Source organism: Triticum dicoccoides, chromosome 1B (genome assembly GCF_002162155.2).
Source record: "Triticum dicoccoides isolate Atlit2015 ecotype Zavitan chromosome 1B, WEW_v2.0, whole genome shotgun sequence".
NCBI lineage: Eukaryota > Viridiplantae > Streptophyta > Magnoliopsida > Poales > Poaceae > Triticum > Triticum dicoccoides.
In genome coordinates, this window is record NC_041381.1 from 310,917,883 (window position 1) to 310,989,971 (window position 72,089).

Below are 72,089 nucleotides of genomic sequence, written 5' to 3' on the forward strand. Positions count from 1 at the left end.
ACAATGTCTTTGTCATTTGACTGATGTTGCTAAGTCACCTTCCGCTGCTCTTGCGTCATCCCTTTTCCAATTCTTTTTGTATGGCTCGCGACTTCAAGCGGATAAAGCTGCTATAAAAGCTATGCTTGTCAATCGAGTAGGTGATTTTGGATTACTGGAACCGTGTCCTCAGTAAACAAATCTTTCATACCTATTTGAGGTTGTGTTTTAATTACCATAGAATGTTGTTTAATTCTAACATGAACAGAGGATTCTCAATGTAAACAGAAGATTAGCAGTGTGAACAAAATCTCATCATGTGCTACTTATATAGGGATCAAGGCGTTTCGTAACACGATGAACCATAGTTAAAAAATCCTCTACGATCCAAGAGACTGGTGACGTTCGCCGTGTAAACAGAAGATTAATAGTGTGAACAAAATCTCATCCTGTGCTACTTATATGGGGATCAAGGCGTTTCTGAACCATAGTTAAAAAAATCCTCTACGGTGCAATAGACTCAAACGACAAGTCAAGCCAAATCCAATGATTCACATGCAAAGAACTCCTTCAACTTAGAACTCTAATTCTCCACCAGATCAGTGAAAAAACTTTGCCTAAAAAAGGCCCGTGAAATAACTGATCCCGTGCTAGTACGTTTTCCTTGCGTAGATTTAAACGCAACCACCCACCAGATCAGTGAAAAAACTTTGCCTAAAAAAGGCCCGTGAAATAACTGATCCCGTGCTAATACGTTTTCCTTGCGTAGATTTAAACGCAACCACAACCTCCAATGGCGATTCCTGAATTAGTGGAATTACCACAACCTCCAATGGCGGTTCCCTGAATTAGTGGAATTTCCCTTTCTCTCGCGTAGGCCCGCAAACGATGACATGAGCGATCAACCTAGCAGCATATCAATCCCTCAAAAATAACCTATCCGCATATCCATGCACGACTGCCGCCGCCGCAACCTCCTCCCGCGGAGGCCTCACCGATGCTTTCTCCTCCAATGGCAGCTTGGGTGATTTCATGTTCGTCAGCATGGACAGGAGTAACAATACCCCCGATCTCGAGAGGCAGTTTTGGACAAGAAAATAAGTAAACATCTTCTTGATTCATCAACATTGTTGTCCAGCCTTCTTTTTTTTAGCATAGTACAGACGCAAGCGCTCATGTACACGTGTATACACTCACCCTATGAACGCGCACACACACACCTTACCCCATGAGCACCTCCGAGAGACTGAGCCGGCATATCATCTTGAGATTTTACAAAGTCTCCTCACACTGAAAGCGTATCGCCGAAAATCCTGAATAAATCCAGGATAAATGCGAGCACCAGAACTCTGGTGGGCTGGGAATACCACTATCCATCTAACCATCCCAACCACAGGTTGGTTCACAGTTGTCCGGCCTTCTGACTAAATAATTTGGCTGTGTTGGTGATCCATGAAATACAAGGTTTGAGAATTACTAGGATCCATGGATAATGATAATAGCTGAGCAAAAATTAATTACAAAATCCATGGTGGATTTAATCTAATAGGTGGCAAAATTAATCTTAGCATTGCAAATTATGAAGTTAATTCTAGCTGTGCGCCATAAAGAGTCGTTTAAATAATTTTTCGGTGGCAAACTATGAAATATAGTACAATGCACGCAACTAACTTGGAAAAATCTTAACAAAAGTAATATACATAATTAAATCATGAAAGCAGGTCGACTAGTGTCGCACTCCATTGTTAAAAAGTTAAATGCAACCCGCGTTTTAAACAATCAAAACATGCATTATACATAAAGAGCCCAAGTTTTGTTTTCGCCCCGGCCCGAAATCTTAGGACCGGCCCTGGGCACAAGATTAGTGTTGCATGATGAAAATGTAAACTATATGGTGGCAAGCAATTTTGCATTGATCCCTTGGTAATACAATGTGCGCTTTACTCAAAATCTGACCTCTCACGAGTCATTACATGGAAATGTAGCATATCTCGTACAAATGAAACTTTACACAACAATTTGTTCCGAAGTGTAAAACAAGCTACAACAGGTGTGTATTTTGTACAAAACTCGGACTTTGGACCACTAATTGTTCCAGTATGAACCTAGAGAACGCCCATGGTTTTACACCTACGGGTTCCCTTACCAATTTGACAAGCTGGCAACGTCCCCAAAGATCATTCATTCGCGCCCTGCATCAGCTCAAACCACTGCGCAGCAGAAAACAGCAGAGATATGAATCCAGCATCCATTTGTTAACTAAGTAATGAAATGAGCCAAAAATATGTGTTGCTCAATACCTGTCTGAGCAAATCGGCCAGTGTGCGAGGAAGCGCTTCTATGTTCTTCAGCATAACATAGTAAGGGAACGGAAATGAGTCCATATATTTTCCCAAGATTAGTTTGTCTCCTTCATAGCACGCTTCCTGGAAAGAAAATGCCGTCAGAATTTAAACTACCTAAGTTAATGGCTGTGCAAAACCATGTCAGTGAAAGTATTGAAGTACACACCAGTGAGTTCATAATGGATTCCTCATGACTATCTAGGAGTACATATGCAATCATTCTCCTTCTGTTTAGAACATTCCTGATACAGCGCCTCAAATTTTCCTGCTCCCATAGAGTGAACTTCAGCACTAAAACAATAAGCATTGTTTAATCCATAAGCAAATATGAAAGGAAAGTGCTTATACCTTTTCATGGAACTTTCCATCAGATATTACAAGTATGAGTTGCTGAAGTGGATTTTGCCCTGATGGCGTGCGCGACCTTGCCACAGCAGCATCAAGCATTGTATTCAGATGCATCAAGAGATCAGCAACTGGTTGATCCTCAATTTTGTTGTCTTGCTCAAAGGACAGACTAGAGATCATCTGCACAGAGAGAGAGAGAGAGAGAGAGAGAGAGAGAGAGAGACGTTAGTATTACTCCATTATAGTTGACAAAAGCACACGAGATGCCGTACCTTGACTCCAGCTTCTGCATTGAAGATCTGATCAAAATCATGCAAGACTTTAACGTTCCCTCTTTTCCCGAAACTTGCAACTGCGAACTGCCCAACCTCAAGTTGCGACATGGCCCGGCAAACTGTAACTAATGCTTCAATTGCAACTTTTCCACACTTGCCCTCGGACATGCTTTGTGAGTCATCGACAGCAATAACCACCTGGTAATTTCGTTTATTGGGTTTAGTTCGTCGCAACCATATCTTGTCCCTGCGAAACTGGCTTGCAATATATGGAATAACCTGACAGAAGACAAAATAATGTGTGTGTAAGTGCACATTCTTGAGAGGGACATCGAGAGAAAAGGAGGAGGAGCATGTCACTATGACTGACAAAGGGCAAAGAGAATACAAGTACCTTCTTCATGTTTATTCTCTTTCCGGTTCTGTAATCTCCTTGAAGCTTACTTGCAAGAGTTGGTTCCATGACAAGGCGCAATTGCTCTGCCAGTTCTTGGGATAATTTCATGGTTGCCAATTCGAGATTTCTCCAGTCCATGATAGTCCTTCCCGTTTCTTCATTAATTATGTCCAGATCCATCTGAGTAGCCATCTCCCTGTCACTTGTTAGGGCATCCAGCTGAACTACCCTGTCATCTGTCAGACGCTGCTTGAATGAAACAACATCTCCAGAAGTGTCAATTATTTCATCTTGAACCAAATCCTCAATGGATGCATCAGTCTGAATATCTCTTCTCTCCAATCTGTTGGCACTTTCGGACTTGTTGACGCGTGATTGTGAAGTTTGAAGATGGGGCATTTCAGGCTTGTTATCCCCGGGTATCCTCTCATCAGGTTGCTCCACTTGGGCACGGGTTTCATCATCTAACATGGGTTGCCTGACTTGCAGCTCGTCATTGATTTGATCAGCTGTCGCGTCACCCAATGCTTGTGAGGTGCTCTGCTCACCCTCAGGCACATAACGAAATTCAGTAGCACTCTCATCATCAATATGGTGTCCAGTTTCTGGTTGATGATCCTGGGTATCAGCTGAGACTCTTGCTCGTTCTTTCCAGTCTTCCAATGCGTCTCCAATGCTCCTGAAAGGATTTGTCTGCTTGATGTGTGATGGTGGAGCATCAGGCTGCAGCTCTGGCTTGGAGTTGGACAAATTTCTTGAACCTTCACCAGAGTTGGGCATAGAGATTTCCAGACTAGGCACTTCATTATTTGAAAAATCTACAGAAGGAGCAACTCCACTGCTCATGTCCATGCTGTTGGCCAAGTTTGCTTCAGATTCTTTGTTAGAGTCTGTTTCCAATTGGCTGGGTGTTATACCTTGTGAAGGATGTACAAGTGACTCGATTTTGTCCAACTGTTGCTTCTCCATGTTGTTTGGCTCCACATTTCTATCTTCATCATCATCCCCTTCATTATCAACCACATTGTCACCATCATGTGTGGGATCGTCTTCCTCCATATCTTCTGACCCAACTGCACCATCATCTTCTTGCTGCCCCTCTTCTGGGCCCATATCTTCGTTGTCAGGATTGTCAGCACCCATGTCATCGGCTTGTTCTGTGTCATCCATGTTGACATCCTCATCCTCTTTGTCCAGTTCAGTGAGTTCAGGTCCTGTTCGATCATCATATGCATCAGCTTTGTTCATTACATCATCAGTATTCTCATCAGCATCCTCACAAGCACTTGGTTCATCATCCATATCATTATTCTTGCCTTGCTCGTTATCATCTGTCTCCACGGTATCTGTCTCCATGGGACATTCGTCCTTAGCACGCAATTCCCTATCATTCTCATCTGCCCCCTTGGCTAATGAACCCGACTCATACTTCTCTTCAGACGTCTTAGAATCATCATCTTCGTTTTTGTCCCAGGATTTCTTGGCAACCATTTCACTGGCATCACCAGTGTCACCCATCTGACTATCCAAGTTGTCTTCATCCTCGCTGCCTGAGTCATTGCTTTCATTCTCAGAAACATCAGCTAATTCAGCAGCAAAATCTCCTTCCATTTCAATTGCTTGATCATCATCCTTAGGAGTTTGATCTCCCTTACACTGAGCATCCTGCTAAATATCAGCAGACTGGTTAGCTTCGCTAAAAAATCTAAGATTAAAACTATTGTTCAAACACACTAACCATTTCATTGGTGCCCTCAAGTTGTGATATATCATCTATTTTAGAGCTTGCACTCTCTTGACCTTCCCCCTCACCCATGCCAGTTCCAGTTCCTGTTGCATCCTTCTGTCCGTCTGAAGCATCTTCAGCTGTATCTTCGACGCAACCAAACCCCTCCGCACATAGATAAATAAAAAGATCCCCGAGTGCATGAGTCATTTCAGATGTCTGGAACCATTAGGGAAAAAAGGCAATGAGAAGGGGGGAGGGGGATCATTACAACCAAAACAGGGGAAAGGACAAGTACAAACTATACTAAACCAAAGACAAGCTTACTCTTCTGTGAGCTTCCAAAAGTTCAGAAAGTATGCCTTCGGCTGATGACAGGATCACACCCAGCAAAACACGAAGATGCATTAACTGTGCCTCTATTATAGAACACATCTCAGGTTTGTAGTCTACCAGTTTCCTCTGTTGGATAACAATACGGATCAGATGGCGAAGCAAAATAATCCACATGTATTGAAGGAGAAGGAACATACACTATAAGAAGACAAACAAAGGGCGAAGGAACATACCACTAAAACAGAAAGATTTTCACCAGCGTCACAGACATGGTCCATTTGAAGATTCATGACATACGAATGCAAAATATCTTTCCAGGAGGTAATATTCCCCTCTAACGAGGGTTCTTTAGTTTCATCAATGGATCTCCCAAGACCAGTGAGATGTCCTACAACACCGACAGCTAGTGCGAAGGTTTCCTTAAAAGCTTCTGCATATGCATCTTCAGGCTTTTGTTCATCAGAGAATAGTCCATGCTTGTCTTTAAGTTCTCTAGAGAAACTCTCTGTTGCTATCTTCCCCTACACAACATTGAGCATGCTTAAGAACCAAATGAAGAGATGGTAATTTCAAATAACTATATCCATACATGAGCAAGATATGAGTGCAACATCAGAACAAAACAGAAATCTTTTTCTGCATTTGGGAATGGCTATGGTAAAAAATGTGTACTGAAGTGCATAAAATAGGAAGACGTCTAGTAGTAACATTTCTGCAGGACCTACACCTCTTAGGCATACTAGAGGAAAAATAATAAGCATATCACCAGTACAGCAATCAAAACATCAAGCATCCTTTGCATTACACCTCTTAAGCATACTACTAGAGGAAACAACAATAAGCATATCACCAGTACAGCACTCAAAACATCAAAGCATCCTTTGCATTAGTCAGCATTCATATAGGTAATTAACACAAACCTTGTCCAGTAACTCTTTGAAACGAGAGAGCAGAACTTTCTTCACAGATCTCAGTGCAACATCCTGGTGGCATAAAACCTGTATATCCTCTCTAAATGTGTTGACAAGCTGGCAATTCACAGCAACAAGTTGTTCCATCTCCATTGTAGCAAGAGGCATATTTTTGTGGGCACCAGCAAGGATATTGTTGGATCCAACTAAGAATTTGTCTAATAAATCCTGCAAAAAATAGAACAGAATTATTATGCACATACTGATAAGTTTAGCTAAGTTATAGTACTCAAAGGATATTCAGCTCAAGTTATTGGACCAAAAAGGCACATTGCAATGTCATCAACTTATTTGAAGCATGCATAAAAAACAGGGCATAAATTCTCAGATGACAACCAAAAGGAAACCCCCTAACTTTCCTGGTTTCAGTTAGCTCGTATGCAGGCTGTAAGTGTCAAGAAACAAACAAATCTTACCTTGGATTCAGAAAATCTTGTAATAAACTTTTCCAAAAGAGTTGACATCGCGGCAACTTCTACTTCAAAGTTGTCACAAGAGGCATGATGAGAGCCTTTGAAGGTTTTGAGCAACAAGTTGGTGTCCGTGGCCATAGCTAGCATATTGTCAAAAAATTGCTACAAAAGAAGTGCAAAAGCACGTGTCAAACTAAATACATAGATTCCATACAACTAAAAAGCTTTAAGTACAGGAAATCATACCTTTTGCTGCCACATGGAAATTAGCAGTACATTTTGGCAGGATGATAGAGATCCGCTCTTCCCTACAAAAGGACAAGTCATAAGTTTCACTTACTTAAATATATACTCCCTCCGTCCCATAATGTAAGATGTTTTTGCAAGCTGTTTTAGCTTCCAAAAACGTCTTATATTATGGGACAGAGGGAGTAAATGGAAAAGAAAAGGCACAGATCTAGAGGTACCTCCTGAACCTAATAATAAGATCATATGCCGAAACTGGTTCAGCTGCTCAAATAGATCATAAGCAAGATGTCTTTGTTCACACAACGTAGTCAAAAGATGGTTCATAAAGGACGCAGCCTTATTAACCTGCAAAAGAGGCTCAAGCAGTCAAACCATAAACAAGAATTTGACAATGCATCATCTATGGCATCAAAACAACAAAACATAAAGGAACTAACCTCTACTAAGTCTAGATCTTTGTTAAATTTCAAGGAAATTTGCTTAAGTTGTTGCACCGTTGCCAAACATCTGAAGTACTGCTGATTTGCAAGCTTCCAGTTATTTGCGCCCAATAGGGTAGAATGAATAGAGCTAACATCTTCACACGCTTTTTGCGTGGTCACTTGTTGGAGTAAATGTGTTGTGTTGTATGACTGCTCCAAAAACAACGGGCTTGGTGCATCCAACTCGTTTCCCCACTAGAAGACATTAAGTTGTCAAGAGTCAATTTTGTAGGCAAAAATACAAGGGATACTACCAACAAGATATCCTTACAATAAATTAATTTCTTTTCAATTTCACACCACAGCATTCAACAGCCAAACAAAATATAGCAGAAGCAGAAAATTAGTTTTTGCCATTAACTGTACCTCATGACTCGTTGGCCTGTGCTTTGAGAGTCCACATTCCTCGAGTGTCTTGAACAAACTGGACAAAGCAGTTTTCTTCTGGTTCTTTTTACCATGCTTAAGTATAGAACCAAAATCAGCCGCATTACAAATCCTCTCAAGTGCATACCAAAAGAATTTCAATCTATCGTTGAGTTCAGTTTCATCTTGTTGGTGGTTCATATTGTGCACAACAGCATATACAGATTCTGTCAACAAAAAGAACAATGGTTTAACATCACACACACTAAATGAAAATTAAGGGACAAAACATGTGGGAAAAGAACAAGTTTCCACAGAGGGGTGGGGGGTTATAACCTTTCACGTTGGGAACTGCAGCAGCACTATCGTTTGCATGCAATAATGTTCGCAGTGACAGAGAAGCCTGGTTTTTCCACTTGTTGTACCACAAAAACCTGGAAGAAAGAGGGGAACCTAAGAATATGCAATGGTGCAGATTAAATAAATATATATGGTCCTTATGGGACAACCTTTCACCAAGTTTCTCCGTGTCAACAGGAAACTGTGATTCAGGTATCTCAGGATCAAGCCAACATGGAACTTTTCTTGCTGTAGCCTCTTCATTCAGCAGGGCAATAACAGGTTTCTTCAAAATATCCTATAAAAAAGTAAACTGCCCAATAAATATATTTTCCAAAATTGTTATTGAAGATAAGCACAAATGTCAGAACAGTGGAGCACTAAGCAATACACCCGCTATTCCTGGACGCAGGATATATTAAGGCTTTGTTATAATATAAGCCTTTGGCCATTACTCCATTAATACATGTTTATATGATACAAATCAAAACTACAGTAGGTACTTTTGAAAACAGATCTGGTGATATCAATTTAATGTCTTTTCCAGTAGGTACTTCTCAATTAAGCCCTATAAACTGGAAAGGAGGTAATTAACAGTAATTGCAATGCATGCATGCATGAAGTACATGCATTGGTCAATTTTCTCTTAATCCTTGCATGCAATAATTTAATGCACCTTGAAATCTGAACATGTGATGGGGAACAATCAAATTGAGACTTATAAAACGGGAAACCTAAAATTTTGAGATAAGCCCTATAAACCAGAAAGGAGGGAGTATAAACTGTATAATAACAAAGTAATTCTTTTATGGAACAAATAAAGTAATTCCTGGTGTGAAAACCCTGTCTTCACAAAACCTAATATGCCCTACATGCGGAAAGAGAGGGAGTGGTAGTTTAGAAACCCTATTATACATGATTGCTTCGATAATGGCAAAAAGATTTACGGAAGTGCTAATGACTTGCAGAAAAATGTTTCTGCTGTAATTACAACTAGAGATCATGCGAGCGGAAATTTCCAACTAGAAATGTAACTAAGTAATTCAATGACAGTGTTATTTAATGGGCACAATAGGGTTGCAGAAGAAGCCCTATTCATAGTAACAGAACAAGCATAGCTGCCCTAGCAAAATAACCATAGTAAGCAATTAGTACATACATTGAACCGTTGCAGAAGCTTAAAAATTTTCTGCCTCGTCCTCTTGAAATTTTCAATCGAAGCAAGACTGTATGGATCTTGCTCCCATCGATAAAGCTTAACCTGATCTTTCAACTCCTTTTCAACTGATTCTTTACCGACCTCAATTTGCCGAAGAACACTGAGGAGCAAAAAAAATAAAATCTATTATAACCAACCATAAGAAATGAGCTAGGAATAACTTCACGTGACAAGAACTTACAGTGACAAGAACTGCATGTAGTAACCAAACACGTTGTACAGAATGTTCTGGATTTTCTTCACTGGAGTACTGCCGAGAGACAGAGAAGATAATAATATAGCAAGGCACATTTGCAGAATGAAGGGACCAGTTTGAAAAATATCAGAGATGCAAAAACAAGAAAAACCCAACAACTTCCATAAATAACACGAAATCAACTACACAGCAAACTCTAGACCTCACCTTGAATAAACACCCACACTAGCACCATCAGAAAATTCACCATGGAATGCAAGGAGGAGATGCAATCGTGTCTTGAATTCTCCAAGATTTGATGTTTGGACGAACTCCTCTATGCTGCATTTTGGATAAAGATAACATAAGAAAATATAGACACAACCACGAACAGTGAACAACTGTAGAAGCACTGAAGCATACCTCTTGATTATAGACAAATCATCATTCGTTGGAATGTCACAAGACTGAGAAAGCAATGCTCGCAGTGGAAACCATAGCTGCACAGGTCCAACAATATATTATGTTGAGCAAAACTGAAACTATTAATAAACTAAAATGGAATGTAAATTAAATACAAACTCACTTTTGCAGCATTAGTTTCATACTTTCCCTGGACTTCCTCAAGCAGGATAGGCCAACATTCTAACTCAAGCCTTTGCCATGAAGACAGAAGCATGAATATTGGTGGAAGATGATCTGTGGGGGAAAGAATTAGAGCAATTGAACAGCATAGCTTTGATTTGACAGAGGTTTGAGATGCTGGAAATGTTACAGCCATAATACAAAACCAATTATACGATTTTACCACAAAGACTTTACAGCATGCGAAGGGGTAAGCACAAGTAAATAAACAGTCCTACATTTTACAGTATAAGATTTTACCACCTGAACACAAAGGTGGGAGTCAGAAACTAGAATTCGTCTTGCTACTGAAGATTCAGCCTTTACCTTTAAGAAAGAACTTGGAGTCATTTTCCTGCAATGTTTGAGCTTTCCCAGCCAACAGTTGCAATCCAAGTAAGACCTGCAAGAATAAGGGGGCAGTAGACCAGGATAGCTTAGTATTGAGCTGCAAATTAGTATTATACATGCAATTTATTGGGTACCAAACCTTAGAAAGTGGAGCACTCAGGGGCATTGCCAAAAGGGAAGCGATTATCTCCAATATTTTCAGTAGACCTGGATGATCTGGCCACTCGTCTAAAAAGGTCCTAACTTTCTCTTGAAGTGCAGTTAGTGGCTCAACCATTTTGAATAAAACAGGAGGATTTGGGTCCTGCAAATATGCAAGTAGACTATATATAAGAAGGAGCGACTGGGTATCAAAGGTATAACTTGCAAGACTCGATACCTTGTAAGCATTATAACTATTGCTGCCTAGAGAGGCTGCACAGGTTCGCTGATATTCCAGACAAACACGGAGTAAATTCTCAGGCATGAGTTTCTCATCTAGTGTTGAAGAAGTCAATTCTGGCAGGCCTGGAAAATAATATCAAAAATCAGCAAAGTCCAGCATACATCACTATCTGAAATCATAGTCCATGTACATACCTTTCAGTATTCTTGCACCAAAATCGTACGAGTCTACAAAAGACTGAAGTTTCTGCTGATCACTAATTTGGAATTTTTCAGTCTGAAATAATTTCACCAAGAAAAAGATTAGTTAGCTATGAGAAAGTACATATTTATTATCCCATAAGCATTCATCTTATTTATTCCCTTGGCCTCCTATGTCAAAGAAATATCATCTAAAAGAAGGTCAGAAAGACAACAAGGAACAAAGGTCAAGAAAATTATCATCAACTCCCGTTCCCATGAACATCTATATAGGCATTCAAAGTTAACAGAAGATGCATCTTCTTTCCCATTTTACTATTTACCTTTCCGATAAGATCATGAGATCCAAACAATTGGTTATGTGTTAATATAATACATTTCAGAGCAGACTCTGGAACAAGATCCCATTTGTCTTCAACAGAACCATCATCTTCGTCACTTCTCTCCTGAAGAAAGCAAGAGTGTTCAATATAAAAATATAAAGTGAAAATACAAGCACTTGTAAGAAATACAGAACATTGAAATACCATAATTTTGAAAAACTCAAGCTCCAATTTTTCTTCATTATCTGGACCAGCATTGACATCAGAGTCTATATCTGAAAGTGAAGGCACATCTCCTTTAAAGATGTCCTCTATATCGATGATACGGGACCTGAACTTGTAATACTGAGAATCGTCATTTTCCCTAGCCTTCACACTAGATTTCATATCGATCCACATGCTTTTAAAATAGTCAAAGATCTTCTTCAAAGACTGGAAAGAGAAACTGGTAAGAGACCACACATTATTTCAATTCGAGGTTTATTAACCATGACAATAGGAGTACATACCAGATAAGAAGTTTTATCCATGACAAGGGACTGACAGATACGGTACGTTGTCCGTACTAAAGAAACATGATGAAATGTTACTAGCATCTGCGAATGGGATCTCTGCAATCAGTACAGAAAACACTTACAAACAGCTCCATTGTCCAAATTCTTATAATCTACAGAAGCATAAAATTGAATAGGATAGAAGACAGTTCAATTCACTAACCACTTCATCTGCAACTTCGCCAACATTTAACTGACTTGACACACGAGACAGCTTCTCCAATATATCTACATCCTTGAACTCACTGTATTGAGTTTCCAATTGATCACCAATTGAATAATTTGTTAAATCTGGAACGCCCACTAATGTCATTCCAGCAACATGTCCATTGGGAAACTGCATAAAAGTAAAAATTGCACCCTGCAGAATAGAAAGTGATAACGGTACAGCCGTCAGCATCATATATTCATCGAGTGTGTTCCTATTAACATTAAGCAAGGACATTATATTGCTTCACAACATCTTCAAACAGATGTGAACTAATTTTTGGTGAAGGAACATATTTGACTATATGAAGAGCACTCTAGACAATATATTATAAAAGATTGTCCATGGAGGAAACCTACATATTTCAACTACAGCTGCAAACATATACATACCAGAACTTTTTCGATATCATCTTCTTTCACCTTCTTCAAATATTCTCTCTCAAGAGAACCAGATAGAGCAATTGCCAAGCCAAGTTTCATTTCGTATACGGCAACTTGCACTGGCTGAATCAAATCCACATATTCCCCATACTCTTCTGTCAGTCTCTTAATAAAGTTCCCTGATGTTATCTGTCATAGAATGATTGCAAGACCAATCAATTTTAACTACAGTTATGAGGAGTGGAAAAGAAGAATAAAAATAGCCCAACGGCTCCAGCTAAGACATTAAAATCAGTCCCAACAAATCTCACCTGCCAATTGCAGATTCTGTTAACCTCCAATTGTCCAGCACCTTTGCAGTTTAAATGACTTAACAGATCCTTGCAGTCAGACAACCGTCCCTCAAACTCACAGCATGCTGCAATCAAACTCTTATGTTTAGACTGTCGAGGTCGAAATACAACCTGCAAATAGTGTATGAGGATAAGTATGAATCTCGTCCATCCCGATTCATGCATGCATAGATTACATCAATAAAAAGAAGCACGTGCAACGCAAGATTGAATAATAATGTTGAGGGCTTGGCATGCTTCATCTTGTGCAATAGCCAATCGATCCGGACATTTAGAAAGCGCCATAGCACCATATCACAGAGAAAACAATATACATTATACTCCCTCCGTTCCATAATGTAGCGCATATAGATTTTCTACAAAGTCAAACTTTATAAACTTTGACCAAGTTTATAGAGAAAACTATTTATATCTACAATACAATATGAAAGTATGTCTTGTGATGTATCTAAGCACATGTATTTGGTATTCTAGATGTATATGATTTTCTCTACAAACTTGGTCAAAGTTTATAAAGTTTGACTTTTAGTATATGCGCTACATTGTGGAACGGAGGGAGTACATGTTACTTCCGAAGAAAGGACATTCATCTAGCCGTGAAAGATGAATGCATGTTTACAATAGTGCATCCAATCCCTCACCAGTAAAGAATTAAGAAGTAAAAGAAAAACACTAGCAGCATGGTAGAATCAACAAGATACCGCAGGATCAACACTGTTCAAGAAATCGTTAACTGGTAGCTGCTCGGTCGGTTTAGGAGTAGCGATTACTCGGTGAATCAACCTATTAACTGGATTAATCGGTAGACCAATAATCGGTAGATTGAATAGACTTGCAAACATATATCTAGATTTTTTATGTATTATACCATACCCTCGTCCCAGCTATGTAGTATATTAAAACATGCTGTCGTACACATATGAAAAGCATAGAGAGGAGGTAAAATTATTAATCCTAGCTATTAAGGAGCTGAAGGGGTTATGGGCCAAAAATTTAAGCTTTGTGTGCCCACCTGTTAATGGGCTAGCGGGATTAATCGTCCTAACAACTGATTAATCGGTCTAACTGGCCAATTAATCGGCCTGGCAAGTCAACGCAATGAATAGGTGTTATTCGATTCGGCCACGCTATGAGTAGCGATTAACTGGCCCGTTAACTGATTAATCAGGTGAATTCTTGAACAGTATTCAAAAGAAGTATGAAACATCTAGAACTTAGAATTGAACTGCAAGCGCTGGGTGCTATGCGATTATAAGAACAGAACCTTTGACCGGAGATTCTTCTCTTCAGTTTTCAGCTCTTGCATTAACTTTTGATCATGACAATCTCCTGCTGAGTTAGAGCCCACCAATTCTTCACATTCATGACGGACCTATTAGAAAGAAGATGCTTTCCTTGAGTAAAGGCGATGTCTTATGAAAGCCCTCTAGGTATATGATTTTACAAACAATCAAAATACAGTTTCAGCAATTAACAACATAGCAATGACCTTCTAGGAATGACTGATACAACATAGAAAGCAGGATTATATGAGCTCACAATACTTGCATTGCACCATACTGTATAGCACAAAACAGCTTGCAGGAGCTATGTGCCATAAACAAGAGAATTTTACCTTTCCCTTGAGATCTAGGAGTGAAATCTTCTCCAGGATCTGAGAATGCATAAAAGCAGATAGGAACGCAGGATCTGGATCGTATGAGCTCAACAATAACTGGAAACGCAACATCCCAATATATACCCAGGCAGCCCCAAGATGCAATAAAGAGTCTGCAAGCCCCAAAAGATAATTAAAAAATAAGTGAACGGCGTCTAAATGAATAATCAGAAACAACAAAGAGAGCAGAATTCAATATATTGTAGCAAGCCCTTCACGTTGAGACAGCCTGTTGCGGAAAAACGTGTATGAATGATTTGTAAACTGTAATGAGTGGTGCTGTGCCTAACTGTTCTTCGTAGTCGCTCTTTATCCTGTGCTAAACAGGATACTATCTCAACAACTGTACCAAAATGACACTGGGCATACACCACACAGTAAACATCAGGCCAGAAAGCAGCACATAATTGAGCTATCCATATGTATATTTCACTAAAAAAGCAAATACATGTACCATACCAGCAAGTTTAGACACGGTTGAGGCTGAATTGGTAAGCTTACATATATCACAAATCATTCATTCTAGTTCTAGAGATCCAAAAAGAACATACCACTCGAGTATGATGAGTACAACTCCAGAAGCAAGGACCCTATGAGTTTATTTGACCCTGAGAATGAAGCAAGCACTCCATGACTTGACGAAGATAACAGTGCACAAGCAGTAAGTAGGCATTCATCCTGCGATAGAGCAAGACATGTCAAGAAAAATGCAAGGCCACATAAGAAGATGTACTGCGATTATTAGTGACAATTGAAGGCGCCACATAAGAAGAAATTACAAAGACCTAATATGATGAAGTTCAATAATTACCCTGGGCTGGTCGATTATGTTCACATTACTCAGCATCTAGGATGAGATTTGATAATACACTAGCCTAAGAACTAAACCTACAATCATACTAACTTAAGTTGCTTGGAACACAGACAGGCATCGGTGTGAAAGGATTTGTTATTTGCCATTTAGGTGACTAGATTTTAACACCATGGACAGAAGTGTAAAGTGACAATCATTCAGTTTTTACTTGTTTGCCCTTATTAACTACCCATCTTTCGATCACCAGTACCAATAAGCGTTTAATATGCACATCTGGTGAAAAACTTGTCCTTGGAAAACATATCGTTAAGTATTTACTGTTAAGTATATATGTTGTGTTTGTCTTGTACAGGCCCAGGCCCATAGTCTAGAGTGAGGTATGTTGTGTTTGTCTTGTACAGGCCCAGGCCCATAGTCTAGAGTGAGGCCCAGGCCCATGTAACCTTGTATATCTCTCTCTCCTCCTCAATACAGAAAACTGTTCGGTCATTCTCTCTTCCTCACGTTCTCTAACATGGTATCAGACCAGGACCAAACCCTAGTCCCTCTTCCAGCCGCCACCCATGAAATCGCCGCCGGTGAGGTGATTCAGGCGGATCTGTCTGGTGAGGAGACATCCACATCGCTGCCCCATCCCATCTTCGTCATCAACCTGTAGGAGCTGCTCTCCAGCAGCTCCTCTGTGTGTCCTCACAGCTACTCTGTGAGAATACTTCCCCTGCTCTCCAGCAGCCATCTCCAGCAAGCTCTTGGTGCCTTCCCTGCTCTACAGCAAGCTCCAGGCGTTCCCCCTCCTATATAGCAAGATCCAGCAAGCTCCTCCTTCTATCCAGTGAGATCCAGCAAGCAGCAGCCAGCCTAGTGGGTTGCTGCTCCTGTTTGTGGCTGTCTGCTGCTCATCTCTTGTTGCTGCCTGCAGCTGCTATCAAATTGGGTGTTTCCAGCTGCTGACCGCTCACCACTATGGCAAGAAATGATTTCGGATTTGGTTCTTTGATCATAGATATCAAGCTTGATGGTTCAAACTACAGGGAATGGGCATTTTCTGCCCGGACTGTCTTGAGGACGGCTGGTTTTGTTTCTCATCTGACAGATGATCCACCTAGTCCAAATGATGATGCAGCAAGGAAGTCTTGGCAAAAGATCGATGATCGTGTGATGGGAGTTTTAACTCTGGGTGTTGAACCCTCACTCCGAATGAGTCTTGAGCATCACACTTCAGCTAAAGAGATATGGAAGTACTTTGAGCAGCGCTACCTTCAGCCCAGCAGTGCACCTCATTTCTCCTTGTTGCAGAATTTACACAACACTCGGCAGCCAGAAGACATGTCCATAGAAGAGTACTATGGAGCTTTCACTCGCATCACTGGGCAGCTAGGTTCCATGGTTCCAAAGGGTAATTCTGGTTGTGAGTCATGTGCAGCGAAGGAAAAGTACGACCATCAAACTCTCATGTTTCAGTTTGTGATGGGTCTCAAGCCAGACTTTGAGAACATTCGCACTCAATTGCTTGGTCGTACGACTCCTCCCACCTTGACAGAGGCACTTGCTAGCTTGATCGCTGAGGAGACTCGTCTCCGTTCTCTTGGGACTACTTCTGCGCAGACTCTACACACTAGTGTTCTGGCTTTTCCTCAGCGGCCAGGTGCCTCCAAGGGCACACCTTCAGCTGTCATCTGCTCGTTCTGCAAGAAGGCAGGACACCATAGAGATGGTTGTTTCAAGCTTCATTCAGAGCTGTTAGCTGAGTTTCAGGCTAGACGGGCCCTCAATCAGCAGCGTCGTGCACCCCAGGCTCCTTATCAGCAGCAAGCGAGGGGTGCTTCTGCATCTGTTCTCTCTCAGCCCGCCGTTGCTGCAACCCAGCCTTGGGTTCTGGACTCTGGAGCTTCTTTCCATGTGACCTCTGATCGCTCTCAGCTTGTGTCTTGCCAGCCAGTGCGGGATGGTGCCTCTGTTCAGACTGCTGATGGTACACCTTGTTCTATTACTCATCAGGGTTCTCTTTGCACATCCAAGTTTTCTGTTCCTGCCATCTCCTTTGCTCCAGAGCTGTCCATGAATCTTATGTCTGTTGGCCAGCTTGCTGATATGAACTACTTTGTTGGTTTTGATGACTCATTTTGTTATGTGCAGGACCGTCAGAGCAAGAGGGTCATTGGAACTGGCCATCGCCGTAGAGGATCCACATCCCTCTACATCCTTGACACCTTACACCTTCCTTCAGCTTCCACCACATCCGCCTTCCGGATGGTCGCATCAACATCGAGATCCACTTCGTCGTTTTCTTTTGCCCAGTGGCACCATCGCTTAGGTCACTTGTGTGGTTCTCGTTTATCTACCCTTGTTCGACAAGGTGTTTTGGGTCATGTTTCCATGATGCTGGTTTTCACTGTAAGGGTTGTAAGCTAGGGAAACAAATACAACTTCCATACTCTTCCAGCACTACTCATTCTAGTCATCCTTTTGATTTAGTGGACTCTGATGTATGGGGTCCTTCCCCCTTTGTTTCAAAAGGTGGCCACAAACATTATGTCATATTTGTTGATGATCACTCTCAGACATACTTGGGTCTATTTTATGAAGCATCGTTCTGAGTTGTTTTCTATATATAAGGCTTTTGTACATATGGTCCATACTCAGTTTTCCAGTGATGTTCGTGTTTTTCGTTCTGACTCCGGGGGGGAGTATCTATCTACTGCTTTTCGCGAGTTTCTCTCATCTGAGGGTACTCTCCCTCAGCTTTCATGCCCTGGTGCCCATGCTCAGAATGGTGTTGCTGAGCGTAAGCATCGCCATATTGTTGAGACAGCTCGTACCCTTCTGATTTCTTCCTTTGTCCCCACTCATTTTTGGGGTGAAGCTATCTCAACTGCTGTTTATCTTATCAATCTCCAACCTTCTACTCGCCTTGAGGGCAAGTGTCCTGGTGAGGTTTTGTTTGGTTCTCCTCCCACGTATGACCACCTCCGTGTCTTTGGTTGTACTTGTTATGTTCTTTTAGCACCTCGTGAGCATACCAAGTTGACTACTCAGTCTGCTGAGTGTGTCTTCCTTGGATATAGTCTTGAACATAAGGGCTACCGTTGCTATGATTCTTCTGCTCGCCGCATTCGCTTTTCTCGCGATGTCACTTTTGTTGAGGATCAACCCTTCTTCTATTCCCCTTCCACTAAACCATCATCCTCAACTTCTTTAGAGTCTACCTCGTTTCTTTCACTTCCACCTATCTTTTTAGATGAGTCCATAGCTGAACAACCTTCCTCTGTCCTAACATCAGAACCATCTCCACCACATGTTTCATCTCCTTCCTCACCAGCTCCTTTCTCTCTTCCACTAGCTCCACCTCTAGATAGTCTTCCTTTCCATTACACTCGTCGTTATTCTACTCCTCCAGCCAGTACTTTCCATTACACTCGTCGTTCTAAAGTTCCATGTGACACGCAGTCATCTATGCCTTTGTCTTCTACTCCTCCAGCCAGTACTACTGATCCTTGCACTGACGGCTCTTCTCTAGCAACGCGATACAAGGACTTGTATGCAGGGGTTGTTTCTGAGCCTAGTACCTATCAGGAGGCAGTTGTGTCACCTGAGTGGCAACTGGCTATGTCTGAGGAGCTTGCAGCCTTAGAGCGTACTGGTACATGGGATTTGGTACCATTACCTCCTCGTTCAGTCCCTATCACTTGCAAATGGGTGTATAAGGTTAAAACCAAGTCAAATGGTTCTGTGGAACGCTACAAGGCTCGCCTTGTTGCAAGAGGTTTTCGGCAGTCTCATGGGAAAGATTATGATGAGACGTTTGCTCCTGTTGCTCACATGACTTCAGTTCGAACTCTAATTGCTGTGGCTGCTACTCGGTCATGGAAAATTTACCACATGGATGTGAAGAATGCCTTCCTTCATGGTGATTTACATGAGGAGGTTTATATGCAGCCACCTCCAGGTATCAAGGTTCCATTAGGTTATGTTTGTCGTCTTCGAAAGGCTCTTTATGGGCTTAAGCAAGCCCCTCGTGCCTGGTTTGAGCGGTTCAGTTCTGTGATTCAAGTTGCCGGTTTTTCTCCTAGCGAACATGACCCTGCACTCTTCATTCATACATCTGAGCATGGCCGTACATTGCTTCTACTTTATGTAGGTGACATGTTGATAACTGGAGATGATGTTGGGTATATTGATTTTGTTAAGAAAAAATTGAGTGAACAATTTAAGATGTCAGATTTGGGGTCTCTCAGCTATTTTCTCGGGATTGAGGTTGAGCACACCGATGATGGTTACTATATCTCCCAGCAAAAGTACACTCAGGATTTGATTCTTCGCTCAGGTCTCACTGACACGCGCATTGCTGCTACACCTATGGAGCTTCATCTGCAGTTGCGTCCTACTGATGGCACTCCTCTTGAGGATCCCTCTCGCTACCGTCACATCGTCGGCAGTCTAGTGTACCTCACAGTGACCAGACCTGACATCGCACATGCAGTCCATATTCTCAGTCAATTTGTCTGTGCTCCCACCTCAGTTCATCATGGTCACCTATTCCGAGTCCTTAGGTATTTAAGGGGAACTACATCTCGCCGCTTGTTCTATGCTAATTCCAGTCAGCTCCAGCTTCATGCTTACTCTGATTCCACTTGGGCGAGTGATCCTATTGATCGTCGCTCGGTCACTGGCTATTGCATATTTCTTGGTACATCTCTCATTGCATGGAAATCAAAGAAGCAAACTGCCGTGTCTCGCTCCAGCGCCGAGGCAGAGCTTAGGGCTCTCTCTACTACTACAGCAGAGATTGTATGGCTTCGCTGGCTATTGGATGATCTTGGTGTCTTATGTCATACACCAACACCTCTTCTTTGTGACAGCACTGCTGCTATTCAGATTGCTAATGACCCAGTCAAGCATGAGTTGACCAAACACATTGGTGTGGATGCATTTTTCACTCGATCTCATTGTCAACAATCCACTGTTAAGCTACAATATGTCCTATCAGAGCTTCAAGTCGCAGATTTCTTCACCAAGGCACAAACTAGAGATCAGCATAGGTTTCACACTCTCAAACTTGGTGTATCAGATGCTCCTGACCCACCTTAAGTTTGAAGGGGGGGTGTTAAGTATATATGTTGTGTTTGTCTTGTACAGGCCCAGGCCCATAGTCTAGAGTGAGGTATGTTGTGTTTGTCTTGTACAGGCCCAGGCCCATAGTCTAGAGTGAGGCCCAGGCCCATGTAACCTTGTATATATCTCTCTCCTCAATACAGAAAACTGTTCGGTCATTCTCTCTTCCTCACGTTCTCTAACATTTACAACAAAAGCTTCCAGTGATGACATATATTTGGACTGAGATAATATTTGTTAGATTTCTATGCTAAAATACAACCTGCGGTTCAGGTTTCAAGCATGAAAGCTGGTAATCACAGTAAAAAAACAATTGTGTACAGGAATTCAAGGTCACCATATTCATTATGAAGTAGTGTGCCCACAAATTTTCCAAACAGAAATTAATAAATTTCAATAGTAGCTTAAAATCTAAACCATAAAATGTCCCACATAAACGCTGGCGGAGTCTCTGGCATAGAAAATGCGCTTCTGCATGTAAGCTAAAATGACGGCTCTGATTAGAATTAAAAAAATGTAAATAAAGTACATGCAACTCGCAAGTAATGTGGCACACGAGACTTTAAACAACATCACAAGGATGATACACAAACCTCCAGATGATGTTCGGATTGTTGAAACAGGATGTGCTCTAATTGGCTGTACTCTTCTGGCTTGAAATGCTTCTTATGGGCAAATATGATCTGCAACAGATTGTCAGAAGAGACAACTAAAAGGGGTGGTTGCAAACCAAACAGATATAGATAGAAGTTACCTGTTTGAAGAGCGAATCAGCAGCAGAATAGAGACCACCAACTAAGCTTCCCGCATACGAGACATCTTCCCAGAGACTTCTAGATGACATTCTAAGCATTAAACTGTTCTTCCGATAATCCATCACACATAAATCACCTCGGCTGCAGAAACAGACAAACAATAAGAATATTGTCATCCTGTAAGCATGTACAATGGGGTGTTGTCAGCCTTCTCTTACAGATGCCACGTAGGATAACTGCTAAGTTGGAAGAGAGAAAATAAAAAAGGGGTGTCTTTACTAAGAGATGACCTCTTAGCACTTAAGCTAAGACATTTTTCTCCATTGTACCACTACCAGATGTTATCTCTTAGTTACATGTTTCCGTATTTAATTTTGACGATCACCACATAATTCTAGGCGCATGCACAAAGTAACTGCAACAGATAACACTAAAGAGATAAACCATTGTATAATGTGCTTTTATTGTCATATCTAGATGAAGACATGGAGGCTTGAACAGAGGACTGCCTTCTCAACCACTTTACATGCCCTTAAGGTCCAAATATCAGCATAATACCTCCAAGAAGTAGCGCATAAATGAGAAACAAGGCAAAAGCACTATGCCCCCACAATTGCTTCTAGCAGGAAGGAAAAGGAAGGAGATGACATACATAATAGTATTGATGGCGTCCATTTTTGTCAGGTGTGCTAGATCAGAGGTTTCATCGTGTGTAAGAGGGAACATGGCCTGAAAATGAATCAAATCGTGAGGAAAAAATCATGGCTGTCTTAAAATACTTACGGAGGTGTATGTAAAATCTAAGAGAAAAACCTTTGGACTTCCAGAGCAATAAGTCCACAGAGACGTGTGATAGTTGTACCATATTTCAAGAAGCGAGCTAGCAAATTTTGCATCGACTGCACAGCATTTAAGTGTCAACTTCAAGTTATAACCCAAAAAACAGCCACATAACTGATATGAGTTGCACCAAAACTAGAGATATTGATTTTTACCATTCTCAACTGTGTCCCATTCATTATGAATCCACCAAACAAGCTTATGCTGGGTAAATTCCAAAGGAGATCTTGACGATAACTCCAATGAGTAGTCAATAGCATATGTAAGCAGGGATTCTGAGTTTGCTATACTCTGTGTTCAAGAGCAACAAATTGTATGAGCAATCAATGGAGGGGACAAAATCATCCAAAAGTTAAGAGAGAGGGAGAGAGACCTGACGAATTTCAGAAGAATCCATTTGTATCCACTTGGAAAGGCATTGAAGTAAAGCAGTGTCCAAGTTCAAGCTCTTCAAATTGAGCAAAGGAAGACTCGCTAACCAACCATTGAAACCACAAGTGTTCCACAATATATCCGATGAGACTGAGCAACAGACTTTAACTTCAGTGTTGGAAGTCTTCAACAATAATCCTAGATTGTTCCTCTCATACTCAACCTTTCGGACAAGACTCTACATCAAGAAAATGTAGTAAGACAAACAGTTCAGGAAAGATCCATCTTAGGAAAATTAAAAGTAACTAAAAAACCTTGTGAATTTCATCCAAGTGGGCCAGAACTGTCGACTCCTCTTCCTCAGGCTTAGATGCAACACGAAAAGCTAGAGAAACACCTTTACACAAAAAACAATATAATCATAAAGGGAACTCCCCATTAATGAATCGGAATGTTTCAAACTGGCAACATGATACGAAGCAAATGAAGTGAACATACATATTAAGAAAGCAACTAGACCTTCCACAGTTAAACAAAATTGTGTTTCAGGTACATCTAAAGATCAAACCACAACTAACACAACAGAAAAGGATAAAGTATACTGCCAAACATAAAAATAAAAAAGAGGAAAACTCTTCTTTATAAGAAGTGCCGCTCCTCCTACAAGTCCTTCGTATAAAAACCTAGAGAAAGTATTAGCCTCAAGGAGATCTCTTGGAATAATAACAGGAGTACCTTCCAACGCAAGGCACCTAAGATCCTGATTGGCTGACAACATGGCATCAATTATTTGTTGCTTATCTGCAAGCAACAAAAGGTAATTAAATTTGGATGGGACCAAGATAAGAACAAGTGATTCATTTTAGCTGCCAAATCTGCAATATATTACCATCAAGCTGTTTCTTCGAAAGATTCTTCAATGGCCAAACAGCTGCAGAAAATGCTACAATTTCTTGGATTTTGTAGAAGACTCTTCCAGATGATGGTACAAGAGGATGGCCACCATGGGCCCACAAAGTTGGTTTGCTATTTTGTAAATTGAAATCTTGGAGATTGTTCAGGTTGACGCTTTCCATCTGTATGATTGTGATGTCAGTTCACAATCATAGTATATTACCAAGAAAAAATATGATAATGATTATAACTTACCATAAAGATACCAACTACTTCTGGGAATTTTGGCTGCAGCTTCAGAATTTCCTTCCTCAGAAGATTCCAAACAACTGGTAAGCCCTCAAACCGAGACGAGACTATCATCTTCCATATTGATCTGTGATAGTCCAGGATACGAGTGTATATCTGCAGCAGCTTCCGAGAACTCACAATCAACTTGAGTACCTCATCCTCCAAGCATCTGAGGGACTTCAATGCCGGCAACAAAGCAACTTTTAGAACACCAAAATCAGGAAGAACTGTCTCAGATTGCCATTGCCATAATGTAAGCCGCAACAAGTTCAAACCATTAAGAGCCCTATGAAGCCGCTTTTGGCAAGTTTTAAGGGTGTCACAACCAGCCATATCTAGCAACTTCGTCGACAGCAATGGAACAGGATGAGCAGCATCAACCTTGTGATAAGCAGTTATTTCCCCATAACATTCGAGGATGCTATGCCAGACAGGATGCTCGGGTTCTTGCTTAAGAATATTACCATAGTTTTCGAAGAAGCTGCAGTATGGCTGGAGCAGACCATTATACCATTTAAACCATGTCCCATACAAATCAAGATCACTTTTCGTAGATTGCTCCATTACCCAGTTTGCGGCAATGAAAAGCATCTGATCCGCTAACTCTGAATTAAATCCCCCAGTTACAGGAGTCTTAACAGAATGCTGACCGGACAAAGTCGGAAATTGCAGTGCATATAAGCTTGAAGCAGGAAGAACATATGGGTGGATGTTACTAGGTCCTATTAAGGATGAACTGCCTTCCAAATTGCTTAGTTGATAAGCAGCATACTGGGCACCCAATGATTGTAGATACATGCAGTTTCTTTGGACACAAGATTCTTTCGAGTACCAAATAAAATCCCTTAGTTTCTGTTCATTTGGCCAACCACCAGGCAAGGACAACGGAAAATCACAAGGCAAACCAGCTGAACAACCATCAACATTGGTCAAAAACCTTAATTTTCCATCTTCAACAACATCAGATCCACTAACTTGACCCAACGAGGGTAGGTAAATGTGTTCCCAACTTAGATGTAGGCTCCAACGAAGCTGATTTCCTTTAATAAGAAGTTGTTGGAACAGTTGAACCCATCTTGTGATCTCAAGAAGGGTAATATTTATACCAAGACGTAATCCAGCAGCTTTTGCATAGATGTGTGCTTCAGTCATTGATGAAATCAATTCCATTCTAGGTATACCACAAGAAATTAAAAATCTTGTCACGTCCTTCCTCTCACTATTCTCAGGCACATTCGTGCACCCTTCCAGACACCGACTTTGCTCCATCAGAAATATCTCCACTCCTCTATTTCGCATGGCTCTTGAAACTTCACCATACTTCGCATTAACTGTCAAAAACATTCTGAAATTAGGATGAGCCTTCAGAACTACAGGATTTCCATCAACGAGACCACATTCATTCACTACAATGGACCTTTCTTGCTCAAACAAAGAATTTATTCTATCAAGTACCTGAAAGATCAAAGAAACAAAATTAGCAAAATCAAATTGTAGGATAAATGACAGAGTACAAGAGATTAGTACACATACAGTAGGATTACACAAATTCGCATTATCCAGAATAACCCATTCACCGCGTTCAATGGCCCTGATCAAATCTCCAGCGACCCATTCAAATTTAACTGGTTGGTGTACAGCTTCCTTCTCCTGCAAGCTGTAGATGGACTTCAGTGTTTTACTCAAATCATCTTTGGTCAGCGATATAGGCAAGTCAAGCAATTCCAGATCACTCTTCATCTGCTCAACTATGTCTATGACCAAGCTCAATGGTGGCAAAGATGCATTCCTGCCCATCTCAATAAATGTGGAAGTATCGATTGAAGAATACTTTTTAGCAACCACAAATTTAAACCATTTCACAAACAAAGCCTTTCTTCTCATAATCAAATCCTTCCAACGTATATCCATATTCAAGCTGAAATATTCATTAACGTAACGCTCAACTTGTGATATGACCTCTTTGTAGTGTCTGAAGAAGTTATACTGTTCAAAGCACCCCAGCAATTCTGACACATCAGTTGCAGATGACAAATTCAACTCATTCAATGTATTGCCAGACAGCTGAGCAAGCAAGCGGATTAACGAGGTTTTCCCAGATGAGTGTTGTCCAACAAGAATGCACAACCAACCTTGATGGATACAGTGGATAGCAGCTTCAAGGCTATGAAGAATACCAGGAAGTATGTTTAGTTGGTTAATCTGAACTGCGTATGACCGGGAATTATTTCTTCTAATAGACGCATTTCCAACAACTAAGCAATCTGCATTGACATAAAGCATTTTCGGCTGATGAATGCTAGGCTGTATCTGAAAGACTTCTTCAAAAAGCTTGAGAACTTCATTGCGGTCAACCGCAGTTCGCATTCGTTGAAGATAAACAGTATTTAGAAAGCAGTCATTTTTTGAAGTATCTGGTGAACCTGCTATCATCTCACAAGACCTCATAATATCACGTAGATTAAATTCCCAAGGAGAACCTTCTTGGCCATACTTCCTGTGTATCATGGTATCTGTGAAGAGCCTATTGTTAAAGCAAATCAGGTTTCTGAGGAGATCATCACTGAGTAATGGATATCTTGATTTGCAAATGGAAAAATAATCGTCTTCTTTTAGTTCATCAACATAAACCTTGGTGAAGCGGTTCAGGAAGGACTTGGGGAGGCCTTTGCGCCCACCACCCTGTGATGAAGGATTCTGGCACGCAAAGACACGAAAGGACGGTGGACATTTGTAGGTCTGACCAAGCTCCGGTATATAGACCTCTGCACGGTGGTCTAGAATGGCATTAAGACCCTCTAGGACAGACTGGGGAGCCAGATTGAGTTCATCCAACAGAACCCAACTTCCATTCTTTAAAGCCTGAAGAAGAATACCATCCGACCAGGCAAATTCTATTCCATTCTCCCCTTCAACTGGTAAGTCTGAACCTAAAAGATCCATCATATCTGTCTGCTCAGATAGGTTTATTCGCACGACATTGTTGCCAGAAAATCCAGCTAATGACACAATTAAGCTTGTTTTACCAACTCCAGGACTACCTTCTAACAAGAGAGGTTTGGATAGTTGCATGCCACGCAATACTCGCAAAACATTCTTGCTGGTAGTGGGTGCCCCGAATTCAAATCCATGTTGCTTACAAGCTAAATGACCTTTGGTAATATAGAATGGTGCAATGCCAAAATGACCTGGACGATTACAATCGATATCAGTTTTTGTTATATCATCACCCCAGCCATAATTCATTAGATCATTCAAGCCTGACTTTAAGGGTTTCCCCTCAACCTTCTGCAGCTCTTCTAAAATAAAGGACATGCATGTCCTTCTCAACTCGGTAGCCTCCGATTTAGCAAGATTCATTCCCAATGTGAGCCCATCAAGTAGTACAAGGAACAGACCATGTATTAAAGCTTGTTGTGACCCGAGAATTCTCTCTGTCGAATTGATAAACAAAATCCAGGATAACAGATCGCGTATGGTGAGCATTCTTCCAGTGTGCAGGTGGTTGAACCACTTCGAGAAATTAACGATACAATCTCCAAAGCAAGAGAGCTCGGCTTTGCTGAACCTCTCTACAGCTATGGTCTTAAGTTCATCAACATCTGTAACAGCTGGGACCCACAATTCTGTGAATCGGTTTCTTAGTGCTGGAGAAAGCTCTTTTTTTCCATAGTCGCCACCTGGATTCATTGTTGCAAGGATAAAGAAATTTGGATGTGCTAGAATCTTCTCTAGCACAGAACCACCTTGCTCGGCCAGTGACTACAAAAATAATAAGACAACAATTGCATGATTGGATAAGCAGGGGTAAGCATGAGAGAACTATTAAGAGGAACTATAAAGGCACAGAATAGTGTAGAGTTACAGGTCAGGGCTATGAAAGGAACTGTCTTTTATGAAAACAAGGAAGAAGAAACGTCATTGCACTGTATTTGCTATCTCTAAACCCCTCTCTCATCCAAATATATGTACATCCCCTTCTAAAACCCAATCCTCTTCAAGCCATGTCATCTAACCATCCCCGCAAAAGAATGTTTGTAGTTAGTAACAAGATAAGATCTGCCTTTGCATCATGATAAGAGAAATCGATAAAGAATTTTAACGAAGACATGTGCCTAAGTTTATAGCTTAAAAACTATACGTTACATGAATGGATAAAAACCTAAAATTTTACCAGATTGCTAAGGATTTACTGTGCCTAGATTCCACAGCAAAGCATGGCAATGCAAAGCTGGCTCAAACACCTCTACACCAGGAAACTGAACTTAACAATATCAGCAGTGTAAATGCACAAATACTCCCTCCGTCCCATATTAATACTCCCTTCGTCCCATAATATGGGACGGAGGGAGTAACATTTAGAGTAAGATATATGTGTTATCTAAAAATTGTGTTATTTAGGCCCTATAGTTTGCACGTTTATCATCTATTAGGTGCCCAAATTTGCAAGGTTGTATCACTATAGTCCATAAGCTTGCAAGTTAGTCCATTAGGCCCCTAAATTTGCAATTTCAGCTCCTTTTTTATTAACCTGATTATCCATGAGTTGCTACTTTAGTAAGAAAAGCAGGCAGTTCCAGCATAAAGAAGCAAACTGAAGAAAGCATACCAATTTTCTTTCAGGTTCCAGAACACTGTTCAGCCGTTCGAGTACACTGTCGTCAGCCAAAGAAACTTCGTCAATAAGGAAAAGATCTCCGCTCTTCATTGCTTGCACAAGTGGCCCATCCTGCCAAAGAAAAATTGCCTTCGACTTCTGATGAAGATGCATCAATTTCAACTTAATTTGCTCCATGTCATCAATATCTTGAGGTGGCACCTCCGGAAACAGTTCCTTTTCTTTTCTGTATCTATCAAGTATTTCATTCATACGATTCACGACGCTAATGGCTCCAGATATATCAGATGGAAATAGCTGTGAACAATAGAGAATCAGTTACCTAATTTTAGAAGTGTATAATCTGCTGTTGAAATACCACATGTTAAAAACAAAGAACATACCACATCTCCAGCAACATGAATGAAAATTTTCATTCCCTTCAATGTTGAAATAAGATACTTGTACTCCAACGCTATTGTTGACCTATCACGCACAGGACAAAATCCCTGCAAGTAACAGCATTATGCTAGTGAACCAAATATCTGAAGCACAGCAACAGCAAGTAACAACTCATGGTAAAAACTTGAGACAACAAAACCTACCCCGATGAAGTCTGATGTCTCAGTATATTGGTGGCAGTTCAAAATGTGTAACTTCACTCCAAGAACAGCACTCAAGACCTGGCAAACTGTTGTTTTCCCCCCACCAGTTTCACCAACAAGGAGGACAGGTTCCCGTGACCTGTAACAACGCTCAATGAGGAAGAATAGCCTCCACATACTTTTCGTCCAAGTGATACTGCAAAGCTCAAAAAGATATTGCATTAGATGCGGACAAGGCAAAAACACATGCTGTAGCCTAAAGTAAATGAGAACTCACTGTCCAAAGCTTTCTTGTACTCTTTGTCTTATAGCATGAGAAGATAAGCTCTCCCCGTAGATGCTTTCCTGCAAAGAAAAAAACACTCAATTAGACGACTGGCTCAAAGGCCATGCAGCAATCATCAAACAAGTATCAAGATACAGAAAAGCATAAATATGCCATGCAGAAACTCTACTTCAAATTATTCTTTTTGCATTAAATAACAGGGAAAGGTCACTGCAGAGCAAACAATGTCAAAAAAACAAAGAAATATTTTCTAGAATGAGAATCCTCGCCCATCAAATAGCATCCGTCCTCTATGTCAGCATATAGTTTCCAATGTATTGCAAAATTTCATAGTATGTACATCAACTACAAATCGAGACCTTCTAGTACCTCGCATTTAGAAAAACAGTCCAGTTCATTTTTACATTGAATACCTGCTAAGCAGCATCCACGCATTTTCAGAAATTTAAATCATGTTATTTTAGTATCAAGTGTCATATAACATGATATCAGTGCAACATTATGATTTATCCGCAAGTGTTTTTAAAGAAGTGGACTTTCATCTACCATGACATCGAATAGAAGAAAGAAAGTTAATTAGATAAATGCCACTCTCTGGCGATTCCGAGAAATGCCACTTCAATTTCCAAACTTTGAAAAATGCCATTTCCAGTGGCATTTTTCGAAGTCTGGAGTGGCGTTTTTCAAAGTTTGCAAAAATTGCAGTGGCATTTTTCAAAGTTTGGAAATTGCAGTGGCATTTTTATGAATCGCCATAATTGGAGTGGCATTTATCTAACTAGAATGATTCAACTTACCAAGTTATATAGATCAGGGATGTTGAGTTTAACACGTAGGTGACGTTCCAATGCTTCTTGAACAACTATTTTCTCATTGTCGTCCCTCAATCTCTCTGCAAGAAGTAAATACCCATCCTTAGCCAGATCCTCATATGACTTCCCCTCAAATGTTCGGTACCGATTGGCCCAACGGAATAAATCTCTTGGTGTAATGAAACCATGTCTGCCGGCAAACACTCTACTGTTTTGTCTATGCATTTGCAGATCTTTCATAACTTGAACCATTTTTGTGGCATAACTGCGAGCAACTATACAGCGCTGCTCCAAAATTGTGATTAGCTCATCTTCCGGGATTTCATCAACATTCACTTCAATGAAACGGTTGCGGAATGCCCTAGACAGCATTTTACGTCCTCCATAGAGCACAGGTGGATTTTGAGTAGCAAAAAGCATAAAGTTAGGATGAGCAGGAATAGTCTCTTGAAGCTCTGGAACAAACAGCTCCCTGTTGTCATCTAACAGCCGATTCAAAGCTTCCAAAACATCAGAAGGTGCAAGATTTAGCTCATCCAACACAATCCAGTGCCCCTCACGTACAGCCTTCACCAAAGCACCCTCCTGAAACTGAAGCTTCCCGTGACTGTCAGGGACATACGTACCAAGATATTCTTGAAGATCAGTATGCTCATGGTTGTTTATGCGGACAAATTCATGGCCAGTTTTTGCAGCAAGATACCTCACTAAGCTAGTTTTGCCACTTGATGTTGGACCTTGCAGGAGAACAGGATATCTTTTAATGTAAACAGCTCGGGCAAGGTTGACAATGTGCTCAGTAACACTGCTGGTTAACACATAGCTGGACAAAAATTCATCTGATTCAGAATCATTTAGTTGCTTAGGCTTTTCAACAAAGTAGTCAGCAAAAGAAATGCTTGGTGGCACTCTTCCATTCAACAAAAGAGATACTATTAAGTTCTTTATGATTTTTGCACTAGGGACATCCAGCATTGTAAGAAAGAACATACAGAAGCCATCGTAAAGAGCTTTCCTGAAGCCAAAAGATTTCTCTGCCATTTTTACATAACCTAATGCACGAGAAAGAGATCTCAGAGTAAATTGGGGCTTCTGATTGGCTCCATCCTGCAACTTCTCCTCAGATTCCTTTTTCGCCGCCTTATAGAAACAAACAATGCCATCTATAACTCCTTTAGCAGTATGCAGACCATCCAAATATTTACTGACAAAAAGACGGAGATCATCATCATCCATGAGATCATCAACAAAGCATTCTGTAAATCTGCTCCTAAAAGCATATGGCAACTCTCTTTTCCCAGCATCCGTTGCTGGATTCATGCAAGCAAACATACGAAAGCGAGGATGACGTTCAATATAATCCACATCACCCCTTTCAGCAAGGCACAGCGTGCCCTTGTCTCCATCCAGTACAGCACCAATTCTCTGAAGAGTCTCTGGAGGTGCAAGGTTGACCTCATCAAGCAAAATCCAATGGCCATTTCTTAAAGCTGAAACAAAAGCACCCTCTGCAAACTGAAATGACATGCCACTTGCTGAACCAAGTTGACTACGGGCAACATTTAGCCTGGAAAAAAGGGAGTCCCATTCACCCAAAGACCTTTTTCTCTTCTTGCCTTCAAGTAGCTTATGAGCATTCTCAGCACACTTGGCCAACGAATTTAATAATTTTACCCAATTCTTCTCCATTACGTATACATCAAAATAACGTAAAAGATCTTCATTCCCCTGAACAACCAAACAATCCAATTAATAAATCAATGTAGATGATCTCTATGGCTTGCATGGTGTATGCAAATCTTAGGCTTATCGTTCACTTCACCCTCAAGCTTAAGCCAACCTTGCAATAAACCACAAGCCACAAAAAGAAAGTCTATGACTTAAGCTGAACAAAATAACATTTTTAAGATTTGCCTTGTAAGCGCATCTTAAACTTATGATCTATTAGAATATTAGAAACAATAAGATCCCAAGCTAACTGTAAGCTACATTGAGCAGGTTAGTACAGGGCAAAACCATAAGAAGCCAACAATGGCCGCACCTTTTTAGAAAAACTTCGACAAAATAGATCCTTGAACTCCATATAAAGAGGAAAGCATATTGACCGAGCATCTGTAGGCTTAAATCCACCGAGGAGATCAGATATATCACTTTGCTGGCTTAAGTTCTGAAAGATGTCAAGACAAGATATTAGTATATTGCAGATCTCAAAAATTGTGCGACTTCGCTAGATCATATAAATTACTCCCTCCGTTCCTAAATATTTGTCTTTCTAGAGATTTCAACAAGTGACTACATACGGAGCAAAATGAGTGAATCTACACTCTAAAATATGTCTATACACATCCGTATGTGGTAGTCCATTTGAAATCTCTAAAAAGACAAATGTTTAGGAACAGAGGGAGTACAAAAGAGAAACACATTTTGGACTTTTTATGCCATGGCAAAAATGGAAATACAGATTTTATGCCACTAGCTGATAATCTTCTGTCCTTTCAAATATTTGCAAACAGTAACACTGACACATGCTGAATGGTGTAGAGGTGCTTTAGGAGATTATATCCTTTCCACAATATTAAAACTTTTGCACCCGCATAAGCAGATACAATCAATTTCTGGGTAACAAATTTGATAATCAATGGATTTGCAATGGTAAACAAGTTATGCTTTCAACACAAGGTAATTTGTTACTGTTTGTCCGTACCACTACAGTCAAAGATTGTTTAAGCCAGGAAGCAAGATTTTGCACAAGAGTGGTCTTCCCCGTGCCGGTTTCGCCAACAAGAAGAACAGGCTCATTGAACTTTATTGAACATGCAACCCTCTCAAGAACATCTAGTGCGCTGCGAATATCAGCAAAAGGCCCCTTCTGAATTAATGCCTGCATAGTTTTTAAACCCAGAGTGAGCAAACAAACAGAAGCTTACAAAATAATACCTCTGTAGTGACCTAAAACGTCTTATAAAAGTTTACAAAGGGAGTATGTACTAAAGAAAGGAATAGTAATTACTGGTTTGTCGCTGCATTGCAGAGTAACTCTGCCAACTTGCAAGTCGGTGTGCCGAGCCTGTGTTTTAGGAACTATTAATTTTGTCAAAACCAAATAAACAAAACATGTGTTATAGATAAGAAATTGCTACACATGCCTGAATAATGGGCTTGTCGGTAGGATGCATGGTTTCTGCCTGATGAAATAAACCCAATATTCTAGCAATTTCTCTTGCTACATATTGCCTTTTATCCGGAGATGATAAGGAAGCAGCAAAAATATCAGCAGCCTGGATTTAGGAAAGACAAAGGTTACTGAGAGCCTGGAAAGCTCATGGTATCCCCATGGGAAGTTATTTCTTATGAATCACTGGTTCCCACTAGGAAAATGGCATGGCAACATGAGTGCATATCAAAAAAAAATCATGTTTCCTACCATGTACTTTATGTAGGTGCCTTTTCACAGGCAGCAGTACTGTTCTGCATTATACAGCATAACCATACTGCAAGTCCATTAACACTATATCCTTAAATAAAAATACTGTAGACAAAGTTTAGCTGCCAACAATTGGCCTTGTATCATGGGATTGGAATTCAACTCCAAGAATAGTAGTGTTTTGGAGTATTGTTTTGGAGTATTGCATCCAAAGTGATCGTAAAGTACATGTCTGATGATGAAAAATTATACAATGGTTCAGTTCTCAAAGTGTTATTACATTCATAAAAGCAGAATAATCAAATAATCATTTTGTCTTCTCAACGCACGCATTAGAATACTCGTAAACAAAAATACTTTCAATCATGTCCAAGATGCAAGTTGAACAAGCTGGTTTTCATCACATTAATTCTAGTTATAATGGTATGGGAATATAGATAGGGCAAACCAAAACATGTTTAAAAGTGACAAATCTAGATTATGCAGTCACAACATTTGACTGCAGGCTTCCCACAATGACAAGGGCCGGTAGCCACAGGTAGAATGTCAAAAATTCAAAATACATATTAGAAGGAAGTGAAAACAAAAACCTCATTATAGATGAATTGGTAACCACTAGATGCAAGTCCCAGACCCTCAAAGTTGAGATCAACTCCAACTATTCTCTTGCACCATTTGAGCAGGTCCCTAACAAATGAAGATTGTAAGGATTGTCCTCATTGGATGTTAAAATAAGAAATACACTGTAACAGCAAGAATTATGCACCTTAATGAGAATCTGTGTAGAATGCCATCAGAAAAACCTCCAGCTAAGTTGAGCCCACCAAACTGGTAAGATACCAGAGAATTGACCTTCTCAAAGGTATCTAGAGGGAGATATGTTAGTTACACAATTCACAACAACAACAAAAACGACAATATAATTCTATCTACCTATGAGTTTAGAGGAGATAGTATCCAAGCTTGGGTAGCATCCATTAACTATATTAACCATGTCTTCACGGTTAGGTTCTCCCAGCATCACTTTTCTCCACAGGCCACTATAGGTTAATCTCCCTGATTGAAAAGATTCAAACAATGAATGATTGTCAGATTATCACAGGTCACTACTTTGCTCATTGAAGATGAGAAGTTGTGGGGTTGTAGAAATGTAAAACTATCATTCTGTGGTTGAATAGTTTGTATCACAACTCTGGTTTTATGTAATTTTCAAGTACACACCTATGAGCACAAATGTTTTGTGGTGCATAGTAAAGCAAGATGTGACATATTATGCAGTATTTTAATCAAATGGACAAACCTTCAAGGGCATGTGAAAAATCATGCTTTGAGGTGGTGACAGTAGCAAATAAACGGAAACCATCGGCAACTTCAACTGCCTGCGTTAGAAATTAAAAATCCGCAACTGGTAAGCACCACCAGGCAAGTGGCATTCATCAAAATGTACACATATTCGGTACTTTTAACAACAGAAATAATACACCTCTTGCAGTCGCAATATAGTTATAATCATGTTAAACAATTAAAAGAAAAAGGCAATTTCACCTCCGCATGCCCAATTGAGAAGGAGCTTGAACCTTCCAATAAGGGTAGTAAGATTGACTGCACATCAGTGGGTGCCTTGTCGATGTCTTCAAACACAATCCAAAACCCTTTGACAATGGCCTGACCCATAAGATGGGAAAGATAAATATATGATAACAATCCCCCAGAAATATATATAGGGTCTGACCAAATCAAGGTGCCAAGGCACCGGTGCCCCAGATAATTTACCTATATACATATGCATACATAGATACATAGAGAGAGAGAGAAAGAGAGAGAGAGCAATGCTCCTGTACAGACCTGTGTGAGAGAACCAGAAGCCCACTTGAATTCACCAGGTTTTTCAGTGCAAACGTAACTCCCAACTAATGTCCGGCCATCCATTTGCTCGTCCATGTGGATAAAAAGTACTGCAAACATAATTGGCAATAAGCACTTAGTAAAAATATGCACTGAGAATTACCAGTATCAGGGATGACATGATTAGTTGAGTTCCAAAAGTGTCGAGAAGATATAGTTTCCACTGGACAAAATTACAATGAAAAAACACTTTCATTCAAACTTACTATGACTAGTGCAGACCATGGGTTTGGCTTAACTCAAGTACTCGATGATAAAACAGGGAGTTCACCTCTCTATTGCTGGAACACAACATTCCTATGCGGCTATTTTCATGATATAAATATCTAACGAACCTCTATTTCCCCTTTCTGATTGTCAAGTGCAAGTGTCAACACATTAACAGTGAAATAGATTGTGTTGCATACAAAACTGAATACTGGCTGTACATGTTTTTCTGGAATAAAAAGGCCAACATGTATATTAACAAATTTCAAGTCAGAAATTAGCAGACAATAGAATGCTTTACCAGTGAGTATACAACAGTTTCCATGCCATTCCCTACAGGTGAGTATGCAACAGTTTCCATGTGCACACTCTTTTATACATATATAAATATATAATCCTATAGAAAAATCAATTGTGCAGAACCTTCAGGGTAGTTTTGAATTTGCATAAAACCTTCTAGCAGATTTCTAAACGTTATACCAGTTGAGTTACAGATATATACCTCGATTCCCGCGATTCTGTGCCAACTTATTAATGAGTGCGGTTTTCCCCGCTCCAACAGGACCATAGAGAAGTACAGGCCACCTTTGGCTAACTGCCATCAGAGCTACCTCATAACTCTTGCGCAAAGTGGCAGTGAGCACAAACGGACTAACAGAGAAAAACAACTTAGAAATTGTATAAGCAAGATTAATCTAGCAAGCCATAGAGCAATTGGAGTTAGATGAAATGCTCATACCTTATGTTACATCCAATGTTATATTCCTTTCCCGTTGTAACCTCTGACCAATCCAACAAAGTATCGGCCAAAGAAGTTAAAGCAATGTTAGAATTGCCTTCCTCAGTCTGCAGATACAAAGAGGCTTTCTCTAACGAAGTGTCCGTGCAGAACTCCTTCCATCTACAAGATCAATAAGTGTACCATTGAGACATGGAAGCCGACATCAAGAGAAAACAATATTAAAACACAGTGTGAAAAGGAACCTCAGTAAACATGTAAATGCATCATCCGCCCCAAGACCAAAACTTGCGTTGCCCATATCACTTGCTTTAAAAACCACCACGAGTATTTGTATTGCACACCATCTTAAATCCAATACAACACTATGAAGTGAGTCGTCCGCTGGCCTATAATCAGTTGTACCATTTACAAGGTCCAAAAAGCAAGACCAGTCCCATTGTTCACAAAATACCCTGGGTTCCAATTCTAGAAACCGGTATGATACTTGGGTGGCATCAAGGAACAGATGTAATCCCTGAAAGCAAATAACAATAATCATGTCACCGCACTGATAAAAATGGTTTATTAGTATCAACTCTGCAGAAGACGCACCTAGAGAAAAAGGCTAGTAGTGCCCCATGCAAACAGAAAAGAAAAAAAATGCAGCACAAAAATCCCATTATGTCTCCACAGAATGTATAAATATTTTAGCAACACTACCTTACCAACTTTTAAACTCACATTAACACACTGGATTCATCTAAATAATGTTACTTTGTCGCTGATTTAGTACAACTTTGTACTAAATCGGCGACAATTAATATGGATCGGGGGGAGTAACATTATGTGAACAAGCAAATAAGTTGCTGAGGTAATTTTTGCAGAAAGGAGAAAAAACATGGACTTCAAATTTACCACATGAAAATTAATACCTTAGTAGGCGATGGAACACCTTCACAAAGAAGTCTCTGGAATGGCGGAGGAGAAAACTTGAAATACTTTAATACGCGTCTGCAAAAGTAACAGTTTTAGCTTTTTTAGCTAATTATATAACATAGAGCAGCTCATCATCACTTACATGTCATGATTGCACGAAATCGTTAATGTAACTGTGGAAGATGAAATTTATAATAAGTGAACAGCAGTTATTATAAAATTTATCAAACCAAATACGTCTTGTGAATTCTAATCCATTAGTTCTCTCTGATGGGCTTATGTGATTTGCTGAGAAGTAGACCACCAAATCACTGCACGCTACGTTTCAATCCAATGAATTTATCACTAGTCATTAGGATGTAAGAAATAACTCTAGCACCAAGTGAAATAATACCACAACATACTCCCTCCTTTTTGGTTTGTTAAGGCACACGTGTATTCCTAGATCATTTTGATCAACGAAATGTGAGTTATATGCCACCGAAAGTATACTATTAGAAACATCTTTCATATACGAATTCAATGGTACTGTTTTGTACAATATAATACATATTTTTTCAGTAGTAAAATTGATGATCCAAGAATATGCAAGCGCCTTGTAAACTGAAACTGCGGTAGCACAATATGCACATTCCGCTGTTAGCGAAAGTACAGATGGATTTTAAGTCCTGCCTGAAAATTACAATACCTGTGTAAGCATGCTTGAATTCTTGATCCTATCTGAGACTAGTGGACTGTAGCTTTACAGATTTCTCAAGATAAAATAACTAATAAAGCCTGCCATAAAGTTTTTCTGTGTGACGTAGACTTGCTATATGTAATTCCAAGATTTAAGTGAACCATTAAATACCTACCCAAAGAGACTGTCAAATGCAGGAACTATTGTCCATACTTTGATCATATTTTGCTACAGTGGTATTGCCTCAATTCTGACCAGGGGAGATATTGATCATATTTTGCTAGGTACTCCCTCCGTCCGGAAATACTTGTCATCAAAATGAATAAAAGGGGATGTATCTAGATGTATTTTAGTTCTAGATACATCCCTTTTTATCCATTTTGATGACAAGTATTTTCGGACGGAGGGAGTATATATGTGGAAGAAATGGAATTTCATGAAGACCTCTGTCCATGTCACTTTTCAAGCTAAACAGCTCATGGCAGGATGGGGCAACAGCGCTGAATGAAGTTTAACTAGCCAAACATAGACAGCAGATCCACCGGAAATCATTTAGGGTAATTCCGCATGCAAATCACTGAATCATACATAAATCTATGTATATTGTTGTGAATACCAAGGGCCGTTGCTGAAGGAAATAACCAGGACACAGAGACAGTGACACAAAAGGAAGCAGCAAATTTTCAAGCACATTCAACTCTGAGGACAGCATGGACATACCATACACAATGATCCTGGCCAAGCAGGAATTGTCCAACTGGCAGATCAAAATGACCACATCGTTATTGTTAGCTAAGACCTGAGGTTAGATGCATTAATTATTTTGATAACATTGCATTGGTTATTGAAGATAACTAAGAGAGGACTCATCCTATTACAATTAAGAAAATTAGATGAATTAGTCTAGACCGCCTCTCCTTGATTTAGTTCCTCTTTACCTCAGCAAGAACCATCTACCACCCTCTTCAAAGGGTCATTCTTCCTTCAAACCAGTGCCGCCAACCTCTTTTCTACATTATTTCCTCATTAATGTAGTAGCATACGACACGAAGGTAGCTATTTTTATTTTCCCTATATAAATGCAAGAGATACCACTAATATAATTTATCAAACTGCGAATATCTACAAATTGAGTTCCATTGCCCTTCAGTGTTTAGCAGTTGCCTTTTAACAGGCTTGTAGATAGCCTCAGCAAATGGCATATCACTTCACTTACTAAGTGTCAATGCAGAACTTTGTGTGACGCAACCCCTAACTTTTCCGATAACTGTAAAGTCAAATGTAATGCAACGCTCCCCAGGAACATGGGAGATCAATGGGTTCGTGTGTGTTGCAATAGACCTGGTCCCAGAGTACACGATATGGGATATTCTACCACAAAATATAAACCAGTACAGAATCTAACTCAAATGAACGCAACAATGAACACAATTTGATACAGAGCCCGACTCAGATGAACTCAAAACTGAAAACGATTTGTCAGATTCCACACATCGTCAAAAGTCTACACAAAAGACGTTTATACTGAGTACAAAGCATTGAAAGTTCACCTTTTGTGTGACTCGACCCATTAAACGAATGCAAACATTCCTAGTGGCATGGAAATTTTGGTGTGCGTATACCTAATAGAAGGTCAGTGTTGCGGTGACTTGAGTAATAACGAACTAAATGACGAGTCAATTTTTTGTACCGAAATACAGATGTGCAAACAGATAAACGCGTTGATTGTAGCACTCGAAATTTAAATTCCATTGAATCATGCGAGAGTGGCGTGGGAAACGACAGCCAGTTACCGAATCAAGTGGGGGGCAAGGTCGAGGGCCCGGGAGAGCGCGAGGCACGCGAGCTCGTGCAGCCGCAAGCCCCTTCCCCTGGAGAGGTAGAACTCAACGACGCGGGTATCCCCCTCCCCGACCTCCTCCTCCTGGCTGGAGGCACTGTCGACGAGGAGGGCGGGCGCTGCGGTGCGGAGGAGCTCAGAGGCGTGGTCGACGAGTGCGGGCGCGAGTGGGCGGAAGCAGCCGATGATGGGGACGGTGTAGCGTGGGTGGAAGAGCGGCTCGGCGAGCGCGGCGGCGACGTCGTCCCAGGTAGGTGCGGCGGGCGCAGACGCGAGGGCGAGGAGGCACGGGTCGGCGCCGAGCGCGGGGCAGCGGGCGAGGAGGCGCGAGAGGGCGGCGGAGGTGGAGAAGCTCCGGTCGAGCGACATGTCGGGCGGCAGCGACACCGGCAACGGCGGTTGGGGGGAAGGGAAGTCGTCAAGTTCCTGTGTGCGTTGCGTATATATGGGGGCGCTGGGTTTAGGGTTTTAGGTCGAGTCTTGCCGGTGCAGACGTGGCGCCGTGGCCGTCACGTTCGGCTCGGTTCCTCATTAGAACTTTCTTTTCTCTACTATATACTCAACTATTGCTCCCTCTGTTTCAAAATAATTGAAGTCTTAGGGTTTTTATAAATTATAAACTTTTTAAAGTTTAATCAAGTCTATAGAAATATACATATATATAATTATATAAATTCAAATACATGCATGTATATAATATGAAAATACATTTCATAATTAATCTAATGAGGTAATTTTGGTTTTGTGGATGTTGACATGTTTTTATATAGACTTGGTTTAGGACAATTTCAGAACTTTAATTTTTTGCCAACTCCAACGCACGACCGCAAATTGACGCGGTTTTTGTCCGCTTTTATCAGTTTGGGTCGGCCAAAGGGGCAGCATCGGGCCTGATAGAGGCGAGGGTCTCGATCTTTTGATGAGATGATAAATATCGATTTGGTGAAGACAACTTTGACGATCCGACTACAAACGTGCAACGACGTTGCGCCTTGGCAATCGCTAAACCAATATCCCGAGGTTACTGACGATGCCGGAAGCACAATCAGCCTGACCACGAAGGTCTATTCCTGTAAGCAATGGAACAAGCAAGAATATGAGAAAACAATCTGAATATTGCGAATATGGATGAAATATTGATAATGGTGGGGATCCGGAAGCGGTCTTGGTCTGGTCGTTGGACACAAACGAAGTACACGAAGTTACAATGGCTAACTTTTAACTAAACAAATCCCCAAAGTCTAAATGATGCCCTAAGGGTTGTATATATGGAGGAAGAGGGAGGAATTTCGTGGCCCTTGGAGGAGGGGTCCGAAACCAACCCTAACTCTTGTTTCCCCACACATACGAACTCTTAAAACAACCTATAATCAAGTTTTTTTGAAATTATTACATGGGCCTAGCCCAATAATAAGGTGACGCAGCACCTAGAATAGTCTGTGGACGAAATTTATGTAGTGGCATCTTGTATATTTCGTTCAAGGCTTCATGCACTCCTTATGGTGGCTTCAAAGTCCTGGAATCATCACTTGTAAGAGCATCTCCAGCAGCGCGGCGACTTTTTCGGCGCTGGCGCCAAAAAAACGCCCAGTCGCGCCCCCAGGACGACGAAAAGCGCCGGTTCGGTCCTTTTTTCCGCCCGGCGGCCGTAGGCCGAACCCGGCGCGCTGGGGGCTATTGGGGGCTCCGGCGCAAGGGAAAAGCGCGGCTGGCCCACGCCGTCAGGTGGAAAAGTCAAGATTTTTTTCCCCGGCTCGCCTCCCACCCCCCGCGCTCTCGGCTGCCACTAGCTATATCCCGGTGCCGCCCGCCGCCTTTCACCACTAGATAGCCATTCCCCGTCGGAAAAAATAGCAGAGGTAGCAGAGGTTTGCCGCGGCAGCCCCTCTGATAGCAGTTGGGCGTTTCCGGCCGCGGAGGGGCAGTTTAGCGGCGGGTGCACGCCCACCAGGCGCAAGGTGTTCGGCGAATTGCCTGCCTCGGTGATGGACTCGATGATGAGGAAGTGCTCGCCGCGCTGCTGGAGGAGGAAGCCGAGGCCGGCGTCCAGGAAGAAGAGCATCTCATGGTGCTCGCCGCCCTCGCCCAGCTGCTGGCGAGCAATGAAAAGCCGCGGCGAGGTGGCTCGGCACCGGGGCGGGTGAAAGCAAAGAACCGGCATCGTCTCGAAGGCTACTGCATGCTCTACTCCGACTACTTCGCCGATGCTCCACTTCACAGCGACAGAACATTTCAGCGCCGTTATCGGATGAGCCGAAAGCTCTTCCTCAGGATTGTGAATTCCATCCGGGAGTTCGACAACTAATTCAAATGCAAGATGGATTGCACCGGCAAACTTGGATTCACCTCGATCCAGAAGTGCACGATAGCGATGAGGATGCTTGCATACGGAGCTCCCGGTGACTCACAGGACGACTATGGGCGCATGGTCGAGTCCACCAGCATAGAGTGTTTCTACAAGTTATGTCGGGCAGTGGTGGCAGTGTTTGGACCGCAATACTTGAGAACACCCAATGCGGAAGACACTGCTCGGATCCTAGCACAGAATGCAGCAAGAGGATTTCCTGGGATGCTTGGAAGCATCGATGGCATGCATTAGAAATGGAAGAATTACCCATTTGCTTGGCAGGGGATGTACAAAGGCGCCAAAGGCGGTTGCAGTGTGGTACTTGAGGCGGTGGCCACACAGGACCTCTAGATTTGGCACTCCTTCTTTGGTATGCCGGGAACTCACAATGACATCAACGTGCTGCAGTGCTCTCCTGTATTTGCCAAGCTTGTTGAAGGTGATTCTCCTCCGGTGAACTTCGAGATCAGTGGGCGGCACTACAACAAGGGGTACTATCTAGCTGATGGCATCTATCCGAGATGGTCGACATTTGTGAAGACCATCTCAAACCCTGTGCCAGGAGGCAAGAACGTCTGGTTTGCGAAGATTCAGGAGGCTTGCAAGAAGGATGTTGAGCGGGCATTTGGTGTGCTCCAATCTCGATTTGCTGTTGTCCGGTACCCCGCTCAGACCTGGTCTAAAGATCAAATGTGGGAGATCATGACCTGTTGTGTCATCTTGCATAACATGATCATTGAGAGCGAGCAGGAAGAGCCAGTGTTTGACACTGAACCATACCACAGGCAGGGTCCTCTTGCCCAAGTTGATTACCAGCTACCAGCAACCTGGACTGTCTACCTCAGTATGCGTTAGGAGATCCGGGACCCACAGGTGCATCATCAACTACAGCAAGATCTGATAGAGCACCTATGGAGGCTCAAGGGCGACGCCGGGCGCGACATGTGATGACATATGAGTTTTTATTTGTTGAACTATATAATTTGTATTGAACTATTTGTTATTGAACTATTTTGTTGAAGTATTTGATTTTTCTGTGATGAAATATGTGATAAAAAATATATTTATGTTGATAATTGAACGCCGAGCCACGGCGAACCACACTGAATATGGGCCTATTCTCGCCCATATGGCTTTTATTCGCCGAAATGGGGCTGAAAAGCGGGCCAACATCGGCGCCTGGGGGGGAGCTGGGGGCGATGACTGGGCGCAAAACCGCCCCCAGCACCGAATGTATCGCCGGCTTGCCCCCAGGGGCGATTTTAATGCGTCCTGGGGGGCCAATGGCTGGAGATGCTCTAACTCTGTTCTTGTTCCCCTTGCGCATGTCATCATCTCCATGCTTGAACTTGCTCCAAGGTTCATCTTTCTTATCCAAGCTAGGCCCTTCATTTGTAAGCAAAACAAATGTATCCAATTTAGGCAGCATCATATTCTCATGAATATTAGAATTGTTACCAAGAAACAAAAGTACCTGGTAATTCAATTGACGTGCGCGAGCTCTAGTATTTGGTCCAGTATGTATAGCAGTAGGGGTTGTGGGTGTAACAATGGTATTGATGTCCTCATCATCAGCCCCTTCTTGAAATGAAGTCATTCTCGACAGAAGCTCATCTTCCTCACCCGAATAAGACTTTAAATCTGCAATGTTAAAAGTGAGACTAACCCCAAAATCTGCAGGCAGCACAAGTTTATATGCATTATCATTTATTTTCTCTAACACCTTATAAGGACCGTCATCACGTGGCATTAGCTTTGATTTGCGCAAATTAGGAAATCTATCCTTACGCAAATGTAACCAAACAAGATCACACGTGCAAACACAACATGTTTTCTACCTTTATCTCCAATAAGTTTATATTTAGCATTCATACGCTCGATGTTTTCCTTAGTTAACTCATGCATTTTTATGATCAATTCAGCACATTGTTTAGCATCAAAATTAACCTTCTCCGAAGATGGAAGAGGCAACAAATCAATAGGTGCACGAGGTAGGAAACCATACATAATTTCGAAAAGGCAGATCTTAGTAGTAGAATGCAGTGAACGATTATAAGCAAATTCAATATGAGGCAAGCATTTTTCCCACATTTTCTTGTTATTCTTCAAAACAACCCTAAGCATAGTAGACAATGTTCTATTGACTATTTCAGTTTGGGGTGACATGTAGTACTAAAAAGCAGTTTAGTCCCCAACTTAGCCCATAAACATCTCCAAAAGTGGCTAAGAAATTTAGTATCACAATCTGAAAAAATAATATTTGGCACACCATGCAAGCAAATAATTTCACGAAAGAACAAATCAGCAACATTGGCAACATCATCGCTTTTATGACATGGTATAAAGTGTGCCATTTTCGAGAATCTATCCACGATAACAAATATGTTATCCTTCCCCTTCTTTGTTCGAGGTAATCCCAAAACAAAGTCGATAGATATATCCTCCCATGGAACACTAGGTACACGCAAAGGTATATATAAACCATGAGGATTGAGTCATGACTTAGCTTTTTGACATGTAGTGCAGCAAGCAACAAAGCGCTCAACATCCCGTCTCATCTTTGGCCAAAAGAAATGTGTAGCAAGTACATCTTCCGTCTTCTTCATGCCAAAGTGTCACATTAATCCTCCTCCATGCGCATCCTGCAACAACAAAAGACGAATAGAGCTAGCTGGAATGCATAGCTTGTTAGCACGAAACATAAATCCATTGTTAACGACGAACTTGTTCCATGTTCTCCCTTCTTTACAATTCTACAAAACATGTTTAAATTCAGCATCATGCACATATCGATCTTTGATGGTCTCCAAACCAAATATTTTGAAGTCAAGTAGTGAAAGCATAGTATAGCGACGAGACAATGCATCGGCAATAACATTTTCTTTACCCTTCTTGTGTTTAATAACATAAGGAAAAGTCTCTATGAATTCAACCCATTTAGCATGTCTATGATTCAGTTTGGCTTGACTTTTAATATGTTTCAAAGATTCATGATCAGAATGTATAACAAATTCTTTAAGCCATAAATAATGTTGCCATATTTCTAAAGTCCAAACAAGAGCATATAATTCTTTATTATAAGTAGAATAGTTCAGACTAGGCCCACTTAATTTTTCAGAAAAGTATGCAATAGGTTTGCCATCTTGTAATAACACACCTCCTAATCCAATTCCACTAGCATCACATTCAAGCTCAACTTATTAGAATTAGGAAGTTGGAGTAAAGGAGCATGTGTCAACTTATCTTTCAATACCGTGAAGGCTTCTTCTTGTGCGGTACCCAAAACAAAAGGCACATCCTTCTTTGTAAGCTCACTGAGAGGTGCAGCAATGGTGCTGAAATCTCTCACAAAACGCCTATAGAATCCAGTGAGGCCAAGAAAATTCCTCACTTGTGTGACCGTTTTGGGTTGCGACCAACTCTCATTAGCTTCAATCTTGGCTTTATCAACTTCAATTCCCTGTGGAGTAACAACATAGCCAAGAAAAGATACTCGGTCGGTGCAAAAGGTGCACTTCCCAAGGTTGCCAAACAAATGTGCATCACATGGAGCAATAAAAACAACATGTAAGTGTTCCAAACGTTCCTCCAAATATCTGCTATAAATCAGTATACCATCAAAATAGACTACCACAAATCGTCCAATGAAAGCACGTAAAACTTCGTTCATTAATCTCATGAAAGTACTAGGTGCATTAGTTAACCCAAAAGGCATGACTAACCACTCATATAATCCAAACTTAGTTTTAAATGTTGTTTTCCATTCATCTCCCAATTTCATACGAATTTGATGGTGTCCACTATGCAAATCAACTTTGGAGAATATTGTAGAGCCACTCAAGTCATCAAGCATATCATCTAGCCTGGGAATAGGATGATGATAAGGAATAGCAATATTATTAATGCCTCTATAATCAACACACATACACGATGTACCATCCTTTTTTGGCACTAGTATAATAGGAACAACACAAGGACTAAGAGATTCACATATATAACCTTTGTCGAGCAGCTCATGTACTTGACACATAATCTCCTTCGTCTCCTCTGGATTGGTATGGTATGGTGCACGGTTGGGTAGTGATGCACCGGGAATTAAGTCAATCAGATGCTCAATCCCTCTAATAGGTGGTAATCTCGGTGGCATGTCTTGTGGAAAGACGTCAGCAAACTCCTGGAAAATGTTAGTGACAGTAGGAGGCAAAGAGGAAGGCATGTCCTCGAATGAAAATAATGCCTCTTTGCACATAGCAAACAGATTTGCTGCAATCTAGATCATCAATATCAGATTTGGTGGCAAGTAAACATCCACTTTTCAATTTAGTCTCAGAAGCAACACTAGATGGTTTATTATTAGGTTTCATTTGTTGCTCAAATTCTTTTGCGACAATCTGATTTTCACTCTTATTTTTCTTCTGTTTTGCTTAACTAGCTCTATCAATATCTGTCGGGGAACACAATAATAAATCAAAATTTTCCTACGTGCCACCAAGATCAATCTAGGAGATGCTAGCAATGAGAGAGAGGGAGTGCATATTCATATCCTTGAAAATCGCTAAGCGGAAGCGTTACAAGAACATCGTTGATGGAGTCGTACTCGCGACGATTCAAATCGCGGAAGATCCGATCCAAGCACCGAACGGATGGCGCCTCCGCGTTCAAAACACATACAGCCCGGGGACGTATCTTCCTTCTTGATCCAGCAAGGGGGAAGGAGAAGTTGAGGGAGAGCTCCGGCAGGACGATGGCGCGATGGTGGAGCTTGTGGTTCTTCAGCAGGGCTTCGCCAAGCACTACGGAGGAGGAGGAGTCAAGGGAAGGGTGCGGCTGCCCTCCCACCCCCTCACTATATATAGGGGGAAGGGGAGAGGGGGCTGGCCCCTAGATCCATCTAGATGGGGGCGGCGGACAGGAGGGGGAAACTTGCCCCCCAAGCATGTGGAAGGCGCCCCCACCCCTAGGGTTTCCAACCCTAGGCGCCTTTGGGCCCTTGGGGGGCGCACCAGCCCACTAGGGGGCTGGTTCCAACCCATATTCAGCCCACTTGGTCCCCGGGGTAGCTGGCCCCACCCGGTGGACCCCCGGACACCTTTCGGTGGTCCCGGTACAATACCGATAACCCCCGAAACCTTCTGGCGACTGAAACTAGACTTCCCATATACAAATTTTCACCTCTGGACCATTCCGGAAGTCCTCGTGCCGTCCAGGATCTCATCTGGGACTTTGAACAACCTTCGGTAACCACATACAATTTCCTATTACAACTCTAGCGTCACCGAACCTTAAGTGTGTAGACCTTATGGGTTCGGGAACCATGCAGACATGACCGAGACATCTCTCCGGCCAATAACCAATAGCGGGATCTGGATACCCATATTGGCTCCCACATGTTCCTCGATGATCTCATCGTATGAACCACGATGTCGGGGATTCAATCAATCTCGTATATAATTCCCTTTGTCCATCGGTATGTTACTTGCCCGAGATTCGATCATCGGTATCCCCATACCACGTTCGATCTCGTTACCGGCAAGTCTCTTTACTCGTTCCGTAACGCATGATCCCGTGGCTAACTCCTTAGTCACATTGAGCTCATTATGATGATGCATTACCGAGTGGGCCCAGAGATACCTCTCCGTCATATGGAGTGATAAATCCCAGTCTCGATTCATGCCAACCCAACAGACACTTTCGGAGATACCTGTAGTGCACCTTTATGGTCACCCAGTTACGTTGTGACGTTTGATACACACAAAGCATTCCTACGGTATCTGGGAGTTGCACAACCTCATGGTCTAAGGAAATGATACTTGACATTAGAAAAGCTCTAGCAAATGAACTACACGATCTTGTGCTATGCTTAGGATTGAGTCTTGTCCATCACATCATTATCCCAATGATGTGATCCAGTTATCAACGACATCCAATGTCCATGGTTAGGAAAATGCAACCATCTATTGATCAACGAGCTAGTCAACTAGAGTCTCACTAGGGATATGTTGTGATCTATGTATTCACACATGTATTACGGTTTCCGGTTATACAATTATAACATGAACAATAGACAATTATCATGAACAACGAAATATAATAATAACCATTTATTATTGCCTCTAGGGCATATTTCCAACAGTCTCCCACTTGCACTAGAGTCAATAATCTAGTTACATTTTGATGAATCGAACACCCGTAGAGTTCTGGTGTTGATCATGTTTTGCTCGTGAAAGAGGTTTACTCAATGGATCTGCGACATTCAGATATGTATGTACTTTACAAATATCTATGTTTCCATCTTGAATATATTCACGAATGGAGTTGAAGCGGCGCTTGATGTGCTTGGTCTTCTTGTGAAACCTGGGCTCCTTGGCAATGGCAATAGCTCCAGTGTTGTCATAGAAGAGAGTCATCGGGCCCGACGCATTGGGAATCACTCCTAGGTCGGTGATAAACTCCTTCATCCAGACTCTTTCCTGTGCTGCTTCCGAAGCAGCTATGTACTCCGCTTCACATGTAGATCCCGCCACGACGCTTTGCTTGCAACTGCACCAGCTGGCTGCCCCACCATTCAAAATATACACGTATCTGGTTTGTGACTTGGAGTCATCCAGATCCGTGTCAAAGCTAGCATCGACGTAACCCTTTACGACGAGTTCTTCGGCACCTCCATAAACGAGAAACATATCCTTAGTCCCTTTCAGGTACTTCATGATATTCTTGACTGCTGTCCAGTGTTCCATACCGGGATCACTTTGGTACCTCCCCACCAAACTTATGGCAAGGTTCACATCTGGCTTGGTACACAACATGACATACATAATAGAGCCTGTGGCTGAGGCATAGGGGATGACACTCATCTTTTCTCTTTCTTCTGCCGAGGTTGGGCGTTGAGCTGCGCTCAATCTCACACCTTGCAATAGAGGCAAGACCCCCCTTCTTGGACTGATCCATATTGAACTTCTTCAATATCTTGTCAAGGTATGTACTTTGTGAAAGACCAATGAGGCGTCTCGATCTATCTCTATAGATCTTGATGCCTAATATGTAAGCAGCTTCTCAAAGGTTCTTCATTGAAAAACACTTATTCAAGTAGGCCTTTATGCTTCCCAAAAGTTCTATATCATTTCCCATTAGCAGTATGTCATCCACATATAATATGAGAAATGCTACAGAGCTTCCAGTCACTTTCTTGTAAATACATGCTTACCCATAAGTCAGTATAAACCCAAACGTTTTGATCATTTCATCAGAGCAAATGTTCCAACTCTGAGATGCTTGCACCAGCCCATAGATGGAGCGCTGGAGCTTGCAAACCTTGTCAGCATTCTTAGGATCGACAAAACCTTTCAGCTGCATCATATATAATTCTTCCTTAAGGAAACCGTTAAGGAATGTCGTTTTGACGTCCATTTGCCAGATTTCATGATCATAGAATGCGGCAATTGCTAACATGATTCAGACGTACTTCAGCTTCGCTACGGGTGAGAAGGTCCTACCGTAGTAAACTCCTTGAACTTGTCGATAATCCTTAGCGACAAGCCGAGCCTTATAGACGGTCACATTACCATCCGTGTGAGTCCTCTTCTTAATGATCCACTTATTCTCTATGGCTTGCCGATCATCGGGCAAGTCCACCAAAGTCTATACTTTGTTCTCATACATGGATCCTATCTCAGATTTCATGGCTTCAAGCCATTTGTTGGAATCCGGGCCCACCATCGCTTCTTCATAGTTTGAAGGTTCACCGTTGTCTAACAACATGATTTCTAGGATAGGGTTGTGAAGGACATATGCCCTAGAGACAATAATAAAGTTATTATTTATTTCCTTAATTCATGATAAATGTTTATTATTCATGCTAGAATTGTATTAACCGGAAACTTAGTACATGTGTGAATACATAGACAAAACTTATAGTCCCTAGTATGCCTCTACTTGACTAGCTTGTTAATCAAAGATGGTTATGTTTCCTAACCATAGATATGTGTTGTCATTTGATGAATGGGATCACATCATTAGGAGAATGATGTGATGACATGACCCATCCATTAGCTTAGCATTATGATCGTGTCATATTCATTGCTACTGCTTTCTTCATGACTTATACAAGTTCCTCAGACTATGAGATTATGCAACTCCCGAATACCGAAGGAACACTTTGTGTGCTACCAAACATCACAACGTAAATGGGTGATTGTAAAGATGCTCTACAGGTGTCTCCAAAGGTGTTTGTTGGGTTGGCATATATCGAGATTAGGATTTGTCACTCCGTGTTTCGGAGAGGTATCTTTGGGCCCTCTCGGTAATACTCATCACTATAAGCCTTGCAAGCATTGTGACTAATGAGTTAGTTGCGGGATGAAGTATTACGGAACAAGTAAAGAGACTTGCCGGTAATGAGATTGAACTAGGTATGATGATACCGACGATCGAATCTCGGGCAAGTAACATACTGATGACAAAGGGAACAACGTATGTTGTTATGCGGTTTGACCGATAAAGATCTTCGTAGAATATGTAGGAACCAATATGAGCATCCAGGTTCCGCTATTGGTTATTGACCAGAAGTGAGTCTCGGTCATGTTTACATAGTTCTCGAACCCGTAGGGTCCGCACTCTTAACGTTCGATGACGATTCGTATTATGAGTTTATGTGATATGATGTACCAAATATTGCTTGGAGTCCCGGATGTGATCATGGACATGTCGTGGAGTCTCGAAATGGTTGAGACATAAAGATTGATATATTGGACGACTATATTCGGACACCAAAAGTGTTCCGGAGAAGTTTCAGATAAAACCGGAGTGCCGGAGGGTTACCGGTACCCCCTCGGGAGAACTAACGGGCCTAGATGGGCCTTAGTGGGAGAAGAGGAAGGGCCAGGAGGGACTGGCCACCCCCCCGAGTCCGAATAGGACAAGGGAAGGGGGCGGCGCCCCCCTTTCCTTCCCTTCCCCCTCTTCCTTCCTTCCCCCTCTTCCTTCCTCCCCCTCTCCCTTTAGGTGGAAACCTACTAGGACTTGGAGTCCTAATAGGATTCCCCTCTTGGGGGCGCGCCTAAGGAGGGTCGGCCGTCCTTCCCTCTCCTCCTTTATATACGGGGGTAGGGGGGCACAATAGGACACACAAGTTGATTGTTTAGCCGTGCACGGTGCCCCCTCCACAGATTTCCACCTCGGCAATATCGGCGTAGTGCTTAGGCGAAGCCCTGCGCCGGTAATTTCATCATCACCGTCACCACGCCGTCGTGCTGACAGAACTCTCCCTCGACCTCAGATGGATCTAGAGTTCATGGGACGTCACCGAGCTGAACGTGTGCAGATCACGGAGGTGCCGTATCTTCGGTGCTAGGATCGGTCGGATCGTGAAGACATACGAATACATCAACCATGTTGTCATAACGCTCCGCTTTCGGTCTACGAGGGTACGTGGACACACTCTTCCCTCTCGTTGTTATGCATCTCCTAGATAGATCTTGCGTGATCGTAGGAATTTTTTGAAATTACTGCATTCCCCAACAGTGGTATCAGAGCCAGGTTTATGCGTAGATGTTATATGCACGAGTAGAACACAAAGAGTTGTGGGCGATAATAGTCATACTGCTTACCAGCATGTCATACTTTGATTCGGCAGTATTGTTGGATGAAGCGGCTCAGACCCACATTACACGTACGCTTACGTGAGACTGGTTCTACCGACGTGCTTCGCACATAGGTGGCTGGTGAGTGTCTGTTTCTCCAACTTTAGTTGAATTGAGTGTGGCTACGCCCGGTCCTTGTTGAAGGTTAAAACAACACACTTGACGAAAAATCGTTATGGTTTTGATGTGTAGGTCAGAACGGTTCTTGCTAGAAGCCCGTAGCAGCCACGTAAAACTTGCAACAACAAAGTAGAGGATGTCTAACTTGTTTCTGCAGGGCTTGGTGTGATGTGATATGGTCAAGGCATGATGTGATATAAATTGCCGTATGAGATGATCATGTTTTGTAACAAAGTTTTCGGCAACTGGCAGGAGCCATATGGTTGTTGCTTTATTGTATGCAATGCAATCGCCATCTAATTGTTTTACTTTATCACTAAGCGGTAGCGATAGTCGTAGTAACAATAGTTGGTGAGACGACAATGATGCTACGATGGAGATCAAGGTGTCGCGCCGGTGATGATGGAGATCATGACGATGCTTCGGTGATGGAGATCATGAGCACAAGATGATGATGGCCATATCATGTCACATATTTTGATTGCATGTGATGTTTATCCTTTATGCATCTTATTCTGCTTAGAACATTGGTAGCATTATAAGATGACCCGTTACTAAATTTCAAGGTACAAGTGTTCTCCCTGAGTATGCACCATTCCTACAGTTCGTCGTGCCGAGACACCACGTGATGATCGGGTGTGATAAGCTCTACGTTCACATACAACGTGTGCAAGCCAGTTTTGCACACGCAGAATACTCGGGTTAAACTTGACGAGCCTAGCATATGTAGATATGGCCTCGGAACACTGAGACCGAAAGGTCGAGCGTGAATCATATAGTAGATATGATCAACCTAGTGATGTTCACCATTGACAACTACTCCATCTCACATGATGATCGGACATGGTTTTGTTGATTTGGATCACGTGATCACTTAGATGATTAGAGGGATGTCTATCTAAGTGGGAGTTCTTAAGTAATATGATTAATTGAACTTTAATTTATCATGAACTTAGTACCTGATAGTATTTTGCATGTCTATGTTGTTGTAGATCAATGGCCCGTGCTACCGTTCCTTTGAATTTTAATGCGTTCCTAGAGAAAGCTAAGTTGAAAGATGATGGCAGCAACTACACGGACTGGGTCTGTAACTTGAGGATTATCCTCATTGCTGCACAGAAGAAATACGTCTTGGAAGCACCGTTAGGTGTACCACCCGCACCCGCAACTGCAGACATTGTGAATGCTTGGCAGATGTGTGTTGATGACTACTCGATAGTTCAGTGTGCCATGCTCTACGGCTTAGAATCGATACTTCAAAGACGTTTTTAAAGTCATGGAGCATATGAGATGTTCCAGGAGTTGAAGTTAATATTTCAAGCAAATGCCCGAGTTGAGAGATATGAAGTCTCCAACAAGTTCTGCAACTGAAAAATGGAGGAGAATAGTTCTGTTAGTGAACATATACTCAGAATGTCTGGGTACCATAATCACTTGACTCAACTGGGAGTTGATCTTCTAGTTGATTGTGTCATTGACAGAGTTCTTCAATCACTGCCACCAAGTTATAAAGGCTTCGTGATGAACTACAATATGCAAGGGATGAAGAAGACTATTCACGAGCTCTTCGCAATGTTAAAGGCCGCAGAGGTAGAAATCAAAAAGGAGCATCAAGTGTTGATGGTCAATAAGACCACTAGTTTCAAGAAAAAGGGTAAAGAGAAGAAGGGGAACTTCAAGAAGAACGGCAAAAAGGTTGCTGCTCAAGAGAAGAAACCCAAGTCTGGACCTAAGCCCGAAACTGAGTGCTTCTACTGCAAAGGGACTGGTCACTGGAAGCGGAATTGCCCCAAGTATTTGGTGGATAAGAAGGATGGCAAAGTGAAAGGTATATTTTATATACATGTTATTGATGTGTACTTAGCTAATGCTCGCAGTAGCGCCTGGGTATTTGATACTGGTTCTGTTGCTTATATTTGCAACTCGAAACAGGGGTTACGGATTAAGCGAAGATTGGCTAAGGACGAGGTGACGATGTGCGTGGAAAATGGTTCCAAAGTCGATGTAATCGCGATCGGCACGCTACCTCTACATCTACCATTGGGATTAGTTTTAGACCTGAATAATTGTTATTTGGTGCCAGCGTTGAGCATGAACATTATATATGGATCCTGTTTAATGCGAAATGGTTATTCATTTAAATCAGAGAATAATGGTTGTTCTATTTATATGAGTAATATCTTTTATGGTCATGCACCCATGCTGAGTGGTCTATTTTTGTTGAATCTCGATAGTAGTGATACACATATTCATAGTGTTGAAGCCAAAAGATATAAGTTTAATAATGATAGTGCAACTTATTTGTGGCACTGTCGTTTGGGTCATATCGGTGTAAATCGCATGAAGAAACTCCATGCTGATGGACTTTTGGAATCACTTGATTATGAGTCACTTACTGCTTGCAAACCATGCCTTATGGGTAAGATGACTAAAACTCTGTTCTTCGGAACAATGGAACGAGCTACTGACTTATTGGAAATAATACATACTGATGTATGTGGTCCAATGAGTGTTGAGGCTCGTGGTGGGTATCGTTATTTTCTTACCTTCATAGATGATTTGAGCAGATATGGTTATATGTAATTAATGAAGCATAAGTCTGAAACATTTGAAAAGTTCAAAGAATTTCAGAGTGAAGTGGAAAATCATCAAACAAGAAAATAAAGTTTCTACGATCTAATCGTGGAGGAGAATATTTGAGTTACGAGTTTGGTCTTCATTTGAAACAACATGGGATAGTTTCACAATTAACGCCACCTGGAACACCACAGCGAAATGGTGTGTCCGAGCGTTGTAACCGTACTTTATTAGATATGGTGTGATTTATGATGTCTCTTACTGATTTACCGCTGTCGTTTTGGGGTTATGCTTTAGAGACGGCTGCATTCACTTTAAATAGTGCACCATCAAAATCCGTTGAGACGACGCCTTATGAACTATGGTTTGGCAAGAAACCAAAGTTGTCATTTGTTAAAGTTTGGGGTTGCAATGCTTATGTGAAAAAACTTCAACCTGATAAGCTCGAACCCAAATCGGAGAAGTGCGTCTTCATAGGATACACAAAGGAAATTGTTGGGTACACCTTCTATCACAGATCCGAAGGCAAAATATTTGTTGCTAAAAATGGATCCTTTCTAGAGGAGGAGTTTCTCTCGAAAGAAGTGAGTGGGAGGAAAGTAGAACTTGATGAGGTAATTGTACCTTCTCCCTTATTGGAAAGTAGTTCATCACAGAAATCAGTTCCAGTGATTCCTACCCCAATTAGTGAGGAAGTTAATGATGATCGTCATGAAACTTCAGATCAAACTACTACCGAACTTTGTAGGTCTTCCAGAGTAAGATCCACACCAGAGTGGTACGTTAATCCTGTTCTGGAAGTCATGTTACTAGACCATGATGAACCTACGTACTATGAGGAAGCGATGATGAGCCCAGATTCCGCGAAATGGCTTGAAGCCATGAAATCTGAGATGGGATCCATGTATGAGAACAAAGTGTGGACTTTGGTGAACTTGCCTGATGATCGGCAAGCCATAGAAAATAAATGGATCTTTAAGAAGAAGACCGACGCAGACGGTAATGTTACTGTTTACAAAGCTCGACTTGTTGTGAAAGGTTTTCGACAAGTTCAAGGAGTTGACTACAATGAGACTTTCTCACCCATAGCGATGCTTAAGTCTGTCCGAATCATGTTAGCAATTGCTGCATTTTATGATTATGAAATTTGGCAAATGGATGTCAAAACTGCATTCCTGAATGGATTTATGGAAGAAGAGTTGTATATGATGCAACCGAAAGGTTTTGTCGATCCAAAGGGTGCTAACAAAGTGTGCAAGCTCCAGCGATCCATTTATGGACTGGTGCAAGCCTCTCGGAGTTGGAATAAACGCTTTGATAGTGTGATCAAAGCATATGGTTTTATACAGACTTTTGGAGAAGCCTGTATTTACAAGAAAGTGAGTGGGAGCTTTGTAGCATTTCTAATCTTATATGTAGATGACATATTGTTGATTGGAAATGATATAGAATTTCTGGATAGCATAAAGGGATACCTGAATAAGAGTTTTTCTATGAAAGACCTTGGAGAAGCTGCTTACATATTGGGCATCAAGATCTATAGAGATAGATCATGATGCTTAATTGGACTTTCACAAAGCACATACCTTGATAAAGTTTTGAAAAGGTTCAAAATGGATCAGTCAAAGAAAGGGTTCTTGCTTGTGTTACAAGGTGTGAAGTTGAGTCAGACTCAATGTCCGACCACTGCAGAAGAGAGAGAAAATGAAAGGCATTCCCTATGCTTCAGCCATAGGTTCTATCATGTATGCAATGTTGTGTACCAGACCTAATGTATGTCTTGCTATAAGCATAGCAGGGAGGTACCAAAGTAATCCCGGAGTGGAGCACTGGGTAGCGGTCAAGAACATCCTGAAATACCTGAAAAGGACTAGGGACATGTTTCTCGTTTATGGAGGTGAAAAAGAGCTCGTCGTAAATGGTTATGTCGATGCAAGCTTTGACACTGATCCTGATGACTCTAAGTCTCAAACCGGATACGTATTTTTATTGAATGGAGGAGCTGTCAGTTGGTGCAGTTCCAAGCAGAGCGTCATGCCGGGATCTACGTGTGAAGCGGAGTACATTGCTGCTTCGGAAGCAGCAAATGAAGGAGTTTGGATGAAGGAGTTGATATCTGATCTAGGTGTCATACCTAGTGCATCGGGTCCTGTGAAAATCTTTTGTGACAATACTGGTGCAATTGTCTTGGCAAAGGAATCCAAATTTCACAAGAGAACCAAGCACATCAAGAGACGCTTCAATTCCATCTGTCATCAAGTGTCGGAGGGGGACATAGAGATTTGCAAGATACACACATATCTGAATGTTGCAGACCCATTGACTAAGCCTCTTCCACGAGCAAAACATGATCAGCACCAAAGCTCCATGGGTGTTAGAATCATTACTATGTAATCTAGATTATTGACTCTAGTGCAAGTGGGAGACTCGAGGAAATATTCCCTAGAGGCAATAATAAAGTTATTATTTATTTCCTTAATTCATGATAAATGTTTATTATTCATGTTAGAATTGTATTAACCAGAAACTTAGTACATGTGTGAATATATAGACAAAACTTATAGTCCCTAGTATGCCTCTACTTGACTAGCTCGTCAATCAAAGATGGTTATGTTTTCTAATCATAGACATGTGTTGTCATTTGATGAAGGGGATCACATCATTAGGAGAATGATGTGATGGACATGACCCATCCATTAGCTTCACATTATGACCGTGTCAGATTCATTGCTACTGCTTTCTTCATGACTTATACAAGTTCCTCAAACTATGAGATTATGCAACTCCCGAATACCGGAGGAACACTTTGTGTGCTACCAAACATCACAACGTAAATGGGTGATTATAAAGGTGCTCTACAGGTGTCTCCAAAGGTGTTTGTTAGGTTGGCATATATAGAGATTAGGATTTGTCACTCTGTGTTTTGGAGAGGTATCTCTGGGCCCTCTCGGTAATACTCATCACTATAAGCCTTGCAAGCATTGTGACTAACGAGTTAGTTGCGGTATGAAGTATTATGGAACGATTAAAGAGACTTGTCTCTAATGAAATTAAACTAGGTATGATGATACCGACGATCGAATCTTGGGCAAGTAACATACCGATGACAAAGGGAACAACGTATGTTGTTATGCGATTTGACCGATAAAGATCTTCGTAGAATATGCAGGAACTGTAGGACCTTGAAGTATGTCTAGAGGGGGGGATTAGACTACTTGACCAATTAAAAACTTAACCTTTTCCCAATATTAGAGTTTGACAGATTTTAGCAACTTTGGACAAGTCAAGCAATCATCACACAAATCAAGCAAGCATGCAAAGAGTATATAGGCAGCGGAAATTAAAGCATGCAACTTGCAAGAAAGTAAAGGTAAGGGTTTGGAGGATTCAAAGCAGTTGGAGACATAGATGTTTTTGGCGTGGTTCCGATAGGTGGTGCTATCGTACATCCACATTGATGGAGACCTCAACCCATGAAGGGTAACGGTTGCGCGAGTCCATGGAGGGCTCTACCCATGAAGGGTCCACGAAGAAGCAACCTTGTCTATCCCACCATGGCCGTCGCCCACGAAGGACTTGCCTCACTAGCGGTAGATCTTCACGAAGTAGGCGATCTCCTTGCCCTTACAAACTCCTTGCTTCAACTCCACAATCTTTGTCGGAGGCTCCCATGTGACACCTAGCCAATCTAGGAGACACCACTCTCCAAGAAGTAACAAATGGTGCGTTGATGATGAACTCCTTGCTGTTGTGCTTCAAATGATAGTCTCCCCAACACTCAACTCTCTCTCATAAGATTTGGATCTGGTGGAAAGAAGATTTGAGTGGAAAGCAACTTGGGGAAGGCTAGAGATCAAGATTCATATGGTAGGAATGGAATATCTTGGCCTCAACACATGAGTAGGTGGTTCTCTCTCAGAACTGGTAAGTTGGAAGTGTAGGTTTGTTCTGATGGCTCTCTCCACGAATGAAGAGGAGGTGGAGGGGTATATATAGCTTCCACACAAAATCTAACCGTTACACACAATTTACCAATCTCGGTGGGACCGAATCAACAAACTTGGTCAGACCGATTTAGTAAACCTACTGACTGTTAGGATTTTTGGTGGGACCGAAATGCAACTCGGTAAGACCGATATGATTAGGGTTAGAGCATAACGTAATCTCGGTGAGACCGATTACACAAACTCGGTAGGACCGATTTTGGTAATTAGCTAACCAAAGAGTTGGTCAGGTAAACTCGGTGGGACCGATTTTCTCTTTTCGGTGAGACCGAAATGTTACAAAAGGGAAACAAAGAGTTTACATTGCAATCTTGGTGGGACCGATCGCTCACTTTGGTTGGACCGAAATGTTACAAAGGGAAACAGAGAGATTACAATCCCATCTCGGTGAGACCGAGATCCCTATCGGTGAGACCGATTTGCCTAGGGTTTGTGGCAGTGGCTATGACATCTGAACTCGGTGGCGCCTGATAGAAAGAATCGGTGTGACCGATTTTGGCTTTAGGTTTAGGTCATATGTGGATGTGAGAAAGTAGTTGAGGGTTTTGGAGCATATCACTAAGCACATGAAGCAAGAGGCTCATTAAGCAACACCTCATCCCTCCTTGATAGTATTGGCTTTTCCTATAGACTCAATGTGATCTTGGATCACTGAAATATAAAATGTAGAGTCTTGAGCTTTTGAGCTTGAGCCAATCCTTTGTCCTTGATATTTTGAGGGATCCACTTTCATCATCCATGCCATGCCATTCATTGAGCTTTCCTGAAATATATGTCTTGGAATAGCATTAGCTCAATGAGCTATATGTTGTTATGAATTACCAAAACCACCTAGGGAGAGTTGCACTTTCAATCTCCCCCTTTTTGGTAATTGATGACAACATATAGATCAAAGCTTCGACATATGATAATAAGATTGAAAAACATCATCGCTTTGAGAAGTATGTGATAAGCAAGAGCTCCCCCTAAATTTGTGCATAGTTTAAGATTTGCTTTGGACTGCAAATGCACAAGGAAATAGGCTCATGGGTTACTCTTCCATGTCACATACATCTTGGTGGAGCGCTCAAAATAATAAAGATTGAATACATGCACTCATCACCAAGCAAAGTGAATGATCATATAAGGATAGGTAAGATAATAACATATAATCAAACATAAGTGTAGCTTATGATCAAACACATGATCATCAATGTCTCACAGGTAATGCATAGTATCTCAAGCAATCAAAAGCAAACAAGTTACCAAGAAAGACAAGAGAGAACAAAAAACAACAAATCTCTCTCTTGAAGCCTATGATCTATAGATTTTTCTCCCCCTTTGGCAACAAGTTACCAAAAAGTTCATAGAAAATGCATAGTGCTAGATCGTCTCTCAGGCTTGGTCTTTAGTTGGTGGTGTAGAGATGGCTCCTTGGACGAAGACTTCAGTTGATGTAGAGGGAGCTAGAGGAGTTGGTGCTAGAGCTGGTTGCCCTGGAGCTGTAGGAGCTGTAGTTGGTGGAGATGATGTAGCTCTTGTGTCTGACACGGGCATTGTAGCTGACCTCTGAGCTCTAGGCACTTTGGCAAATGCATCTGTGGTTGTCTTGCCCTTCCTCTCCTGTATGTCATCCTGCAGCTGCTCCACAACTGACTGAATCTCAGTTACTTTGACATCAAGATCATAGAATTTTTGTTCCATGATCCTTTCCAGGCTCTCCTAGTTTTGAGTTAGGGTGGCCAACCCCTTCTCAATCCTCAGTGTTGATGCTATCAAATAACCAAGCTGCTCCTGTTTGTTCTTCAAGAAATACTCAGATGCCTCCTCTTGAGTTGGCATCTTGGCAGCCTTCTCTTTCCTTGCTTTCTCCTTCTTCTCTTGAGCTTGCACTGGTGATGGATCATTCTCATTCATGACAACTTGATTGTCCTTAAAGTCTGGATAGAGAGGAAAATGTTCCTTATCCAACTGATACTTTCCTGTGCCCATCTTTGAGTTTATCAACTCCTGAATCTGTGGGGCGTATCCACAACTTCTCTTCTGATCTGCTGCAGTCCTCTTAATGGTTTCTACCATAAGGCTCATGACCTTGAATTTTTGGGGCACATCAAAAATGTGAAGCATGTTAATTGCATGCCCTCTTATCATGTTGTGGTCACCTGATTTGGGAAAAAGAGTGTGCCTTAAGATCCAGTTGATCGTTGGCAGCCCTGATAGAAGAAAATGGACTGACCCAAATGAGAAAGTCTCAAGGCTTTGTCCGGGATCTCTTTGTACATATGTGACATAGAATTGTGTCCCATCTTCTTCTTGGCATATATATCCAAATCATCTCCACTCTCCTTTGGGGCATTGATCAGATTTGCCCATTCCTCTATGGTTGACTGATATCTTGTTCCTTCAGACATCCAAACTATCCTGCCATCTGGATAGAAGTGTGCTGTGGAGTAGAATTGCATAATGAGTTCATCATTCCAGTTGGTGAGCTTCTGCCCAACAAAATCTGCAACTCCACAAGCAATGAAATTGTCTTGCACTCCAGGATAGTGTTCTTCATTTTCCTTTATGTAGGTCCAGTCGACCCATCTCATATCACACACTATAGGCTTCTTGTCCAACAAGATTGTCTCATAGAAGTCCTGCTGCTCCTTGGTGTGGAACCTGTAATCTACAGGAGTCCTTCTCCTGGTGGCATATGGATCAGACAATATCCATAGCCTCAACCCTGAGTCTTTCCTGATCTTCATGTTCTCAGCCACAGGATGAGCATCATTGTGGTCTGGAATCTTGGGTTTGAGCTTTCTTAGGACCTGCCCTTCTTCATCTTCCTCAGCAGCAACCTCAGGCATTGGGGCCTTGTTCTTCTCAGCTGCTGGTATACTCCTGGTATTTCTCTTTGGTGCAATCTTGGGCTTGGGGGCAGCTTTGGGTGCTTATTTGGGCTTTGATGTTGCAGCCCCTGACTTTATTGCATCACCCATAAGCTTTTGTGCCTTTGGTGCTGGTGCAGCAACCTCTTCTTCCTCTTCCATCATGGAAGGTTAACCAACAAATCTGGCCATGGTCTTCTTGACCCTTTCCTTCCTTTTCTTTCCTTCTACAGCTGGCTCTTCAGGCATCTCAGGTACTTGAGTTGATGCTCTAGCTTTAGACATTGGATGTCTTCCTGCTGGCCTTTTGATTTTCATGCCTGGCTTTACTGCAGTTGAACTGAGCACCTTCTTGAGCACTACCTTCTTGGAAGTAGCCTCATCTTCTGCTGCCACATAGTCCTCATCCTCTGAGTCTGAGGTTCTCTTCCTTCTAGCTCTTGTGGCTGCTTTGGGCAAATTGCTTGGAGTACTTCTGCTCCCTTCATCTGAAGTGCTTGAGGGACTAGTGCCCTCACTCATGTGAATCTGCTCTTCTTCCCTGTTTTGACTGTCACTAAGGTCTGACATGCTGCAAATCACTGACTGCTGACCCTGTGAATAGTTATAGTCGAGACAGAGTGGATGAGCATCACAAAATGCAGAGTTTTTTGCAAAAAAAAATGATTTAAAAACTTAGTTTTAGTTTCCACAGAAAGCATTTCGGATCTACCGATTTTCAAACTCGATGATACCGAAGCAGTTTTGGAACCTAAACTAGTGATCTCGGTCAGACCGAGTCACAGTTCGGTGGCACCGAGACTGCTAGGGTTTCACAAAGTTCTAAAATCGGTCACACCAATTTGTAATTCTTGGTCAGACCGAGACTTACTAGTGCAATGACGTTAGCCAAATCGATGGGACCGAGTTTTTCAACTCGGTGGGCCCGAGATGGTTTCGGTGGAAACCTAACCCTAAATTTTTGAATCACATCTATTCTAAGGATCTCATTGGCTGGATAGAAGTGTTTCAATCGTGGCAAGATGCATTACGAACACAATGTGCTGAGAATCAGATGAGGAAAGCAATGTGATTGAGTTCATACCCTAGTTCGGCGATGAACTCGCTACGGCGGCAACGACGGAGAAGAAATCCATTGACGGCGGCGGAGACCAGCGACAGGAGGCGGCTGGCGACGAAGTCGACGATCCGTAGACCTAGTAGGCAGAGCGAGCTACGCGCGGGCGAAGGGGTTTGGAGGAATTTCCAAATTTTTGCCCGTGTCTATATATAGCCCGACACTGTCGGTGTGACCGAGTTGATCAACTCGGTGGCACCAAGATGCACAACTGTTAACAGTTACAGCAACTCGGTGTGACCAAAAAGTTCATATCGGTTGCACCGAGATTGAAAACCTAGATCGACTTAGTGATCTCGGTGGGACCGAAATGGAGGAATCGGTCAGACCGAGAATCACAAAGAAGTTTTGGAATTTTAAGTCTATGACGAATCGGGGACTCCGAGTGCTCCTCCCACAGAGTGGTTCGAATCTGACTTGATCAAATTTTGTGAAGTAGCATGAATAGAGTTTGAGACGAGAAAAGCATAGATAGCTAGAGAAGGTTCTTAGGCATTCTTGTCCATCCACTTGGCCAAAGAAAAAGGAAACCAATCAATCAAAACAACAAGTGGATGTCCTCGAATGAGTAAAATATGCAACCAGCATGCTCACACAATAAAGTGACAAATGAAATATGTGGCAAAGCATGCACAACCAATTCTAGCATCTATCAAACAATTGGCGATGACTAGGTCATCTATATATGAGTATATTGACTTAGGAGTCAAATGAGAACATTTGATCATAGGTCATACTCATCGTTTAAGCTCAAGTGGGGTTACCACTTTTACATAATGCATTGATGTGTTCACATCATTAGAGTTGCTTTGACTCAATTCTTAGAGTTAAGCTCCCCCTAGATGTGAGATCCCCCCTTAGAGGGATGAACTAACCTTGGGTTTTGTCGATGATGACTTCATGTAGGTGTTGAAGATGTGGATGCTCAATGTTGATGTAGATCTTATGGAGCAATCTTTGGAGTGAGTTGCACTTTCAATACCTACAGGGGTTAGTCCCACAAGGAAAAAAACAAGAGTATACATAGACATAGAGTGATGCACACACAAGATGATGTCCATGAAATCAGTTGGTTACCTTGTCCCTTGCCTTACCAACATGAGGGTTTGTGACTCCTTGAACTAGTGCAAGATGTGGAGGTTGATTGCACTTGTTCTTGCCATAAAGATATGAGTGAAGAATGTTGGCGGAGTCACCCTCAAGAACTCTCTAGTTCTTCTTCTTCTGGATCCACATCATCTTGATGGGAATCCTTGGAGTTGTAGTTGTACTTGATGAAGTAGAACTTGACGTAGTCTTGGGAACCCACTTGACCAATGCCTTAGGTGCTTCTTCAAATGCATCAATCTCCTCTTGAAGCTTGTCCTTGCCTTTATGGTCTTGTGGTGGAAGATCGTCTTGAGCTTGTGTTCCCTTGAAAGAAGTAGGATCATACTTCTCTTGTTGAGGAACAAACTTAGTCTTGGGGTATTGATCTTCTTACCACTCAACTCCATTGGCATTGAACTTTCATTCAAAACCAACACCTTGATTCTTCCGGTGCCTTCCTTGCTTGCGTACAATTTCTTCGAATTGCTTACTCCCGGCAAGGCTCTTGTATACACCTTTATCTATAATTCCCTTCAATAAGCTATTTTCTTGCTCAAGTGTAACTTGGCTAAGAGAATCATTAGTGGAATCAAGAGAACTACTAGAAGCACAATATTGGATTTAGCATAGTTATTGTTACTACTAGAGGAATAATCTTTCTTGTTCTTGTTACTAGACTTGACTTGAGGCATGTAAGTAGATAAGAGTAAACGCTTGGCAATATAAGAAGAACTTTTCTTGCGAAGATCATCATTGATTGCCTTTAAGAACTCATGCTCTTGCTCAAGATTGAGCTTTTCAAAGCGTAACTTCTCATGAGCCCTTAAAAGTTCTCGATGATTTTTGAAGATAGTTTCATGAGCTAACTTAAGAGTGTTTAGTTCTTTAGTTAGAAGCTCAATCTTCTCCTTATCATTGTCAGTCGTTTTATCTTGTTTAGCATGATTAATTGACGTTTCATCATAGTATTCATCACTAGAGTTGTCAATAAGTAAATCATCATCACCTAGCAAGTCATCTTCATCACTATTGAAATCAACATACTCGGGATGTGTTACCTTTGGACCTTTGTCCATGAAGCATCTTCCAATTCCTTCATTTGGTGAGTCAAATATTGTTGGGTTTCGTAGTAATTTCAAAAAATTTCCTACGCTCACGCAAGATCATGTGATGCATAGCAACGAGGGGGAGAGTGTTGTCTACGTACCCAACGCAGACCGACTACGGAATCGATAACACGACGTAGAGGAAGTAGTCGTACGTCTTCACGATCCAACCGATCAAGCACCGAAACTACGGCACCTCCGAGTTCGAGCACACGTTCAGCTCGATGACGATCCCCGGACTCCGATACAGCAAAGTGTCGGGGAAGAGTTCCGTCAGCACGACGGCGTGGTGATGATCTTGATGTACTACAGCAGCAGGGCTTCGCCTAAACTCCGCTACAGTATTATCGAGGTATATGGTGGCAGGGGGCACCGCACACGGCTAAGGAATAGATCACGTGGATCAACTTGTGTGTCTATGGGGTGCCCCCTGCCCCTGTATATAAAGGATGGAGGAGGAGGAGGCCGGCCAAGGCAAAGGTGCAGCCAGGATAGGGAGTCCTACTAGGACTCCAAGTCCTAGTAGGAGTCCACCAAGAGGGGAGGAAGGGAGAAGGAATAGGAGGAGAAGGAGAGGTGGCCGGCCCCCTTTTCCCTAGTCCAATTCGGACCAAAGGGGAGGGGGGGCGCAGCAGCCTTTTTTTCTCTTCCCACTAAAGCCCATCAAGGCCCATTACTTCTCCCGTAACTACCCGGTACTCCGAAAAATACCCGAATCACTCGGAACCTTTTCGATGTCCGAATATAGTCGTCCAATATATCGATCTTTACGTCTCGACCATTTCGAGACTCCTCGTCATGTCCCCGATCTCATCCGGGACTCCGAACTCCTTCGGTACATCAAAACTCATAAACTCATAATATAACTGTCATCGAAACCTTAAGCGTGCGGACCCTACGGGTTCGAGAACAATGTAGACATGACCGAGACATGTCTCCGGTCAATAACCAATAGCGGGACCTGGATGCTCATATTGGCTCCTACATATTCTACGAAGATCTTTATCGGTCAGACCGCATAACAACATACGTTGTTCCCTTTGTCATCGGTATGTTACTTGCCCGAGATTCGATCGTCGGTATCCAATACCTAGTTCAATCTCGTTACCGGCAAGTCTCTTTACTCGTTCCGTAATACATCATCTCACAACTAACATATTAGTTGTAGTGCTTGCAAGGCTTATGTGATGTGCATTACCGAGAGGGCCCAGAGATACCTCTCCGACAATCGGAGTGACAAATCCTAATCTCGAAATACGCCAACCCAACATCTACCTTTGGAGACACCTGTAATGCTCCTTTATAATCACCCAGTTACGTTGTGACGTTTGGTAGCACCCAAAGTGTTCCTCCGGCAAACGGGAGTTGCATAATCTCATAGTCATAGGAACATGTATAAGTCATGAAGAAAGCAATAGCAACATACTAAACGATCAGGTGCTAAGCTAATGGAATGGGTCATGTCAATCAGATCATTCAACTAATGATGTGACCTCGTTAATCAAATAACAACTCATTGTTCATGGTCAGGAAACATAACCATCTTTGATTAACGAACTAGTCAAGTAGAGGCATACTAGTGACACTCTGTTTGTTTATGTATTCACACATGTATTATGTTTCCGGTTAATACAATTCTAGCATGAATAATAAACATTTATCATGATATAAGGAAATAAATAATAACTTTATTATTACCTCTAGGGCATATTTCCTTCAAATATGTCGTAGGAGTTGGTTGACACAAGTGCTAGACCGGCAACACCTTCATCTTGAGTATGTTGAGAGTCGAAGTGATAGCTTCTCTCGGAGTGATGTTCAGATTCGGAACCGGATACCCATTCACCAACATGAGCTTGATGTCTTCGTCTTGTGTAGCTCTTTGATGACTTGTCCTTCCTTTCTGAATCTTTGCTTCTCCGTGAGGGTCTTCGTTCATAACGATCATCTCTACTCCTTCTCTCTCTTGGTGGTGATTCTTCTCTTCTACTTCTTCTTTTTGGAGAATCTTCTCTTCTTTTGTAGGGTGCCGTACACTCATTGGAATAGTGTCCGGGTCTCCCACAATTGTAGCAGTTGCGCTCTCGACTGGAAGATCTTTTGTCATTGTAGGACCTTGACTTAGAGACTCTTTCTTTGCTTCTACTCTTGTAGAATTTGTTGAAATTCTTCACCATTAAGCTCAATTCTTCATTGAAGGTTTGTTTCTCACTTGATGATGTGGGGGCTTCACATGAGGCTTTGTAAGCACCACTTGACTTGTTGTGAAGTTCCTCCTTATCCTTGAGTGACATCTCATGAGCAACAATTCTACCAATGACCTCCGTTGGCTTGAGATTCTTGTAATTGGGCATCATTTGAATCAATTTGCACACGGTATCATATTTTCCATCCAATGCTCTTAGGATCTTCTTGATGATGAATCTGTCGGTCATCTCTTCACTCCCTAAGCCGGCAATCTCATTTGTGATAAGAGCAAGCCTAGAGTACATTTCAGCGACACCTTCACCATCCTTCATTTTGAACTTGTCAAGCTGACTTTGGAGCACATCCAACTTGGATTCCTTGACGGAGTCGGTACCTTCATGCATATCAATCAAAGTGTCCCAAATTTCCTTTGCATTCTCAAGACGGCTCGTTTTGTTGAACTCTTCGGGGCACAATCCGTTGAAGATGATATCACAAGCTTGAGCGTTGTATTGCAGCATCTTCAGCTCTTCCGCATTAGCTTCACGGTTCGGCTCTCTCCCATCAAAGAATTCACCTTGCAAGCCAATACAAATAATAGCCCAAACAGCGGGGTTATGTCCGAGAATATGCATTTTCATCTTATGCTTCCAACTAGCAAAATTAGTTCCATCAAAGTAAGGACCTCTATGGTGATAATTTCCCTCGCTAGACGCCATACTCTCCTAGGTTGTGAAACCAAGGCTATGACCACCAAAAGCTATGGAAATCAAAGCAAATGGAGACCAAGGCTCTGATACCACTTGTAGGACCTTGAAGTATGTCTAGAGGGGGGGGGGTGATTAGACTACTTGACCAATTAAAAACTTAACCTTTTCCCAATTTTAGAGTTTGACAGATTTTAGCAACTTTGGACAAGTCAAGCAATCATCACACAAATCAAGCAAACATGCAAAGAGTATATAGGCAGCGGAAATTAAAGCATGCAACTTGCAAGAAAGTAAAGGGAAGGGTTTGGAGGATTCAAACGCAGTTGGATACACGAATGTTTTTGGCGTGGTTCCGATAGGTGGTGCTATCGTACATCCACGTTGATGGAGACTTCAACCCATGAAGGGTAACGGTTGTGCGAGTCCACGGAGGGCTCCACCCACGAAGGGTCCACGAAGAAGCAACCTTGTCTATCCCACCATGGCCGTCGCCCACGAAGGACTTGCCTCACTAGCGGTAGATCTTCACGAAGTAGGCGATCTCCTTTCCCTTACAAACTCCTTGGTTCAACTCCACAATCTTTGTCGGAGTCTCCCAAGTGACACCTAGCCAATCTAGGAGACACCACTCTCCAAGAAGTAACAAATGGTGCGTTGATGATGAACTCCTTGCTCTTGTGCTTCAAATGATAGTCTCCCCAACACTCAACTCTCTCTCATAAGATTTGGATCTGGTGGAAAGAAGATTTGAGTGGAAAGCAACTTGGGGAAGGCTAGAGATCAAGATTCATATGGTAGGAATGGAATATCTTGGCCTCAACACATGAGTAGGTGGTTCTCTCTCAGAACTGGTAAGTTGGAAGTGTAGGTTTGTTCTGATGGCTCTCTCCACGAATGAAGAGGAGGTGGAGGGGTATATATAGCCTCCACACAAAATCTAACCATTACACACAATTTACCAATCTCGGTGGGACTGAATCAACAAACTCGGTCAGACCGATTTAGTAAACCTAGTGACCGTTAGGATTTTCGGTGGGACCGAAATGCAACTCGATAGGACCGATATGATTAGGGTTAGGGCATAACGTAATCTCGGTGAGACCGATTACACAAACTCGGTAGGACCGATTTTGGTAATTAGCTAACCAGAGAGTTGGTCACGTAAACTTGGTGGGGCCGATTTGCTCTTTTCGGTGAGACCAAAATGTTACAAAAGGGAAACAGAGAGTTTACGTTGCAATCTCGGTGGGACCGATCGCTCACTTCGGTTAGACCAAAACGTTACAAAGGGAAACAGAGAGATTACAATCCCATCTCGGTGAGACCGAGATCCCTATCGGTGAGACCGATTTGCCTAGGGTTTGTGGCAGTGGCTATGACATCTGAACTCGGTGGCGCCCGATAGAAAGAATCGGTGTGACCGATTTTGGCTTTAGGTTTAGGTCATATGTGGATGTGAGAAAGTAGTTGAGGGTTTTGGAGCATATCACTAAGCACATGAAGCAAGAGGCTCATTAAGCAACACCTCATCCCTCCTTGATAGTATTGGCTTTTCCTATAGACTCAATGTGATCTTGGATCACTGAAATATAAAATGAAGAGTCTTGAGCTTTTGAGCTTGAGCCAATCCTTTGTCCTTGATATTTTGAGGTATCCACTTTCATCATCCATGCCATGCCATTCATTGAGCTTTCCTGAAATATATGTCTTGGAATAGCATTAGCTCAATGAGCTATATGTTGTTATGAATTACCAAAACCACCTACGGATAGTTGCACTTTCAGGAACCAATATGAGCATCCAGGTTCCGCTATTGGTTATTGACCGAAAGTGAGTCTCAGTCATGTCTATATAGTTCTCGACCCGCAGGGTCTGCACGCTTAACGTTCGATGACGATTGGTATTATGAGTTTATGTGATATGATGTACCAAAGATTGTTCGGAGTCCCAGATGTGATCACGGACATGACGAGGAGTCTCGAAATGGTCGAGACATAAAGATTTATATATTGGACGACTATATTCGGACACCGGAAGTGTTCCGGAGAAGTTTTGGATAAAACCGGAGTGCCGGAGGGTTACCGGAACCCCCCGAGGGAACTAACGGGCCTAGATGGGCCTTAGTGGGAGAAGAGGAAGTGCCAGGAGGGGCTGGCCGCGTGCCCCCCCCTTGAGTCCGAATAGGACAAGAGAAGGGGGGCGGCGCCCTCCCTTTCCTTCCCTTCCCCCTCTCTCCCTTTAAGTGGAAACCTACTAGGACTTGGAGTCCTAGTAGGATTCTCCTCTTGGGGGCGCGCCCAAGGAGGGCTGGCTGGCCTCCCCTCTTCTCCTTTATATATGGGTGCAGGAGGGCACCCTAGGACACACAAGTTGATTGTTTAGCTGTGTGCGGTGCCCCCCTCCACAAATTTCCACCTCGGTCATATCGTCGTAGTGCTTAGGCGAAGCCCTGCGCTGGTAACTTCATCATCACCGTCACCACGCCGTCATGCTGAAGAAACTCTCCCTCGACCTCAGACGGATCTAGAGTTCATGGGACATCACTAAGCTAAACGTGTGCAGATCACGGAGGTGCCGTATCTTCGGTGCTAGGATCGGTCGGATCGTGAAGCCGTATGACTACAATAACCGCGTTGTCATAACGCTTCCGCTTTCGGTCTACGAGGGTACATGGACACACTCTCCCCTCTCGTTGCTATGCATCTCCTAGATAGATCTTGCGTGATCGTAGGATTCTTTTTGAAATTACCGCGTTCCCCAATAGGTTGCCGTACCACACTGGTGCGGAACGTGTCCTCGTGGACCTACAAAGTTCAGTAGCAATTTGATCCAAAGTTTCATGATCATCATCATTAACTTCCTCTCTAGTTGGTGCAGGCGCCACAGAAACATTTTCTTGTGCTGTGCTACTTTCCGGTTCAAGAGGGGGTACCTCATCAAGTTCTACTTTCCTCCCACTTGTTTCGAGAGAAACTCTTTCTCCAAAAAGGATCCATTGTTGGCAACAAAGATCTTGCCTTCGGATCTGAGGTAGAAGGTATACCCAATAGTTTCCTTAGGTATCCTATGAAGACGCATTTTTTCGATTTGGGTTCGAGCTTTTCAGGTTGAAGTTTCTTGACATAAGCATCGCATCCCCAAACTTTCAGAAACGATAGCTTAGGTTTCTTCCCAAACCATAATTCATACGGTGTCATCTCAACGGATTTAGACGGTTCCTATTTAAAGTGAATGCGGCAGTCTCTAAAGCATAACCCTAAAATGGTAGCGGTAGATCGGTAAGAGACATCATAGATCACACCATATCCAATAGAGTGCGATTACAACGTTTGGACACACCATTTAGATGAGGTGTTCCAGGCAGCGTGAGTTGTGAAAAAATTCCACATTTCCTTAAGTGCGTGCCAAACTCGTGACTCAAATATTCTCCTCCACGATCTGATCGCAAGAACTTTATTTTCCTGTCACGTTGATTCTCTACCTCGTTCTGAAATTCCTTGAACTTTTCAAAGGTCTCAGACTTGGGTTTCATTAAGTAGACATACCCATATCTACTTAAGTCGTGGTGAGGGTGAGAACATAACAATAGCCACCACGAGCCTCAACGCTCATTGGACCGCATACATCAGTATGTATTATTTCCAACAAGTTGGTTGCTTGCTCCATTATTCCGGAGAACAAAATCTTGGTCATTTTGCCCATGAGGCATGGCTCGCATGTGTCAAATGATTCATAATCAAGAGACTCCAAAAGTCCATCTACGTGGAGTTTCTTCTTGCGTTTGACACCAATATGACCAAGGCGGCAGTGCCACAAGTATGTGGGACTATCATTATCAAACTTACATCTGTTGGCATTCACACTATGAATATGTGTAACATCATGTTCGAGATTCAATAAAAATAAACAATTGACGAGCAGCGCATGACCATAAAACATATCTCTCATATAAATAGAACAACCATTATTCTCGGATTTAAATGAGTAGCCATCTCGCATCAAACGAGATCCAGATACAATGTTCATGCTCAAAGCTGGTACTAAATAACAATTATTGAGGTTTAAAAGTAATCCCGAAGTTAGATGTAGAGGTAGCGTGCCGACGGTGATCACATCGACCTTGGAACCATTCCCGACGCACATCGTCACCTCGTCCTTCGCCAGTCTCTGCTTATTCCGTAGCTCCTGTTTTGAGTTACAAATGTGAGCAACTGCACCGGTATCAAATACCCACGAGCTACTACGAGCGCTGGTAAGGTACACATCAATAACATGTATATCATATATACCTTTGGCGTTGCCGGCCTTCTTATCCGCTAAGTATTTGGGGCAGTTTGGCTTCTAGTGACCATTTCCCTTGCAATAAAAGCACTCAGTCTCGGGCTTGGGTCCATTCTTTGGCTTCTTCCCGGCAACTTATTTACCGGGCACTGCAACTCCCTTGCCGTCCTTCTTGAAGTTCTTCTTACCCTTGCCTTTCTTGAAACTAGTGGTCTTATTCACCATCAATACTTGATGTTCCTTTTTTATCTCCACCTCCGCTAATTTCAGCATCGAATATAACTCAGGAATGGACTTCTCCATCCCTTGCATA

The 72,089-nt window shown here is 42.0% G+C and overlaps 1 protein-coding gene across 2 annotated transcripts; it reads right to left on the reverse strand.

Moving 5' to 3' along the window:
* Window positions 1-1,871: 1,871 nt before the first annotated feature.
* On the reverse strand, window positions 1,872-40,147 carry LOC119332313 (midasin-like). 2 transcript variants are annotated; one of them, XM_037605504.1, is made up of 66 exons: window positions 39,702-40,147; window positions 37,226-37,304; window positions 36,557-36,828; window positions 36,312-36,473; window positions 36,075-36,223; window positions 35,306-35,415; window positions 35,006-35,125; window positions 34,761-34,839; window positions 34,394-34,516; window positions 34,227-34,326; window positions 34,051-34,147; window positions 33,183-33,314; window positions 33,047-33,103; window positions 32,741-32,917; window positions 32,078-32,203; window positions 30,022-31,764; window positions 29,216-29,283; window positions 28,939-29,134; window positions 28,738-28,842; window positions 28,346-28,651; window positions 25,270-27,498; window positions 23,701-25,191; window positions 23,441-23,627; window positions 23,287-23,352; window positions 22,866-22,948; window positions 22,553-22,789; window positions 22,335-22,470; window positions 22,153-22,238; window positions 21,992-22,068; window positions 21,339-21,480; window positions 21,178-21,267; window positions 15,210-15,336; window positions 14,617-14,771; window positions 14,266-14,373; window positions 12,960-13,112; window positions 12,658-12,837; window positions 12,221-12,418; window positions 12,013-12,114; window positions 11,708-11,935; window positions 11,504-11,626; window positions 11,175-11,256; window positions 10,975-11,102; window positions 10,735-10,899; window positions 10,572-10,647; window positions 10,207-10,319; window positions 10,044-10,120; window positions 9,849-9,962; window positions 9,627-9,695; window positions 9,386-9,545; window positions 8,397-8,524; window positions 8,224-8,321; window positions 7,888-8,114; window positions 7,477-7,716; window positions 7,258-7,384; window positions 7,037-7,098; window positions 6,794-6,952; window positions 6,327-6,545; window positions 5,640-5,927; window positions 5,398-5,532; window positions 5,083-5,289; window positions 3,342-5,009; window positions 2,945-3,226; window positions 2,673-2,852; window positions 2,491-2,589; window positions 2,280-2,405; window positions 1,872-2,189 (listed from the first exon to the last, which is right to left on the reverse strand). In XM_037605504.1, the coding sequence occupies exons 1-66, from the start codon at window positions 40,115-40,117 to the stop codon at window positions 2,157-2,159; spliced, it is 16,077 nt and encodes a 5,358-aa protein (XP_037461401.1). In that variant the 5' UTR covers window positions 40,118-40,147; the 3' UTR covers window positions 1,872-2,156. The 2 variants fall into 2 exon arrangements, with proteins under 2 accessions (XP_037461401.1, XP_037461396.1); XM_037605499.1 differs by having other exon boundaries at window positions 3,342-5,012.
* Between the last annotated feature and the right edge of the window lie 31,942 nt (window positions 40,148-72,089).

Coding starts and splice junctions, on each gene's coding strand:
- LOC119332313 (XM_037605499.1), bottom strand. CDS start 40,117: ATGTCGCTCGACCGGAGCTTCTCCACCTCCGCCGCCCTCTCGCGCCTC. Junction 33,104..33,182: donor CCGACAAGCCCATTATTCAG/GCATGTGTAGCA, acceptor CCTAAAACACAG/GCTCGGCACACCGACTTGCA. Junction 7,099..7,257: donor CTTATTATTAGGTTCAGGAG/GTACCTCTAGAT, acceptor GTCCTTTTGTAG/GGAAGAGCGGATCTCTATCA.